Source organism: Cajanus cajan, chromosome 6, assembly GCF_000230855.2.
Source record: "Cajanus cajan strain Asha chromosome 6, NIPB_CcT2T_4, whole genome shotgun sequence".
Lineage (NCBI taxonomy): Eukaryota > Viridiplantae > Streptophyta > Magnoliopsida > Fabales > Fabaceae > Cajanus > Cajanus cajan.
The window spans coordinates 62188905-62260728 of record NC_138522.1 but is presented as its reverse complement, the minus strand read 5'-3'; the positions used below and the strand labels follow the sequence as shown (position 1 = coordinate 62260728).

General features: G+C 31.7%; 7 protein-coding genes across 15 annotated transcripts in view; 5 read left to right on the top strand and 2 right to left on the bottom strand.

Annotated features, from left to right (window-relative positions):
- The window catches only part of LOC109796223 (RNI-like superfamily protein), a 7122-nt gene extending 1542 nt beyond the window's left edge, over window positions 1-5580 (top strand). For 2 of the 3 annotated variants that reach the window (XM_083059274.1, XM_083059273.1), the window contains 10 exons: window positions 613-655; window positions 1880-1942; window positions 2505-2734; window positions 3473-3593; window positions 3668-3771; window positions 4048-4161; window positions 4244-4414; window positions 4495-4638; window positions 4722-4870; window positions 5186-5580. In XM_083059274.1, coding sequence (XP_082915400.1) covers window positions 613-655; window positions 1880-1942; window positions 2505-2734; window positions 3473-3593; window positions 3668-3771; window positions 4048-4161; window positions 4244-4414; window positions 4495-4638; window positions 4722-4870; window positions 5186-5352 — 1306 coding nt within the window. In that variant the 3' untranslated portion in view covers window positions 5353-5580. The remainder of the gene's footprint in view (window positions 1-612; window positions 656-1879; window positions 1943-2504; window positions 2735-3472; window positions 3594-3667; window positions 3772-4047; window positions 4162-4243; window positions 4415-4494; window positions 4639-4721; window positions 4871-5185) is intronic. The other variant, XM_029270990.2, reaches the window with a different exon arrangement.
- Window positions 5581-12646: 7066 nt separating this feature from the next.
- LOC109795694 (CLIP-associated protein) lies at window positions 12647-27189 on the top strand. The gene is made up of 21 exons (XM_020355191.3): window positions 12647-13198; window positions 14553-14708; window positions 14804-14866; window positions 15494-15562; window positions 15730-15895; window positions 16736-16897; window positions 17785-17882; window positions 18195-18269; window positions 18347-18415; window positions 18497-18582; window positions 18712-18829; window positions 20081-20179; window positions 20263-20620; window positions 20748-22555; window positions 23077-23178; window positions 24556-24660; window positions 24835-24909; window positions 24991-25059; window positions 25179-25247; window positions 25867-25968; window positions 26746-27189. Exons 1-21 carry the CDS (start codon window positions 12866-12868, stop codon window positions 26905-26907), a joined length of 4344 nt encoding a protein of 1447 aa, XP_020210780.1. The 5' UTR covers window positions 12647-12865; the 3' UTR covers window positions 26908-27189.
- A 4305-nt stretch (window positions 27190-31494) lies between these two features.
- On the top strand, window positions 31495-33011 carry LOC109797990 (two-component response regulator 24-like). Its single transcript, XM_083076354.1, is given in 4 exon segments — window positions 31495-31516; window positions 32250-32503; window positions 32696-32714; window positions 32717-33011. Coding segments are annotated over 4 exon segments (447 nt in total). The 3' UTR covers window positions 32869-33011.
- Window positions 33012-40557: 7546 nt separating this feature from the next.
- Window positions 40558-51471, bottom strand: LOC145958807 (uncharacterized). Its single transcript, XM_083076353.1, has 4 exons — window positions 51450-51471; window positions 50587-50808; window positions 49063-50124; window positions 40558-40661 (listed from the first exon to the last, which is right to left on the bottom strand). The coding sequence occupies exons 1-4, from the start codon at window positions 51469-51471 to the stop codon at window positions 40558-40560; spliced, it is 1410 nt and encodes a 469-aa protein (XP_082932479.1).
- Window positions 51472-54463: 2992 nt separating this feature from the next.
- LOC109797642 (transcription factor PIF1) lies at window positions 54464-61212 on the top strand. 7 transcript variants are annotated; one of them, XR_003804001.2, is made up of 10 exons: window positions 54464-54742; window positions 54817-55456; window positions 58395-58490; window positions 58586-58651; window positions 58773-58838; window positions 59339-59725; window positions 60139-60215; window positions 60445-60634; window positions 60834-60915; window positions 60999-61212. XR_003804001.2 is itself a non-coding variant. In XM_083059271.1 (8 exons), the coding sequence occupies exons 2-7, from the start codon at window positions 54833-54835 to the stop codon at window positions 60205-60207; spliced, it is 1308 nt and encodes a 435-aa protein (XP_082915397.1). In that variant the 5' UTR covers window positions 54464-54742; window positions 54822-54832; the 3' UTR covers window positions 60208-60215; window positions 60445-61212. The 7 variants fall into 7 exon arrangements, 3 of the variants coding, with proteins under 3 accessions (XP_082915397.1, XP_082915396.1, XP_020213332.1); XR_014427601.1 differs by having other exon boundaries at window positions 60445-60543; window positions 60635-61212; XR_002239715.3 differs by having other exon boundaries at window positions 60834-61212.
- A 2722-nt stretch (window positions 61213-63934) lies between these two features.
- Window positions 63935-66924, top strand: LOC109796379 (uncharacterized). Its single transcript, XM_020356055.3, has 2 exons — window positions 63935-64655; window positions 64811-66924. Exons 1-2 carry the CDS (start codon window positions 64047-64049, stop codon window positions 66596-66598), a joined length of 2397 nt encoding a protein of 798 aa, XP_020211644.1. The 5' UTR covers window positions 63935-64046; the 3' UTR covers window positions 66599-66924.
- A 350-nt stretch (window positions 66925-67274) lies between these two features.
- On the bottom strand, window positions 67275-71295 carry LOC109797451 (26S proteasome regulatory subunit 4 homolog A). The gene is made up of 6 exons (XM_020357494.3): window positions 70768-71295; window positions 69667-69912; window positions 69016-69185; window positions 68610-68826; window positions 68350-68490; window positions 67275-67549 (listed from the first exon to the last, which is right to left on the bottom strand). Exons 1-6 carry the CDS (start codon window positions 71248-71250, stop codon window positions 67466-67468), a joined length of 1341 nt encoding a protein of 446 aa, XP_020213083.1. The 5' UTR covers window positions 71251-71295; the 3' UTR covers window positions 67275-67465.
- Between the last annotated feature and the right edge of the window lie 529 nt (window positions 71296-71824).

Below are 71824 nucleotides of genomic sequence, written 5' to 3'. Positions count from 1 at the left end.
ATAATATAATCCAATTTGACTAGAAACGTAACAATGTAAATGCACATCAAACCAAATGCAAGTCAAGAGGCCAAGCCAGTCACAATGACAAATATTACAATTTACAGAATAAAGGGAGATATCATAGGCCAACTCTCTTAGAACAATAATTGATAGGTGAAGGCTCGTGAATGATTTTAATCCAACACCCACTCACACAACAGATAAATTCAGATTCTGTTTTTAGGGTTTTTTCTAGGATGGCTAGGTAATATGAAGTTCAAATGGTGTTGGTAGACCGGAATTCCCCTTTATATTAGATACCATTGGCTACTGAGTATTTCAAGCTAGAGTAAATTATTTAGTTATCTGAAATTGCACAATCTGGTTCCATTAGGCGCATCATCAAACTTGCTTCCCTCACTCAGGCTGTCTGAGACTCTGAGGTAGTGTGGCTGTTTTCTGCCCTGCCTACATGACCAGATGAACCACTTTTGACAAAGTTTAATCTTGGCTTTTGTCCATAGTAACAATGTATGATGATTATAACCCTGCTTGTAAATATGTTTACATATTTCTACATTTTGTCTTGACCAATTGTTTAATACCTTATTTCACTTTGTCTTGATGCAGTTGTCTGAGGCTGCAAAATGTTCTATGTAATGAAGAAACTAGTGTAAGTTGTGTTTTATAGAATATCATGAACGACTCGATTAATTCCGGAATTCATTTGATTATTATCTTTTCAGAATTATGGTCATTATATTTTCATTTGGTCAAATGCATATGTAGCTTTTACAAGCTTACAACAAGTGTTAACAATTACTAGTGTTTATATATGAATTTAATTTCTATGCACTATCAGTGTAAAAAATTCATTGTCAACTAATCAAAAACCATCATTTGTATTTGTATGATATTTAAGATAATTAGTGTAAAATTAACAAACTTACCATATATGACAGTTTATGATTAGATGACAGTGTAGGTAGGAAAACTCTTTATACTATTAATCATACACTGCTTAGTGTTTACTCTGTATATTATAAGATCATAATTTAATGTAGTTTAATCCTTGAACACTCTTATAATTGACAAATTTTTATTTTAGGTTTTTTTAATAAACTATTAGAGATCTCACATCGATTAAAGGTGAAGCCTTATTAGAGTATATAAGTGAGGAACAATCCTCACTTTACAAGTCAGTTTCGTAAAGTTAAGTTAGACATCAATCTACTTTCTGAAGATGGTATTAGAACCTATCTTAACAATTGTTGTTGGGTTTATCTTGTCACCCGTTATCAGACTATTATCAGACTATCTACAAATGTCCAGTCTTACAAACTTCATACTTGAGATGTCCAGTCCTCAATGTGAAGAGGATGTATTGGAGATCTAACATCAATTAAAAATAATGCTTTATTAGAATATATAAGAGAACAATCTTCATCTTACGAACCGATTTTGTTAAGTTGAGTTAAGCACCAAACCACTTTCCTAAGATAAATCACCCATAAATGTTTACAGCAGGTAGAGGAATGAGTGGTAACAAAATATTAAAGGTGCATGGAGTTATTAATAATACTATAAAAGTGTTTATCTGGGGGATGTTTAATTGAGATAGATGGGAGCCTGAATCAATAGGGAAGAGGCAGAGATTGTAGCAGTCCCAAAGACAGTAAATTATAATAAAGGGGGGGATTTGCATAAATAGCAAGGAGGGAGAGTTGGTGAGGTACTTCAGATTTGGATTGGAAATTACAGTAGTTGGAGAATCCAAATCTCTCAAATACCCAGATGGGATACTTTCTGTGTATCATACAATTTTTTTCTAAATTTCATCTCTTTAGTGGTTGAAAACCATGTAACTCGGTATGTTGTCTTATACTCTGACTTGAAGGTTTTGTTGAGGGAATGCAAGCTGCAGAGTCTGGTACTAAGATGTATCAGATCCAGGGGACAAGTAAGCTTCCTTCCTCCTATAGATCTATATAATCTGTATTAAAGAATTTGTAATTTCGTACTTATCTGTATATAATATATCTTTCCAACTCTTGAATTAATTGTATTTTTCAAGTTTTGGTCATTCTGTGATAGTGCTAAAAAGAGCTAAAACAAGATGTACTTAAAGGCTTGTGTATCATGATACTAGTATCTTGGGCATAAGCATTTTGGGCCATGTGTATATGATTAGTTTACTTGAGTTGCATATATTATATACTGATTAAAGTAAAGGTGAGATACCATGCCGCTTTTATGCATAGTTTCTATTAATGGAGACTAAAAGTAGACAGTCATATATTTAGCTCTTATATATGTTTCTCTTTCTCTCAAGGGGTTTAGGGTTTAGGGGCACCTTTTGAGCAAAGAGGAGAATGTTTAAGTTTCATACTTGATAGCACCTTCCAGATCAGTGTGTTAAAATATATTACTTTGCTAACATGATTGATTATATCAATAGTTTGTCCAATTGTAAAATGCATCTTAATGACCTTGTTGATGGTTTCACATGCACTGTTTCACAGATTGATGGATTATGCAAACTTATTGCTCAACATCGTAGTACCTTAACATCTCTGGAATTTGTTCACTGTACACTCTCCCTAGATTTTATTAATGCAATATTTGGTTCGCTAATCATAGAAAGTGTACAAAAACATGGGATCCAACATTTGTCAATCATCGCCTCAAGTTTTCTGGAACCATGCACAGTTTCTTTACCTAGTGGACTTGTCTCTTTTTTGTCTTTGGGAAGGTACATGAATGTAAATTTACCTTTTTTATTTTTTTTGTTTTATTGTTGGCAACTTTGTTCACACTTTTTAGTTTTATTCATGTTTGACTTGTTCTCTAAATGATCATAAATACTTCAAATACTTATTTTTATTTTAATATAACTAAACAACTGTTGATGCACCTTCTATTTATCAAGGAGTTCTGTGTATAGTTGTTTCTCTATTTTTTTCACTTTGGTTAGCAGTTGGTGGCAGAGAAGGACATCTTATATATAGCTTCCACTTGAGTGTAATTTTACAAGATAATATGTTTATGACATCAATTTGAGAGATGATGAAATTGACTAGCCTCTTGAAAAGCATGCATCTTGTGATAACATTAGATTGAATACTTTAGTCAATCTCCTACTATGTTTTCACATTACGAAGTATTTGTTGGAATATACTTAGTAGAACTAGAATTAATAGCTAGTTTCCAATATCATTGGAATCTTAGTCTTCTAGGAGGTGCAATTCACTCTGTATTTAATTCATTAATATGTATATATAATCCTAAGTATGCTGAGTGCAATTCACTCGAGCAATTTTACAAATCCTTTAAGTTTCTTAATCTCTTCAAGAGTACCATTTTAATCATTTCCAATTGTTTGCTTAATGATTTGTTATGCTATTTGCTGTATTTCACTTGGACATATAACTAGATAATAGCTTTCCGGTCCATTGAGTATTTTCCTTCAATCATGCTAATCTGCTACTAGGTCCTTGTGCTCATTAAAATTATCTGACAACCACCATGGACGGACTTTTGCCAAAGATCTTTTTGTAACTCTTCTCAATGTTTCCTCTGGCATATCTGTCCTTGACCTTTCTGGGAATAAAGTAAGTTTTTCACCTGCATATTCTGTATTTTGTTGTTATTGTAAGCTGACAAAGTTCCATGCACTTGCTTCAAGATAGCAGGATGGCTTTCTGATTTTAACAGGAAATTCTTGAGTGGTTCACATCTGTCTTTTGGAAATGGAAAGTCCTTGAAACTGTTGCGTGTACTCAATCTGAGGTAGCACCATTCTAAATATGGTTGTATTTTTCTGTGTAATTAATGAGAACTCCTTAAAAATCAACTTTTATTGGCTGTGATGAATAATAGAATAAAAATGAGGTGGTTTCTCTATAATTAAATTATATTTTTCATTTGGTACATCTTGCCATCTTGGTGCAGTGTCCCAGTGTGAGCTACTGTAAAACAGTGTTGAAAAGCTTGTTGCATTTATCTTTTCACTGTCGTCAGTGATTGATGAAGAAAAAGATTTTTAATCTGTTTATCATCTTATAGGGAAAACAATTTAGGAAAAGATGACATAGAAAGTCTTAGATATGCTCTTGAACATGCGCCTAACTTGGAGGAGCTGGACATAAGTGACAATTCTATTGAATTTGAAGGAATCAGGTCAATTGTATTTCCATTTCTAGGTATAGTTTGAAGATATGAAATTAGAGTTGTCTCTAATTGTGTATCATGAATCTTACAGGAATTTAATTCCCTATTTTGTTGGAGCATCTGAAATGTCTCCCGGCATAACTTGCTTGAAATTAGAGAATTGTGATCTGTCCTATGTTGGAATGAATCATCTCCTTCATGTCCTTTCTACTTACAAAGGACCATTGAAGTCTCTTTCTATTGCTGACAACTACCTTGGCAGGTTTGTGTATAGCAATAAAATCTCATTTCATCACTGAATTCATTTCTCCATTTGTATTTTGACTGGGTTTTCTTATATAGTCAAGTAGCTAGCGCATTGGGGAAACTTTTGAGCTCCCCAATCGAAGTACTTGACATTTCAGGCATTGGCTTGGGTTCTTGTGGTTTTCAAGAGCTTCAAAATCTAATAAAAGAGGAGCTTAAGCTGGTGAAGATTAATATAAGGTCAAGATTTATACTTAATGTTTTGATGTTGCTTTTAATGTTGCACATACAATCATGTGACATGTTTTCTTTTTTTGGTTCAGCAAAAATCGTGGTGGCATTGAAACTGCCAAATTTTTGTTCAAACTCTTGTCACGGGCTCCACAACTTGTTGATGTGAATGCAGCCAGTAATCTTATGCCAATAGAAGATTCACTGACCATCATCTGCTCTGCATTAAAGTTTGCAAAAGGTATGTTAGTGTCTGTTCTATCGGTGATCTCTTAGCTCTTAGATGGTGGCATGTGGTTGTAACTTTGTGATTATTAACTTTGATTAGTTGTTAAAGCTTTTTTGGTTGCGTGGCCACTGGTAGTATAATATTATAGGCAAAAGAAGCTATTAACTTCAGCTAGAAGATTACTCCTAGTACAACCTAGATTTTTACTGTAATAAAGAGTGCTTTATATATTTGTTTCTTCTATGACAGTGAAAACATTTTAAATCTAGATAACTAAAGTATGCTTTGAAGTCTCAATTTGTTTTCTTCTGATTTAACTATGTTTAGTTATCTTGCCTTTAGGTAATGTTCAATGTATAGACTTGACGGGACATATATGGGACTATAAGCCAGAGGATGTTTCTTCATTCACTGAATTTGTATATAATGGATTACCTATAGTGGTTCTTCCGCCGTCATCAACCTCTGCTGCACCTCAGGACCATGATCCTTAGAATTAGAATTTTGTGATTTTAATTTGTGTTGCAAGGCATATGCAATTAATTAGTTGTTTTTGTTTCTTTCTATATCATTATGTATGTTAGCATAGTTTCATGCATAATGCTTGCAAAAAATTCATTGGCTGTTCCATGCCTCGATGGTTTACTGTACAACAACAAAGCTTTTTTTTCCGGTGTATGTACAACAACAATGTTAGGGAAGGGAAATTTAACTTCTGTGCATATTGATTGGTTTCTCTTTACTGTGTTCGAGCAATCTGATCTTTAACCTTCATTTATGGGGTTGTTTTTCTTCCTAGTCTACCTTGTGTTTTTAATTCTAATGTAGTTTGTAGTTCATTAGATGCTGTGCGACGGGACATGCACGATCTGGTTTATCAACTATTTGTTTTTTAGTTACTTATATACGAACAGTTGTCGGTGGTTTGGACAATCTACTGTTCATTTCTATTTGAATGATTTTGCTCCAAAGCATGTAACTGGTTTCCAATCTCCCGAAGTTGCAATGTATCCCCTTCTGGGCAGCAAATTAGTCTATAAACTGGTTTAGAGAAAGTTGCAATAATGACAGGTCTCAGCCTCGGATCCACTTACCTTGGAATGCAAGTGACAATGTGACATCGCTTTTAATACATGTGTCCGTGCTGCTTTGCTTTTTTGCGCAGATTATTGAATCTTTTTATCCCCAGATACCAACTATTATGCTTGCATCTGTGCGCAACGCATATTTGGAAACAAAAAAAATGGAAAATCTTGTGGAAATTCCGCAGGGGTTTTAACTTGGGATTAATTTGTAATGACTGATCACGCAACAACCATGTAATAATTGAATTGCTGCAAATTGATAGTGACATTTTAGATATTAAGGTAATTTAATTAGCGTCAAACTGAGTTTTTAAAGGACTAATTTCGTGATTAAATTCTTTTAAAAACTGACAGATGTGGCAGGCATCTAGTTTTAGAAGATTAAATTTAGAATTTTTTCAAAGTTTTCGGTACAGTAATTATGTCGGAATCTAGGTTGTTTTTCCCCGGGGGAGAAGGGTGTCTTAAATGTGAGTTTAACTTTAACATTCGTGCGGGTCCACCTCAAAGTTATTGGTTTCATAATAGACCTCACCTCCTTATCCTTCATTGTCGGACCTGCATCATCACAGTACCAGAAGAAAGTAACCATCTGAGTCTTTGTGAAATGAAAGATGAAAAAGACATCCCAACCATGAGGAGGTGGACACTGGACAGTGTTTGGTCATCTTGTTATGGAATCCTTGAAGAACAGTACGAGGAAGCAGGTGCACTATGACAAATTAATTATGTTCTTACACTTGGCCCTCTCACTTCAACATTCTTTTGCTAAACTTAATTAAACTCAGTCAACTATACAAGTATGGGTCATAATGGAAGTAACAATTGTCCCAGTACCTCATCTTTATGTGTCGTCCTTTTCTTTTTTAACGTTTCATCTGTATATTCTATAATTCTCTAGCCACTCAAACCAAGTGAATTACATGAAGGCTGAGTAGGTATAGCACTCAATAAGGTGACTTTTGACCCATGTATTGTCATTCTTACCTTTTTTTTAATATTTTTTTTCCGTAACAATCAAATCTCTCCATTCTAGTCTACTGTCTAATTAACAATATGGCCATATGGAGGGTCATATCTCTCCATTCATTTGATTATTATTTTATAAAGTTCATATTTCATGTATAAAGGTTTTGGACACACCTTACGAACTGTATATAGATTCTTAAATCATAAGGAATTAGTTTCAATATAGTAGACAAATGTGTCTCATTCCAAATTTACGAGATGCTACAGAAGACTATAAACTGATGTCCCTACACCTTAAAATACACAACACTCCCTGGAACTCGCATCAGCCAACCTGTAAAGATGAAAACAACTCTTTTATTTTTTGTTTAATTGAACTCGGACAATGTTTGTATATAAAACCTAACGACTAACGTGATCAAGCAAAAGCGAAAGTCGACAACTCTTTTTCTGAAAAAAGAAATCATATATTCTTTTAATATTTTTTTAATCTTTAACTATGTCCAAAACGGGTTGTTCACAAGGCTTTGTCACGAAGTTATCCCTCCCCCTCCAATGTCGACACTCATCCCTTCTCAAAATCCACTTAACAAACATTATATAATAATGTCATTGAAAGACCCGTGAACAAACATCTTTTTATTATTATTATTTTTTAATCTGGTGGAACTTCATTTCTGTTTTTATGTGGAGTCTTAACCATCATTGCGTTATGAAAATTTGAAGATGATGCAATGAATCATGGGACCATCTCAATGTCTAGTTTACACGCTGCCATTAGACGACAAGAACAAGTGAGACTCTTTTCATATTTGCATGTTTGAATAAATTTCTTAAAATGATCACCTAATAGACACAAATCATACATCATTCATACATTTTTCCCTACATAAAATTTTCATGAATGACGTTATGAACATGTTTCAACTTGTCTTAGAAATACAAGTTGCACCACAATTTAAGAGATGTGAAAGGTAACATCTCCAACAACGTGTGGAAATAGTATCCTTGTTCATTGATGCCTTTATTTCAAGTCACTCTCCAACAAAAGCTTGCTTTCAAGTTTTATCAGAAGATATGTCAAATAATTCATCGACGAGGGAATTCAGTTATTCTAGAGGTGGGTGACTAACGAGCTTTTACTTTTTACTAATACTTTGAGAAATGGACTATAATTGGATTCACTCGTAACAAAATTTATTAAGAGAAAGGGAGTTATGACCCTGCATTGTTGTTATAAAAAATTTCAAATAAAATAAAATCATGTTATCAATTTGTTGTTCATTGAAGTTAAACTAGCTTAACTTGTAATGAGTTCATTAAACACATCATGTTACCACATGTTTATGCGTTTGTAACGTGAAAGTTTTGATTATCTCAGAAGTCAGAGTCATATCCCAAATTAATATTCTTCAAATTGATAAGGGAAATTAATTCAGTGATATCATAATAAATTGTGTTCAGAAACAGTGCTTCTTTTTATTAGGCTTTAGCTTATGTCCAATGTTCCTGAACTAAAACCCAGGGCGATTTGAGTAATGTGATTAGGTGAAGCTCTTTAGTCACATGTTGTTGATAAATTGATGTCAACTATTATCATCACAATTCTTACTCCTCATTAGCTCAATAAATATTTTGGTTTCTGTAATAATTTTATCGTGAAAATAATTTGAAGAGTTTTGTGTCCGTAACACTTTAAGAATTGCTCCTTATTTTGGGTAATACTTACTATTGAAGAGATAAAATAAAATCAAAATAGATATTTTTGACGAGTGGTTGAATCAATCATCAAAAGAAGAATTAGGCAAAAAAAAATTAGGATGCATTCTGAAAAAATAAAACTTCCATCGAAAAGAAGAAAAACTTTCATAAAAATGTGACACTTGAAAAGAAAATGTTATCAAAGAATTTGCGGTGACAGATTTGACTAAAGGTAGAATTGTAAATAAACATATAATGTGGAAATTGTTTTTGTTAAAATGGACATGATTAATTTTATTTGGTGAAATATCATTATTTATTCGAAAAAAGTAGAACATTATAATATGAGCTCGTCTTTTGAAATTTCAAATCGATAAACGGTTGAGTATTGAATAATTTATTAAATCTAATGCATATGAAAAAAACTATAAAATGTGAATGTTTGAATTTCATTAAAAATGTGAAATAAAATTGATGAGAAATATATAAAGTACTCTTCTTCGGGGATATAGATCAATGATGATTAAATATGTCTAAGTAATCAAGATTTAATAGTAGATCAAATATAATAATAATTATTATGTTGGTTAAAAAAATATTAAATAAATATAATATCATAATTTTATAACATTAAAAATTAAAATAAAACATCATTTTAACATTCAATGTATATATTAAATTTTGAACTAAATATAATATAATATTTAAATTTAAATTTTAATAAAATACTATATCTTTCATAAATAACTAGTTTATATTTGGAATAAAAAGTATCAAGTTAATATAATATATTAAATCAACATAAATGATTAAATTATATTTATAAAAAATATTAAAAAATAATTTATTATAATTTATAATTTTTTTATTAAATATGTATTTTATTAAAAATAATTTAAATTAAATTTAAAATAAAAAATAATTTTTAATTTGATTGATTGTTTTAATTAGTTTGTTGCAAACAATTTTATAAGCCAATCGAACCTAATAAAGACTAATTCCTAATTGCACTAGTTAGTTCAGTTTGGTCTAATTTTGATAACCATGTCTCATATTGACGTAGGAATTTTAAATAATAATATTTTACAAAAATGTATCTAATAAGATTATTTCTCTAAAATGACAATTTTGAAAAAGCACATGTATATTTGTGAATGTTATATTAAAATTAAATATAAAGGTCTTTAATTATCTAGATACATGTATAAACATTCTCAAAAAATGTTTGTGACTTACCAAAATTTAAGTTTTTTTTTTCTATAAAAAAATTAAATTAGAATAAGACATTTACTTTTTTATTGTTCCATAATTTGTCTTTTGTATTTCAAAAGTTTCAACACAGCTTAAATTAATGAATTTGCAAATTTGAGTCCACCAATACAAAGAGGACTTGCCATTATTCTTATGTCTTATTAAGGATTTTAATAAGTTATTTTATTATCAAGATCAAACTTTAATTTTAATTAGATATCAATTCTAACAATACTTATTGTTCATAAATTTTATCTTTCTTATATAGGATGAAAAAGTCAATCAAATTTAGCAGGTCAATTTTCCTTACTCGTAAAAAATGACAATTTGGATTGAGATCTCTTAATCTTTCAACTTGGTTAATTTACTTACCTAACTTAAGAAGTTAAAGTCAATTTGAGACAAGTTAACTTGTTAGTTTTTTTCCCCTAACTTATTATTCGTAGTTACTTTACATTTTACTTTTTTTAATTTTTTAAAAATGTTGGATTTAATTGGATGAATAATTTTTAAAATATTTTTTTTTTCCTTCTAGTATTTTTTACTAGTTAACTTACTAATCAATCAATTTATATTCCAGTAATATATCTATCTTAATCCAACAACTCACTCTTAAACAATACAAATTATGCGTTTTCAGTATATTTCTGTCTACATATTAACTTGTCTCATTCCTATGTAAGATTGGTTGTAACTTGTAAGAAGGTTAAATAAATTGACTTACTTTTTTTTTTAATTTATTTTTTACCAAGAACATTCTCTAATCATAAATTATTTTACTTTAAGATATAGCGATCACTAAAATAAATTTTATCACTTTAAAAAAATCTTCTGCATACATGTAGTAAAAATCAAATCCTCAACAAAATATACTCAAAGAATCAATTTTTTTACTAAATGTCCTAAACCTAAACCTCATTGATAATATAAAGCAACATACTTTATTATCCCTATTTCATTTTTTAACTGTTTTTTTTTACTCCTAGTCACGAACTCCACTATGTAATATTTTATACTTTACAACTCTTTTTTCCCATGGGCACACACACATCAATAATGCAGTGTGGTTCTGGTATACCAAAATCTCCAAAATCCATCATGATCATTACAAAAATCATTTAAACTTTATTATTTTTTGGCTTTATAAGTGGTTCCTTTACGGTGCCTTAAGCAAATGACATTTCAAGGCATTAACTCGTTGTATAGTTAAAATAGTAATTGCGAATTCTTTTCCTAAAAAATATTAACTATTAAAATAAAATAAAAACCTAATGGATCACCACCCACATTATTAAATAAAATTAAAAATACAAAAATAAAAAAAATAAACTTAGTTTAATACATGTATCGAAATGATTACACGGTCAAATTGATTTGAATCGTTGTGTTTTTGGTTTTATTTAACTTATAATTGTGGTTTTATTTAAAGGAAAGTTGTGATTAATAAAGGAAAGAGTATAAGAATAATAAATAAAGGTATATAAATAAAGGAAAGTTAGAATTGTTAGATGGTAAATATGTCCAAAAAAAGTAAAAATAAAAATAATAATATTTTTTTAATATTTTTTATTGATTATTAATGAGGTTGAGATACTTTATATTTTTATATTCTATTTAATAAATATATTTAAAAATTATTAATATTTATTAAATTAATTAATATTATATTTGACTCTCAAGCTCTTAAATTTGAGTTTTGAATAATTAATTTTTAATATTTTTTTATTTAAATATTTACTTATAAAATCGTTTAAATATATGTACACCAAATTAAATTATTGTCTTTATATATTATAGATAAATTAGAAACTACTGAAAAAAAAATATTTTGTGTCGCTTAATTTTTTAAAATAAAATTAAATAAAAAGGAGATACGTCATTGAGAGAGGGTGAAGAGTTGTGATGTGAGAGACTACAAAAGTTTTCATTTTCTAATTTTTTTTTTTATTATTAGTGATTAATAGGTAAAATGATCCAAAAAGAAATAGAGATCAAAACAATTATGAAGGAAAATTTCTCTTTATATATAGTATAAATTAATGAGTAGAATAATTTAATAGAAAGTGGTGACAAAATAATTATAAAAGAAAAATTCCCTATCCAAATTAAAAGATCAACTCTTAAAATTAAGCCAAATCAGGATGACCACCTTAATTTGAATTATTTAAGTAAAATTTCGGATTTTAACGTCTATAGTAGACTCTATAATTTGAATTATTTAAGTCAAATTTGTTCTTTTCCTCTTATTAGTCAGAATTTGATTTAAATTTTTATGAAAAAATAATTATAATAAAAGAAATATTTTTTTAATATATTTTGTATACACATTTTTTCTTCTAATTTTACCTTTTTAAAAATTATTTCTCAAGTTACTCACATATCACATCCTTTTTCTTACGGGTAGTAATGTATAGAATGCAGATGCAAAGACAGGAACTGGACTAAAAACAAATAGATGATTGAGAATGTGAACGAATTATTATAAATTATCTTACATATTGTTGTTTGTTGTAGGTCAAAAAGTAGATGAAAATCAAGTGACATATTAACTAAATAAATAACCATATGAACAATTGCAACAGAAAAGAAAAAAAGACTCGACATAGTAAAATATGTTTAAGTTAGGTAATCGAAAAAAGGAAGATAATTTAAAATATGTTTGAATCATATTAATTATTTTAGGGTTAGTCTTTTTTTTTATATTATATTATTATTTTATTTATAAAAAAGGAAATCTGAAAAGAAAAGAAAAGAAAAGAATGGTTAGAAATTCAACCACCCCACCTCCAACCACATAAGCAAGTTTTGATTTCATTTCAACTTTCATCTCTCGTCTTCTTCCCGTCAATCTACCCACACACTCTCTCTCTCTCTCTCTCAATTTGACGGTTCCGCATCCGAGTCTCTATCTTCTCTCGTTTCGAACTCCGACTCACTCACTGACTCACTGACTCACTGACTCAGTGACTCAGTCTCAGATCTGGTTCCGAAGCAGATCGAAATGGAGGAGGCGCTGGAACTGTCGCGCGCGAAGGACACGAAGGAGAGGATGGCCGGCGTGGAGCGCCTCCACCAACTTCTAGAAGCTTCCAGAAAGAGCCTCTCGTCTACGGAGGTGACCTCGCTCGTGGACACGTGTATGGATCTCTTAAAGGACAACAACTTCCGCGTCTCTCAGGGCGCGCTCCAGGCTCTCGCCTCCGCCGCCGTCCTCTCCGGTGACCATTTCAAGCTCCACTTCAACGCCCTCCTCCCCGCCGTCGTCGACCGCCTCGGCGACGCCAAACAGCCCGTCCGCGACGCCGCCAGACGCCTCTTCCTCACTCTCATGGAGGTACTTAATAATAACTCCACTCGTAACGGTAGAAATTAATTAGGATAACAAGTTTGATGTACTCAGTGGAGACTCTGCGAGGACTAAATCGGAATTATCGCAATTTGCGTTTGCATGACCTGTCTTATGGTTCTGGAGAATGTAAATCGGAGTAATATTGCGAGATCTTTAGTGTTAGGATCTCTCGCTGGTGTGATTGAATCATCGTGTGTTTTATTCTAGTAGGTTAGATGAACTGATGAACCTACACTACAGCCTTTTAGATGCATTGCGATGCCTCCAATTCTAACGAATTAATCTTTTACCGTTTAAATTTTTTAATCCCTGTTTGCATACAAGTTAGAAGTGGTTTTCAGAGTTTTTTTTTTTTTTTTTTTTATTACTAAAAATAAGTAGTGTAAAACACTTCTAAGCTTGTATCCAAACATGCTCTTAGACTCTAGAGGAGTGTTTAGAAACACGTGACAGAGGGTCTGCAAGTAGCTTCTGCGGAAGAAGAAGAAGCATGAAAATAAGATTTATAATATCTGATTGTTTTATTTGTAACTCAAACCAGATACTAGTCTGTTGATCGTTAATTGTGACTTTGTAAGTGAATACTTTAGAGGTAGCTGATATATGCACTGTGTGAAGTTGGTGATTATGTAGCCATAGGCTGTTCTAGGTGAATCATCCTTTCTAAATTGGCCGGTGGATGGATGTAGATCTATGAACAAGTTAAGCTGGAAACTGTTTGAGTAGATTTTGTTATGTGATATAGACTGTTTTGGCTTATTGCATGACGTGAATGTTGGCATGAGCTTGAGATTTATCACTAAATAAATAAGTGGAATTTCACATGGCAAATCTTTGAAAGTTGGATTTATATATCTAGATGGCCTTTATATAGCTGATGTGTTTGTTTTACACTTCGATTTTGTATCTTTACACATGCTATGTATGGACTAATGGAAATGGGTGGAACGAAACAACATGATGTTTGGTTCCATTTTTCCTTTTTGGATTGTTTGAGAAGGGAATGGAACATGATGAGATACATTCCATTCCATCCAATACTGCTTTTTTCTTCTTCTCCAATTTGTGGAGTATCGGACAGAAGTAGTTTATTTATTTATTTTTTGTTTCATCATTAAAATATCTAAACAATAGAAAATGCTAAGTGCATTCCATCCAATTCCACTCATCATTATCCAAACATAGTCTAACAGTAAGATTGATAATGTCTCCACATGCATTTTAGTGTTTATGTTATGTCTGTCTAAAAGTGAAGTAAATCTGTGCTGATTGGAATTTTGAAAAAATGATATTTTTTTGAGTACCCAACATTTTAGATTATCACTATCGTTATTTGCAGGTTTCTTCTCCTACAATAATTGTTGAAAGAGCAGGGTCCTTTGCTTGGGCACATAAAAGCTGGAGAGTTAGAGAAGAGTTTACCCGAACTGTCACAGCTGCAATTAACCTATTTTCATCTACTGAGCTTCCACTTCAACGGGCTATCCTTCCCCCTGTATTGAGTTTTACAAATAAGCAGCACATATCATTTGTACATTTAAATACTCTTGGGTTGAGATACTAACTCCTTCCAAAACTTGATCCATTCAGGTTTTGCATTTGCTTAATGATCCAAATCCTGCTGTTAGGGAAGCTGCTATTTTGTGCATTGAGGTAAGTATGCTTTATCTTATAGTCATTATATATTGGCTGAAGTTAGTTACATTATCATGTTAGTTACCAAAAAGGGTTTTATACTTTATACCGTATCAATAACCAATTTTAATTAAATTTCTGAGCAAAAACTAAGGAATTGCTAATATTGTACGTTGCTTTTAGCTTAAAGAATGAGAGAATGCCATAAATATTGAAGAACAAGAAAATGGAAGTGGATCTAATGGAGGAAGTGAATTGATGTTATATTGTAATCACAAAACTGATGTTATAAAAAATACATTATTTTTCAAGGCCTGTGGCTGAGAATTTCAGGGCCCTAAATTTGAGAATTGATGTGATGCTGACCTATTTCTTTGAAAGTTTGAAGTTCTATATTAATGGAAATTTTTTATCTGTGCACATTCATGAATAACTTGATTATGCTGTCTCCGCCTAGCGGGGAAAAGGCTTTGTTGTTGGTATGAATATGAACAGTTTAGTAATTGATATCATGATGCCATAAACAAAGGTTTATTTAATGATGTATTGATTGTGTACAGAATCATACCTGAGGATAGTGATCATGGATTTATGATAAGATGAATGCTATTGTAAGTACATGTCTTTTACATTATCTTTTTACAGGAGATGTATACACAAGCTGGGCCTCAATTTCGTGATGAACTTCACCGCCACAATCTTCCTTCATCTTTGGTAAATATAAAACAAGAACCACTTCCAGATTCATTGTTATTTAACTTAATATATTACAAATGCACACTCTTTTAAGCTCATGAATTCGGACCTTCTCCATTTTAGATTTAATGTTATCTACTGTGAAAGCTTATTATGTCTTGTTCACTGCATCATGATGGTTTCAGGTGAAAGATATTAATGCCAGGCTAGAGGGAATTCAACCAAAAGTTCGCTCTTCAGATGGTATTCCTGGTGGATATATCACTGGAGAAATTAAGCATTTGAGTGTTAATCCCAAGAAAAGTAGTCCAAAGGCTAAAAGTTCCTCAAGGGAGACATCTCTTTTTGGAGGTTTGTATATTTGTAATTCTTCAATCATAAATGTTTCTATTTTAGTTTAATATCGATGCAATGTTGTACTTGGCATTATGGTTTATATCTTATCTGCATAATTTCTTTCTCATATAGCCCTATAATTGTCTATTTCTCTCATAATATCTTTGTAATTCAATTTTTCTAATTTGAGATGAGCTGCATGCATTGTTGTGGCAATACTGGAACATACTTTCAAATGTTTAATTAGTGTGTAGTTATGGACACTATGGAGTATGGACATGTTTATTTTTGACATCAGACTTTTTGGTTTGAGTTTAGATTCATTTAAGCTCCTTTCTTTCTTACCATTACACTAAGATTCATATCACGATTTTAGAATTTTTAGCTTTTGATTATAAGGGATGCTATTTCACTTAGCACTAATTGTGGTGATTTTGTTTTCTGTGACTCAATCTTTTATTCAAACTTGGCGATATTGTAGCTAATATCCTTAGGTAATTCCAGAAGTTAAACCTACGATCTTTGGGATTCTGCCTTTAATTACATGTTTGTACTTGGATCTGACTGCTTTTAGTTGTCATTTGGGGGATATTTTCTTCTGCACTTCATTGATAAAACTTTACATGAGATGCATGTGTAAAATGTGTAAAAATTGAGATGATTTTGATGGTGGAGGCAAAATGGTTGAAGGAACTAGGAAGATAAAATGTTATGACTCAGAGATGAGTGGCATCTCAAAACGTAAAATTGTAATAAAAAAAAATTCTGCATCTCATATTGTTAACATATATTGTATAGTTGGATGGGAATATTAACTATTTAAATATGCATTTTTTTTAATAAAATTATGTGCAGGAGAAGGTGACATCACTGAGAAACCCATAGACCCTGTCAGGGTGTACTCAGATAAGGAGTTAATCAGGGAGTTTGAGAAGATTGCATCTACCCTTGTGCCTGAAAAAGACTGGTCAATTCGAATTGCTGCTATGCAAAGAGTTGAAGGCCTTGTTCTAGGAGGTTGGTGGCTCCAAATTCCTTTTAGAACTGTGTTCAGAAATATACATGCTTGTAGTGCAACCTTAAGGGCTTATTCCTACTTTGAGTCTAAAAGGGAAAAATATTTGCTGTTGTAGAATATCTTTACTTGAAGGGTGACTGTGGTGATCTTTATGAAAATGGTATTGGGTTTTATTTGTTGATATTGATTCAACACTCATGTCATAGTTAACTGAGCTATGACATTAAAAGATTATGGCAATGAAAAGGACAATCAAATGCTGGCAGGACCATTAACTACAGCTGTTGAGGGATACCAGTTATAGAGCTGTAGTTTAGGATGCTAGTTCTGCTAAATTGTGGGCAGGGGTTGACTTAGACATTATTGAACTTTTCAAACTATTGATCAGGGCCAACATTTTTATGGGTATATTATTTATTTGGAGGGTAATTTACTCCAACCTTTCTTCTATTTCTAAACCTTCAGAAGCCCTTCTATTTTATACATTCATAAATATGTTACTGTTAAACACAATCTATTTTTGCATGAAATTGATAACTATATTGTTATTACATATTTTGACACATTTCTATTTCTTAAACTGTTATGCAAACCCTATTCTATTTTATAAATACATTAATACATTATAATAGATAAATACACTATGATCAAATCCCCCTACAATTGTAATAATTTGAAATATTAAATACTCGAATGATAAAATTTGAAGATAGTATTAAAATAGAAAAAGAGAATAAATAATAAAGAAATTATAATTTTAAATATTAAAGATAACAATAATTATTTTTAAAATTTTTGCAAAAATAAAATTAATAACAAAACTTAATCATGTGAATTATTACTGTGGCATGATTGTTAAATATCTTCTGAATACTTTCTCCATCAGGTGCTGTGGATTATCCTTGTTTTCGTGGGCTTCTGAAGCAACTTGTTGGACCTTTAAGCACACAATTGTCAGATCGTAGATCTACCATCGTGAAGCAGGTATTTTTATTGTTCTATATTCTTTTATCAATTTGTAAAACAACATATTGTATTGTGTCAAGGTGAAAGTTATAATTTCCTGTTCCTTTTTCACTGTTTTGGAACACAGGATATTATTGGTGAATCTTCTCACTTGAGGCAATCCTCCTTTGTGTATCTTAAAATGAAACATTCATTAATTTTGATTAATTCCTTCCGTTAGTATGTTGTTGGTTTTGTCTCATTATAATTATAATTACATTCAAGGACCTGGTCCATGGGTTAGGGTTCTTATACCCAACTGTTTTTGGTTTGCTGTTTCCTTTCTTCTAGGCTTGCCATCTATTGTGCTTTTTGTCAAAGGAACTCTTGGGTGATTTCGAAGCATGTGCTGAAATGCTTATACCAGTAAGTTCACCTAACTATCTTGGATTTATCACAATTTTGATGCTTATGAAATTATTAATTCTTGATCTGATAATCAGGTCCTTTTCAAGCTGGTTGTGATTACTGTGCTTGTAATTGCAGAGTCTGCAGATAACTGCATAAAAACGGTAATGCAATATGTTCATTTGATTATATGCGTGTTCTTACTTTGCTATGTGTTATTTTCATCTCTGTTTTGTACTTTGCAGATGCTGCGCAACTGCAAAGTTGCTCGTGTGCTTCCCCGTATAGCTGATTGTGCAAAAAATGATCGCAATGCAGTACTTCGTGCAAGGTATATATTATCAACTATTGAAAAGACACATGTGAGAGTTTGGGTTTTTGATTAATATCATTTGACATTTGTACTACAGGTGTTGTGAATGTGCTGGTTTTTGATTAATACCATTTGACATTTGTTTAGGTGTTGTGAATATGCTCTTTTGGTCCTAGAACATTGGCCTGATGCACCAGAAATACATCGATCAGCTGATTTATATGAAGATCTGATAAAATGCTGTGTTTCAGATGCAATGAGTGAGGTAGCTTTATAGTTTTAGGTTATTTGACATTTGGTAAATATATATTGTGCATCAATTTTGTGAACTTTGGCTACCTTTTCCATCCGGTTTATCTTCTTCCTGAGCTAGCAAGGGTGTGTTGAAGTTGTGGGAGGTGAAAGTGATTCTGTTGTTTGCTTATATTTTAACAAAATTTCAGTTCTCATAAAATGTATAATATGATTAATCAGTATTGATAATGAAATTGTAAAAAATAAAAATTGAGAAACTTTATTAATTATTGGTTAGCTTTATGTCTCAATGTGTGTGGTAAGGAATTATTAGAGTGTGTTTGAAAAAGTTGTGAAAGTTAGATTATTTCAATAATCGATTAAAATTAAAATGAATTTTGTTTAGATAAATTAACTGATAAGTGATTTTAAGATGTTTAACTTCGTTTTGATACAACAAAAAAAATTAGTTTTTATGTAGTAAATCAACTTAAAAGGGAAAAAGAACCATCGAGAAATAATCATAGGTTTAAAATTTTCAGTTTCATAAAAATTGTTCCTTTTTTTTTTTTTTTTAAAAGCTATTTACAAATTTAAGTTGTTGTCCCAAACATCCAACTTATTTTACAAACAGCTTTTTTCTCTAAAAAAAACAGCTGAAATTGGGGATTATAATCTATCCCAGACATGCTCAAGGTTCTGAAACTTTGCACAATAGAATATATGCTGAATGATGATTCTATTGTGGGGTTAGCTAAAGAAAAAGGGTCCTGTCCATGGTTTTCTATCAATGTGGGAGTGTGTGTGTACATTTGCATCTTGCCAAAAATAAAATCAATTTTCATTTTCCAATATGATCTTGGGAAGAAAATAAGTATCCAAGAGGCAGTTGTGTAGTGAAAAACTCACTACTCTCCTGCCATTGTATCCCTTCAGGAACCAGAATCAGTGACTTAAATAATTTTTTTTGCATACATCTATTGTTTTTGTCAATTGAGATCCACTCTTTTAATTTGTTTTATTCTTCTAAAGGAAGGGGTTCCAAAATGACCTGATCATTTTATTATTCTGTTTCATCATTATATAAGAATGTTTGGTTAGATATTTTGAAAAATTGTCTTGCAGTTGAGTTACTCTATAAACTATGATCATTTACTTTCTTTTTCTAGCAAACCTTTTTATTTATCAAATTTCATTTAGGATTGAAACTTGTTAGCATATTCATTGTTTTTTCAAAGTTTATGCAAGTGAAAATGATCACTGTATGTATGAAAATTGATAGGTACGGTCTACTGCACGGATGTGCTACAGAATGTTTGCAAAAACTTGGCCAGAGCGGTCTCGTCGTCTATTATCATCCTTTGACCCTGCTATTCAACGGGTATTCACTTATGATTTTTTGAATGTTATTCTTCCTTTATTTTTGTTGCTCAAATCATCTTTAAAAGTGAATGTAAATCGCAGTTAATAAATGAAGAGGATGGAGGAATACATCGGCGACATGCTTCACCTTCCATTCGAGATAGAGGTGCACTGGCTTCATTACCCAGTCAAGCCTCTGCTCCCTCTAATCTACCTGGTTATGGAACTTCTGCTATTGTCGCAATGGATAGAAGTTCAAGTATATCATCAGGGACATCTATCTCCTCTGGCATACTTCTTTCACAAGCTAAGTCACTTGGTAAGGGTACAGAACGTAGTTTGGAAAGCATGTTACATGCAAGCAAACAGAAAGTTACTGCTATAGAAAGCATGCTTAGAGGCCTGAATTTGTCTGATAAGCACAATTCATCTTCTCTCCGGTCATCAAGTTTGGATCTAGGTACCAGATAAGTTTTCCTGTCAAATATTTTCATTTTTACCTCAATTTTCAGGAGTTGATGGTGTTAGTTTTTTATTTTTAAAACTATTTGAGCGGCTAAATTTTTCTCTTATTGCCCCTAGTGCAGGAGTTGACCCTCCATCATCTCGTGATCCACCTTTCCCTGCTGCTGTCCCTGCATCTAATCATATGACAAGCTCTTTTACAACAGAATCTATTGCTTCTAGCGTCAATAAAGGTAATAACCGAAACGGTGGTCTAGGTTTGTCTGACATAATCACTCAGATTCAAGCTTCAAAAGATTCTGCCAAGTTATCTTATCACAGCAATGTTGGTATTGAGCCTTTATCATCATTATCATCATATTCAAGTAAAAGGGCCTCTGAACGATTACAAGAAAGAAGTTCTGTCGATGATAACAGTGATATTAGGGAGGCTAGGCGATTTATGAACATCAACACTGATAAGCAGTATTTTGACGCCCATTATAGAGATGGAAACTTTAGGGAATCACATAATAGTTCTGTGCCTAATTTCCAGAGACCACTATTGAGAAAGAATGTGGCTGGACGGATGTCTGCTGGCAGGAGGAGGAGTTTTGATGATAATCAGCTATCTCTCGGAGAGATGTCAAATTATGCAGATGGACCAGCATCTCTTCATGAAGCTTTGAGTGAAGGACTTAGTTCAGGTTCTGACTGGTCTGCTAGGGTTGCTGCCTTTAATTATCTTCATTCTCTGTTGCAGCAGGGTCCAAAGGGAACTCTAGAAGTTGTCCAGAATTTTGAGAAGGTAATGAAGTTGTTTTTCCAGCACTTGGATGATCCCCATCATAAAGTTGCACAGGCGGCTCTTTCAACACTTGCAGATATTGTTCCAGCATGTCGAAAGCCTTTTGAGGGTTACATGGAAAGAATATTACCCCATGTGTTTTCTCGGTTAATTGACCCTAAAGAACTTGTCAGGCAGCCATGTTCTACAACTTTGGAAGTTGTTAGCAAAACTTACAGTATAGATTCTCTCTTACCTGCATTATTACGCTCACTAGATGAACAAAGGTCTCCAAAGGCTAAATTGGCTGTAATTGAATTTGCAATCAATTCCTTTAACAAACATGCTATGAATCCAGAAGGTGCTGCTAATATTGGCATCCTAAAATTATGGCTTGCTAAGTTAACCCCTTTGGTTCATGACAAAAATACAAAGCTTAAAGAAGCAGCTATTACATGCATTATATCGGTGTACTCTCACTTTGATTCAACAGCAGTTCTTAATTTCATTTTAAGTTTGTCAGTTGAAGAACAAAATTCTTTGAGACGAGCATTGAAACAATACACCCCTCGCATTGAAGTAGACCTAATAAACTATCTGCAGAACAAGAAAGAGAGACAACGTTCTAATAAGTCTTCCTACGACCCATCTGATGTTGTGGGAACATCCTCGGAAGATGGATATATTGGTTACTCTAGGAAGGCAAATTACCTGGGAAGATATTCTGCTGGTTCCCTTGATGGTGATGGTGGAAGGAAATGGAGTTCGCAAGATTCAACACTGATAAAAGCCAGTCTTGGTCAAGCAGCTTCTGGTGAAACTCGGGAACATATGTTTCATAATATTGAGACCGATCCAAATAGTGGTAGTCTTGGTTTGAAAAATAAAGATCTTGCTTATGCAGGCAATCCAATGGGTCAAAACTTTGTCTCTCAAACTAGCCAACATGGACATGTGGACACTAGCATGAACTTAGAGGGTCTTTCAACTCCTCGTCTAGATGTAAACGGTTTGACGTCCGTAGAGCATTTAAATGTTGCTGAAGGCTATGTAAATGAAAAAGAACATCCTTCTGATTTGGAACTTAATCATCACTCAACTGAGGATGTAAAGATTAACTCCATGGCAGACACAGGACCCAGCATTCCTCAAGTTCTTCATATGGTGAGTTATGCAACTAGTATAGGTTAAGTTGGTTTTGTAATTTTTGTATTTGAAAAAATTATCTATTAGAAAGAGAAATAGAGAGGACAAAATAGGAGGGTGATAAATCATTCTCTAAGAACTAAATTGCAGCTGAAAATAATAAAAATAGGAGTGAGAAAATATCAGTTAAGTTCCTTTGCAAAACAGATACAGAAACCTGTCGTGGCAAAAACAAACGTGGCCAAGAATCAAAAGAAAATAGGTGCACTTTTTCATACATTTTTATAACCTCACCCCTTCCCAAAACATTGAAGAGTTGTAAGAAAGTTGTCTAAGGTGGCAGGGCAAACCCAAAACTCTAAAATCAATGAAGAGACTGTTGCAGAACTCCTTAGGCATATCACAATGTGACAACAAGTTGCTGCTAGAGACATATTTATGTTTCCCTTGTGCTTCTAGCTGATCATTGTTTAGGTTTATTTTAATAAAAATATATCTTTGGTATATATCACATCATTCCTGAAAATGTTGTTTTGTAGATATGCTGTGGGGGTGATGGAAGTCCTATTTCAAGTAAACGCATTGCACTTCAGCAATTAGTTCAAGCTTCTCTAACAAATAATCATTCTGTTTGGACCACGGTATGCTTGATTTGATTTTGAGTAACTCTTCAGATCCCAAGTTGTATGGTTGTCAGTGATACTTATTATTATTATTATTATTATGATTCAGGAACTGATAGAAAGTAAGAAAAACATGAGAAACTGAGATAAAATGTTGAAAGAAAATACTAGGTGAATCTGAATGAGTTGTCTTAACCCTAATGTGATACAATTACATCTACATATAGATTTTTACAGACTAACAGGTGCTGAACTAACCACTAGGTCAGTATAGTATTGCCAGGGTGGCAATCTGCTGCTAATTAGTTACTGTTACAGCTGTTGATAACAAGCAAAGCGCTTAAGCTTACAGGAACCATGGCAGAATATTTTCTACTTTAATATTTATTAAATTAAACACAGGGCTGTTTCTTAAAAGAAAAAACTTTTTCAAATAGAATATCCTTTTAAGCTTAAACAAATTGGATTATAATCTATTTAATAATGAAAAAAATGGTTCATCAAATTTAATAGTGATACAAATGTGTTCCATTTTATAGTTAATATTAATTTGAAGTGGTGTTTTTTATCTTCCTAATCTAAGATATTGTTTTCTAAGTTCCCTCTAAAAAACCCCTTGTTAATTTTTATTAGATCTTCCAAATCCAAGTTGGGTTTGTGCAACAGATTGTTTTTTATTAATATTTTTTTTAGCTGTGACCATATTGGTGATTCTAAACTCTGCATCTATATAGCTGATTCTGTTCCATTTAAATCTGTCCATTACACTGTCTCCACCCACTGTTTCACATTTATTTCTCTACAGCACAATAGATTAGGGCATCAACTGTCTTGTTTGATGTACTGAATCAGTGTAATAGTCCTGTTTCTTATAAAAATGACTTGGCTTTCTGTGTTTCATGCTGTATGGGAAAATCTCATCTCCTGTAAATATCTCTGATACCATGTAGAAGTCTAAGTGGGAGAGAATCTAATGATGATACTGAAAATTCTATTAGAATTGAAATTCTTATCTAATTAGAAACAGAAAACCCTATATATGTGTGTATTGGGGGGGGGGGGACAGAGTTAGTTAGAAGCCTAACTAACATAACAGATCACTGACTGACATGCCAATTCAGCATGACAGAGACTGACAAGCTATTACAATTTATACTCTAACATAACCGACTTTATGTGGTGAAAAAGATTTTTGTTTGATCATGTTGGGTAGTCTTCATAGTTTTTAATGTGCAATCAATTGTTTATTTGATAAATATAAATGGTTTGTGGAGTAATTATAATTTCTCCAATTTTGTTTAACAACAATGAATTATACTTGTTTGTTTAAACTATTAAAAAATGTGAATAATTATTGTAAAGAAGTGATTTTTTAGTTTCATGATGTGCTTGCAGTACTTCAATCAGATTTTGACAGTTGTGCTCGAGGTGCTGGATGATTCAGATTCCTCAGTCAAAGAGCTTGCTCTTTCATTGATAGTTGAAATGCTTAAAAACCAGGTTCCTACTCCTTTTGTCCCATTTTATTTTTGGGGATTATGGTCTTGATCACGTCATTGCTTGCAATTATACATATTTCTCCTTTTGTATGCATAAGGCATTACTGGGACTTAAATTTATATTATAAATATTTTTCTGATTTTAAAATTCAACTTCTACTTTTATTTTTTACAGAAGGGTGCCATGGAGAATTCTGTTGAGATTGTAATTGAGAAGCTGCTTCACGTAACAAAAGATATCATTCCTAAGGTAAAAGTTGTCCTATTCTACTTTGTTTTTTCTACATTTGCTTTCTTTTCCTAGTCTCAGCTTCTTCCATCCCGTATTTAGGTCTCAAATGAAGCAGAGCACTGCTTGACCATTGTTTTATCTCAGTATGATCCATTCAGATGTTTAAGTGTAAGTATTTCTTGATTTTGTCTTCTTAGTGGTCCCTTTACTCCCTGAAAAATGTTTTAGAAAAGGAATTGGGTTTTACTTTTTTGATAAGCTAATGCTCAGAATTTAAACTGTTTCAGGTCATTGTCCCTCTGCTGGTTACTGAGGATGAGAAATCACTCGTCATTTGCATAAATTGCTTAACAAAGGTAACTTTTTCTGAATAACTTTTTATTCTACTTTGGAAAGTGCTCAATGAATCAATGATATTTCAGGATGGGAAAGTTTTTTTGTGCCCATAACATGCTTCTGATATTTTTGTGCACTTCGGTGTCTGGTTAAGGAAACAAAACTAGATATTTACTGAAAAAGAAAGTATTTATTACATTAAAAATAAAAATACCAAAATCATTTAAGCAGTTTTTTTGTTAAGTAATTAAAAGAATTTAATAGGGGGTATTTAACCCAACTAGTGTTTTTAGGGCACTCAATAATGAGACCCCATGGGAGTATCCGGCATCTCTTGGTTACTTCAGCCAAAATGCAATTTCTGTTGTCCACTGGCTACTGTAGCGAGTGTAAAATACAAATTGTATTAGTATCACTAGCACTGTTGCACATGGGGAACAAGTCTTTTCTTTTTCTTATGAATGTCCTTATGTTTTCGATTGGATCATAGCCCATGATTTTTAGAATTCACTTTATCCTGTGTCTATACCATTGCTTCATAGGAAATGATCCATTTTTATGCATAAACTAAACATGCTTTTAAACATTTTTCTTGTTTAACAACGTCAATTATAAACATCATTCTATTCCTTTGTTCAGCTTGTGGGCCAACTTTCTCAGGAGGAACTGATGGCTCAGTTACCCTCGTTTTTGCCTGCCCTTTTTGAAGCTTTTGGTAACCAGAGTGCAGATGTTCGTAAGGTACTTCTTGAGGTCTTTTATCTGTAGTAATATATGGTCCATCTCTCCATACATCTTATGAAATTTCAGATGGTAGAAAAACAACTTGTCAGTTAAAAAACACTGTATAGTGGCATATTTAGATATGACAAATCTATCTGACAACCAGAGATTAGGTGCTTGAGAGCTTTTGTTTACCTTCTTAAACTAGTTATCTGTTCCAACATTAATAAAGTATTCTGGAAAAAAGACAAAGGTGTCCCTGATTGAAACTTCAAGGGCTTATTGAGCTGAACTTGCTATGAAACATTATAAACAAATTGTTCTTACTTTATTCCCTGTGTAATTTGACATACCAAATGTATGAATAGAATGTAATGATCATTTCTTCATAATGGGGGTGATTATTTCATTCCCTCATTAAAGTATTGATCATTCCCTCTTTGTATTTCAGCATTGATGGTTTGTTACAACATCTGAGCCACCTAAACTTGCATTACACCTTTCTTTACTGTGGGCAAATCTGATTAGTAGACTGCTCTCTTAATTCTTTATAAGGTTTAAATATTGAAATATCTAGGCGATTAACTAATAATATAAACACTATAAAAGGATGACAAGTTTGACTGACTTGGAGGATCATAAATGTGACTGATTCTATCTATAAATATTCTGTTTGAATGAGAGGATTTGGGTATTAATTATCACAAATAGTTATATTTTTGTCTGTACTTTGTTTCCTTTATATATTATTCTGTTTCATTATTCTCATTTTATGTAAATGGCGGATGGTTACAGACCGTTGTTTTCTGTCTGGTGGATATTTATATCATGCTTGGGAAAGCATTCTTGCCATATTTGCAAGGGCTTAATAGCACACAGTTGAAGTTGGTCACCATTTATGCAAATCGAATCTCACAAGCCAGGACAGGCAAAGCAATTGATGCCGCTCATGATTAGCAGGTTCTTTGGTGAAAAAAAATTATGGCTTTTGGGTGTTGTGTATTCATTGTTGTGTATTTTGTATATCTGCGTGCATGAATTTATATGTGGGTTCCATTGTCTTTCCTTCTCCTTTATTCTCTTTCAATATATAGTTTTTTTGGTCTTCCCTTTTTCCCTGCCAATGTTGGAATTTGGAGTGTTGGTGGTGAAATACGGTCAAATTGTAATCTACATTGAGTATACATTATTGATTGTAGTGAATGATTTTCAAGAAAGTCTCATTGATTTAGTTCTTGATATCATGGATTTAGGTTAATTTTTATAAAGCTTATTTTCAAGCTGCACTTATTCCTACAATACACGTGAACGGGCAAAACACGTTTGCATGGGCGTACAGGAAACATAAACCAAGTCTTTGAACCGGAAAAAGATTAAGAACTTGAGAGTACGATAGGTTTTTTTAAATTGAGAGGAGCTTTGCTCTGATGGACTTCTCTTTGTCCTTTTACAACGGTGTTACATGAAGTCATATAAATGATTTCACTACTGCTCTTAGCACGTTTCTTCATGCTAGAGATTTTGAAGTTGAAGTATGAATAATAGGTTTGCTTTATAATGTGTGGAAACTTATTATTTGTGTAGGGTCTCTTTAAATAAATTTTCCCAGAATCACTTGTAAGAGACTAATACAGGAAGGAAAAAAAAAAAAAAAATCTTCATCCGTTAAAATTACATTATTCATAAGCTACTTTATAGAAAATCTCTCCGATTAGTTTTGCAAAGTCTTATTTTTAACATGCTCTTGGTGCAAATTTAAAAACATATAAATCATGTATTTATAAATTATAGGAAAAACAATTATCAATTTTTAAATTATTAAGTTATAGAAGTATTGTTATTATGTTGAGTTTTAATTTAGGAAGATGCTAATTTTATAAAACTAATTTAACCTAAAAGTGATTTTTAATTAAAATGATTTATCTGTAAAAGAAAACTAAAAAAAAATTATTGTGAAATAAAATGATATATGTTTAGTAATTTAATCGTTAACTTTGAAGTGAAACCTGATGTGAAATGTTAATCTTACATAACTTTGAAGTAGTCGACTAAGTTCTTTGGGTGAGATTAATTTTTTTACACAGCCGATGAATATTTTATATTTTGACTGATTAATTTTTCGCGAAGCTAATAAATATTTTATATTAATAATAATATAGCGAGCCTTTTGCATAGATTGAATTGAGTACTTGGATGAATCAAGCAGTGTTCCTTACAAGGGTAAAGGTATAACTTAAGTGAAGTTTGGTTTGAGAATCTACTGATAATGTGTGTGGCTAAGAAGCCCTTGAATGCCATGGTTGGTTGGGACCAAAATATTTGAGATTGTTAAAAGTGGAAATAGGGTTCAAAATCGGAGAAACACAATGAGCAATGTAGCCCGTTTCTGGGTGTTTTCTTAGTTTTAAAATTTTTAAAAAATAAAACTAATTTTCAGTTTTAAAAAAATTAGTGTCAATCTTATAATTTATTTTACAAAGCTAATGACACCAGAACTTATTTTAGAAGTCATAAGTTTTTAAGTTTATATCAAGCAAAAATTTCATAAGAAATAATAATAAAAAATAAAAGTACTTTTAAAAAAATAATAAAAATTATAATATTCACATTCATTCACAGAATAACAATAATAATAAAACTGATAAAGATCAATAAATTTGTACTAATATGTGCTTTTTAATTAATTAATTAATTAATAATGACTTTTTAGTGATTAACTAGTACTTTAATTAATGTGTAAAAAAAAGAATTTTAATATATGCATTTCACAGCTTAAATGTTTATTATATACAAATAAAATTTATAATAAATTACATTCACAAGTAAATATTATATTTAAATATATATAGAGAAAGAGAAAAAAAAAATTACCTACTTTAAAAGTATACTAAGAATAAGTCTTGATTAAGACTTACTCTTCTTAATAATTCATATTATACGCCGAAATTTAACTATCAAACTATTATATTTAAATTTTTAATTGTATATAATATAAGCTAAATTGGTTTTGTAATTGTATTAAGAGAAATAAGATGAGGAAAAATAGGAGAGTGATAAATCATTCTCTATGAACTAAATTGCAGCAGAAAATAATAGAAATAGAAGTGAGAAAATATCAGTTAAGTTCATTAACAAAACACATACAGAGAAACCAATCAAAGCATTGGCGGAAACACACAATGCCAAGGAAAAAAAAACCGGTACGAGTACTTTTCCATACATTTTTTGTAACCTAACCCTTCCCTAAACATTGATGAAGAGTCGTGAGAAATTTGTCTAAAGTGGCAGGGCAAACCTAAAACTCCAAAACCAATGAAGAGATTGTTGCAAAAGTCCCTGGTCATATCACAATTAATGTAAAGACATGTTGCTGCCAGAGACACATTTATATGGCCCTTTAACCCTATACTTTTCCATACCTGTATTCTTTTGATTCGTGGGTTGATGTACCGCGTAAAATCGGTTGTCATATAACCGATATTAAAAGTGTACCTTTTTAAAATTGGCTCTTTTAAGATCGGTTCATAATCGATTTTAAAAGTCTAAAATAATCGATTTTAAAAGCTTTTTTTCTATGTGTTGCTAACCCTCCGAGGCTCTCATGCTTTATTCATGCATATTATATGACGAATTGGAATATATATAAAGAGGAGGCTTTGGCCTTTAAGTCTTTCCTTAATAAAATACTTGAAAATTAGTTTGCCTTTTAGCTCGATTCTGAAAACTCAATTTAATAAAAAAAGGTTAGAATGTATACTATTTTATTCGTGCCTTATGTGTTTTTTTCAGCATTTTATTCTTCATTGTAGGATTATAATATTTAACAGATTGATTTTTTCTTTTAACTAATTTTTTAAATATAGAAGGAAAAAAAAAGATCAGAATGAGTTTGTTTCATTCAATTCGTGCTTTTGTGCGTACCGTGTTGCTATATCTTTCTTATATAAGATTAGCGAAATTCAAAAGGTTAATTTTGATTTTAAGTTTTTTTTCTCTTTCTTTTTATAAAAATATAAATTTAAAAGGTCACAATTTAATTTCAGAGATGTTTCACTATAAGGAAAATAACTTATACTTATGGGTAACAAACATAATGAATTTGGATAAAACTAAAAATTACCACCTATAAATATAAATATAAATATTTAGTGTAGGTACCTCTAGTTGTTTGTTATAAGTAAAATCTAAAAATTTATTGTTATACAATTCACATAATAGACAGATAGGTTTTCTGTGGATCAATGTAGAATATATATTTACTTAAAAAAATTACTTAAATATTTTTATAATTTTTGTTTGTTGCAACCCTTATATTAGTGAATTCCATCTTTTTTCTCTCATTTTGTGAAAATAAATATAATCATTACAAATATAAAAATTGAGATTCTACTTTTTAATTTTTGGATTTATTCACAATATTTAGTATTGTGGGTTTAGATAAAAAAAATGTATATATTAACTGATGCATGCATTCATTTGTGAAATTAATTAGCAAATTTTACCAATAACGTTACCTAAATAATAAGACTTTATCGAATAGGTATTTTCTATCATAAACTATGTTAATCGGGTAAAATGAAAGTTTAGAAATACAAAAATTAAAAATTATTCAAATATGCAATAAGCTATGATGTTAATAACAATATTATTTTTAATCTTATTCAAATTGTAAGATTTTAATGATTAGTCTAGCTTAAACTCTTGTACGTGTGCAATGAAAATTTCTTTTAATCAATAATGGTTCAAAAAAAAAAATCCTTTTGAATTTTGAATTTTTTTTTATAAATAAAAAATATCTTTTCAAGTTTTTCCTTTTTCCATGAAGATAAAAATATAAAATTCTTTTTTTTTTTCAATATTCAGTTTGAAATTCTCTTTTCTTTAAAATAAAAATTAAAAAAAATCATGCCTTTAAAAAATAAAACAAAATAAAAACCAAAAAAATATTTCATTTTTAAAGGAATAAAATAAAATATATACAATGTTATATAATTTTACACAATTAAATGTATAGTCTTTAATTAAATGTTAGTATTTTTCTACATATAGTAGTCTTTAATTAAATGTTAGTATTTTCTGCATATAGTTGACTTTCGAATTTGTCTCTAATTCATTTTTTTTAAGTTTTTCAATAATTTTATTTAAAATAAATTAATATTAATACTGGCTTCATAAAATTATTTTTGCACTGTCCTTGTCATGACCCCGATTGCAACAAACATGTATAATTAAATTAATTAACGAACTCATCATCAATATATATTTCTAAAAAAAACTGTTCGTATATATATTGATTAAGTGATATACATAATGTTGGACTCATCCTTAACTAGTTTGTGGGAGGTATAACATTTCAGGTGTAAAAATAACATAACATAGGGGGAAAAACAGAATATGGAAACAACTAATTTTGAAGAGATATATACTACAAAGAGAAGATGAAATAAGAATCTAATTCTATGTAAAACTAGGACAAACTAGGTAGCTAGTAGCAAATAGCAAGTAGCATTGTGTGATTCTAATAGCAGTTGTAGACACCACGTAATGTGTTATTCTCGTCCTTTTGGTAAATAAAGTTGTGTTGTCATGTGTGCATGTGTTTATTCTCTTCCTTGCATTGTAAGGTATATATACATAAATACAGTACTATGTTGCAACAAGAATGAAGTCATAAATTATAAGTTTGGCATGCTTGCTCGTTTTCCATGCCAAAGATAACGAAAGGGCCACAAAAATATACTTCAAAATATGATTGTCTCCTTGTCTAGTACAAAATAGAAAAAAGCTGCCCTACGAATTTATTCAAGATAGGAATCATCCCCATTTTTGGAAAAAATATCGCTCTCCCTCAGATTTTTAAGATTTTGAACAAAATTCATACACTCTTCTACAAATTCAATGTTGATGCTGACGCGCATCTAATTTAGTACTTACATCATTCTTTTTCATTTACTTTCAATCTTGTATCATAGCCTACTCAATTATCCACATGAGAAGGATATATACGTGTTTTTTTATTTTTTATATTTATTTATCTCTCTATGTGTATATATATATATATCACACCCCAAATAGCTAGCCATACATCATCCATTTTCATTCTTCCCATCTTACCAATAATAGTGACTTTAGTCTCAGAATTTGGAGAAAGAGTTCTCACATTCAGGTTAGTGCTATGGCTACATTATCCTGAAATCTAGATAAATATTTAGCAGTGTATATATTTATATCTATATAACATATCCTTGTCAAAACAAACTCATTGTGTTTCTTTTCTTTTTTTTTTTTTCTTCGAGAAGTGGTGAGAAGACGTAAAAAAAATAAGTTAGACAAAAACCAAATGGCAACTCCAAACTTGGTCACCCAATTAACTGCACTTATCGTGGATGACAATAAACTCAACCTAAAGATTCATCAAAAGATATTGGAGAGTGTTGGAGTGAAAAATCAAGGAGTGAAAAATGGCCGAGAAGCAGTGGACATTCATCACCAAGGACAAAGATTTGACCTCATTCTCATGGACTTGGATATGCCTATCATGAATGGCATTGAGGTGATCTTAATTAATTAATTACATTACATCCAAGTTTACCATTAATTATTTGTGACCAAAGTTTAATCAGATCACATTTTTCTAAACTTGGTTTACTATATATTGTTTTGTGAGGAAGAAATGATGAAAGAGTGATTTTTTTTTATAAAAAAAAATGCTTGTATTAATTTCTTGTTCTTATTTTTATTATAGGCAACAAAGAAGCTTCGGTCAATGGTATTGATAGCATGATTGTTGGTGTATCATCACACTGTACAGAAGCAGAAATACGAAAATTTATGGAAGCGGGGCTGAATGATTACCATGAGAAACCCCTGAACGTTGCTAAGCTTAGTTCAATTCTTGATAAGATCAACCTCAAATAATTTTACTAGTTATTAGTAAGATCTAAGCATGTGTGGGGAAAATAATAAATAAATTACCTCCACAAGTTACCTGTTCTTAGTTTCCAAATTTCATGTTTGTTTGTAATTTTATTTTCAGTAATTTTGTAGTTCTTCTTTTACTATATTAGTTCAATTCTGTAGTCTGTACATTGATCGTGACTATCAATGTTACACAAAATAAGAAAAGATCTGGATAGTTACACAAAATAGGGAAAAGACTTTATAAATATATAACTCATAGTTACACAAAATATGGAAAAGAGACTGAAAAAAAAAATTATATAGTCACACAAAATATGGAAAAGAGACTCTAAAAAACATAACTGATATATAGTCACACAAAATAAGGAAAAGACTTAAGAAATAACTCTTGTTCAATTCATCAATGAATCAAATAAATTATTTGATGGTACATGATTCTTAACTATTCTTTTTATCACATGTTATATAACTAAGTATTATTAATTTTTTTTATATAAATTAAAAAACTTGAAAACATGTTATATAGAGATTATTTGAAATTATGGATACTTTTTAAACTACCTAATAAATTTTCTATAGTTAGAAGTAGATTATAGGTGTCCTTAGTTGGGGAAAAAAAATCATAGGGCACCAAGTTAATATCGGGTATTGTTTTGCTATGCACTCTCATTTTTATTTTATTTTATTTATTGCTGCATGCATGAAGTACTTTTTGGCTTTGGGTCAAGTTATTTGCTACGTGAAGCTTGTTATAAAAGATGCGTGTTACTTGTCACACACTTGCACCAAGCTTACCTAATGTTCAATTTGATCGATGATGAACATGTCAAATGTTTCAAGACGTTATAATCATAGAGAACTAGAAATAATAATATATAAGTAGTTGAGATAAAAGCTTTTATCAATAGAACACGGTGGATAGATAAATAAAAAAGAATTAATTTTTTTTCTTGAAAATATAAAAAAATTTCTTTATTTCTTGTAAAAAGAAATATCAATTTTAAATATTTAAAAATTATAAATTTGTGATTTTTTTTCCTTTGATGAAGGAGTGAAAAATTAAAATAATAATTTTATAGAAATTAAAAAATTCTGTATTTTTACAAAAATATAAATTAGTTTATGAACATAGCTTAAAAAGAGAAAGAAAAGATCATGGATATGAACACAGAAGAATGTCTTTTTTTAAAAAGTGTATTATAATTATTTAAAAGTGTTTATTTTAATTTTACATTCAAACTCAATTATAGTATTATTCTTTTATTGGAATAGTATTATTTTATTTAAATATATAGTTTATAATGCTGCTTTTTAATTATCTTCAACTATTCAACATATTTACTATTTCTCTCTCTTATATTTATTTTTGCCTTGAAGATTGACCATTCACCATACTCCACCCAAAAAAAATGCCCTTTAAGTTTTAGTAAGCGTTTTAGCTAGTTGTTTTTACGTTTCTCTTCTATTTAAAAATGGGAAAAAGATCAAACACATTTTTTAAAATGTTCTTAAAAAATTAAGTATTTTGGTTTTTATATATAAAAAAGAATGTGGTTATTAAAATTAAACCAAATGAATAATTGTGTGTTTGGTTCTACAATGCAATGAAAGAATAATTGTTTTTCTATTTTCACGATGAAGGCACCAATGCACCACGTACTATTTATTGTTTCAAGATTTTCACGTTGAAAAATTGATTTCAGTGATGCTACCACCAAATCCAACATAGACTAAGTTTTTAGAAGAAAAAAAAAGTCATTTTTCACATTTGTCACATATTGACCGCTTTGAGTCTAGTCTTCACGATTTTGATTTTAGACATCACCTAAAAGACCTCTCTTCTAATAGAGATAAATGTGTGTATATAAACTCATGTTCATCCTTTTGCTTGAATGATGTTAGACTTTACTTGCATCCTAACATCTTCTCTCTACCCCTTTATCTATCTCTTCTTATTCTCTCTTTGGTCATTTTCTTTTAGCTAAAAAGAAATAAAATTTGCTATAAATTTTTTTTTTAATTCTTATTCTAAAATTTAACTTTAAAATTAATAATAATAATAATAATAATAATAATAATAAAAGTTAAGGCTATATATGATCGATCACAAAAAATGAGCCTTGAATTGGTCTAGGGCATATAAAAGATATATTTTTTTATATAAGAATGTGGAGTACAAAGCAAAACTTTAACTAAGATACGTATAAATTTGTACTTCAAAATACTGTAGAATCATCAAAAGCAAAACAACTGGCAACCAATTTGGAAAAAGAGAGTTGCTACTTTACTAATTTTTTTCCTACAGAAATGCTAATCCTTCGAATACATATTCCGAATGATCCTCCGATTATTAAAAAGTTTTTTCCTTTTAATTAAAATTTATATTTTATAATTAAAAATTTATAAACACCAATCACAAATAATTCAGAAGAGTTTTCGGTTAAAACTTTGGAGGATAATGTATCATTGTTCTTTTCTTTTTTTTTTTTTTTTTTTTTTTTTTTTTTAAGGATTTTGGTATATCATATTTTGTTATATATTTTTTCCTTCACTAAATTTAGATTTTTTTAAAGATCTAAAATACTTTACTAAATTTAAAAGTAACTATTTTCATTCTTTAATTTAGAAATAGGATTTAAATCATTATTTTTGGAGTCAATAATTAAACGAGTTTATCTTAATTCAAGTTCTAAGTATACAATTTTAAAAGATTATCACAGTCTATTAAAAAACAAATAGAGTTTGAACACACACTACACAAAAATTGGCAGAAAATGACCCTAATTAAATATGTGAACGACCATAGAAAATCAACCTTCTAATCTAAAAATATAATATCATTATGCAGCAGAAGTCAAGGGAACCAAAATAACCATATGCGAAAGCATATTTGTAGAGCTCATAATTATCTCTTTACCTCGCATAAAACGTTGAAGATAGTAAACACTATTCTTTATATAACAACATCCAGAGTCCAGACCCAAGCATAGACTATTCCAAATATTATACGCCAACTAGCAAATGCAGGAAAATTTTCTACATGCATGCATGCAGATAAAATAAACATTGCAGGGTAAAGCATCTTCCTCTCTCTTACATGAATTCTGTATACTCATAATTCCATCCAGCCAGATTGTCAAGGAAATGCGCTATGTACTAATTAACATTGGAGGGGCATAAGACTTTCAAAGATGCTTTAAAATTATCGAATTTGATGCCTCTATGTACTAATTAACATGTGCTTCAACAGTTCCTTTGCGAGAATTTTTATAGAAAAGCATATCCTAATTGAAGGAATATACTCTTAAGTTGTCGATAAGGAATAATTATTATGTGATCCATAATATATATATATATGGTTCATAATTATTCTTTATACAACATGTAATTGAGTGTTATTTCTTTTTTTTTGTAAATTAATTTTTTTTAATATATGTTATATAAAAATTAGTTAAAATTATATATATATATATATATATATAGGAGGGACCCTTTTACTCTAGGAGTAAGTCTATCTAGACTCACTCCGTTCAATAACTCATGTTCTACATCAAATTCTAACGATCAAACCGTTTAATTTAAAGTTCTTAATGCATAAATTAAATCTGTAAATTTTTAAAAAATTTAAAAATTATTTAATACTTCGTTTCATTAATTCGAATTAATGTATAAAACGATTTTATAATTATCCGTCAATTTATAAAATGAAGTAATTATTACTAGTAAAAACAAGTCATAACGTGAAGGGTAATCGAGTTTAACATACTTACCAAATACCAATTGAGTTCTGTTTTGTCCTTCCAGCTGACCAAATTTCTCTCCACTTTAATGACCATATCCACCCAAGATACCAATTCTGAAACCTTATTCTTGTCCTCCGAAATTATGAACAGCCTAGGAAAGGAATCTTTCATTGGGGGGGCTTTTGAACCAGATATATCGTCCCAAAAGAGAGGATATTGTTGCCACGTCTTTTCTTGTTTAAGGCTACTACAAAACTAATCATTTTCTAGTTTTGTTTTCCTATTTATGCAAATATATCTTTCCTCAAAGTAAACAAGTTTTCCTTCTTGAATTTTCAACAGGTTCTCCATACTTGACTTTTAGACCCTCTATCTACACTTATTCTTTTCTTAATACAATAGTCTCAATACCCGTTAATTAGCTAAAGGCCAAGTTAAATCATTCAAGATTTTTGACCTGCTAGACCCCATTGGCCCTTTGATTCTCCTGACCAAGGAATTTCCCTTTTGATCTTCAGATTCTTCACCTCCTCCAGAAGAAAAATCCATTGGTCATGAATGTGAGTTTCATGAGAACCATGTCTTTTTATTTAAAGAATTAAATATTATAAATAGTTGGGATGCCATTAAGGACAACGCTAATTTTAAGAATTACTGTATACCCTTGTTATGGAGTCCAGTGTCCAGGACAATGCTAGTTATGGAGTCCAGGAATTGGGCCAAATTCTTCTTCGTTTGTATTTTCTATATGCATTGTAATTTTTTTTTATATTTAGAGGGAAGATTATATAGGGGAGACAATTTACAACAAAAATAATATGATATTTCATTCATATATTGTAAGGGTTGGATACTCTTTGTACCTTTTATTTTCTCTTTCAATAATATTCTTCTTTGCTAATAATAATATATATATATATATATAATAAAAAAAACTATATACCCTTGTAGTTTGTTAACTTCTGCCTCAAGGTTCCATGGATTAATGGCTATGATCCTATGAAGTGTGTGACCCCAACACGAAAACTAGACATGATCATTAGAATATAATTAATATTTAAAAAGTAAGATATTGAGATATAACACATATACACGGGCGCATATATATATATATATATATATATATATATATATATATATATATATATATATATATATATATATATATAATAAAAGCTTTATAAATTTTATATAATAATAATTTTTAGAAGATAAATCATATTTCTTAAAAATGTTTTAAATTTTTTTTAAGGTATATGATGAGTGTCATACTTATAACATATCAAACACATCTATAATATTTTTGTAAATATGTTGGTGGTTCATATATATTAGTGCCTATAAAGAGTCCAAAACTAAAGCATTTGAAAGGGACGCTGCCTATTTTGTAGGTTTGGAAAGATGGAGCTGATTTTAATTAAGAAATTATCGTCCATACTAATGTTCAATTACTTTGCTTTTGCGAAAGTTTATTTTTAGTTCAGCATTGATTGAAAGCACCTCAAAATCGCCTTTGTTATCCAGTGAATGTCCCACAAAATACATTATCTTAACATGACAAAATCAATTAATTAATGGCATTTTTTTCTTCTTTTAATTTATTAACATACGTATATAAACTAATTCAAAAGTGCACATATATAATATGATAAAATTATTTTTTATAATGATCACATTTTAAAAGATCTATAAATATATGTGTGATTATTTTGCTAAAAATTATAGTCAATAAAAAGAATTATCACATTGAAAAAAACGTTTTGATTCAACTGTCAGCTATAGTTATCTAGATTATACATGTTGATGACCTGGCTTTCTGAGAAATACAGGGACTGAATATTTTAATGCCTTTCAATCACAACAACATTAATAATGGCAGCCCAAAAGAGGAACTCTCCTTGAAGTATAGCCTTAGACAAGGAAATCTTCTTTCCTCTTTCCGGTTGCAACAGAAGGTCTAAGTGAAATTAATTATGATATAAAAAATAAAAATAAACTCTTACAAAGGATATAAGATTGTATTAAAAAAATCTCTTTAAAAAAAAGATTGTATTAAAATTTGAAGATTACTAACAACAAAATCGAGAAAGAAAATTAATAAACAAGATGTAAGATTCATCCAATTTTATATTTTCAAAATTTTCAATGAATTAAAGAGAGGATGTCAGAAAATACGTTACTATTTTTTTTATTTTTTTTTTATGTTCTCATTGGTGCCGGTGTGAATACATACAACAACAATGAAATGAGTTTGTCTCATGATTAAACATAAGCTTCTACAAAAGTAATTTGTTTGGTATAAATTCAAACTCATAAGAGGTGATAGAAAAGGCTAACATCTTGAATTGCAAAATAACTCGAGTATCTTGGCGTTCCAATGAGGGGAGGGAGCAATCCTAGAAAAGTATTTAAGCACTTGGAAACCTTTGCTAGATAAGATGAAGAATAAAATAATTTCTTATAACAACAAGCACATGTCTTCTAGTCTTTTAGAGGTTGTGTCACTATCCTTAACTTTTCTCTCTCTTGTCTCCTAATGTACTTTTTGTCTCCCTACAAAGCTCCAAAGCTAGTAATTCATTATTTCTCAAAGATTCAAAGACAATTCTTGTGGGAAAGGGTGAAGGAGAGGGGAAAATGGCTTGGGTAAATCTTATTTGAAATACGAAATGTTTCTGCACCAAGTTTTTATGCATGGAAACTTACTTGGAGAGACATGAATTACTGATGGAGAAGAAAGTAAAGATAACAATAACAATAATACAGTAAGGTACTTTCTTTGTGTATTCATAACCATACTATAAGAAAAATTGTATTTTGTATAACTTTTCATACAGATAAAGGAAGATTTAAAGAGGTATAAAATAAAATAATTGATGCAATAAATAGAGAGTAATGATTAATTCATCATGTTGCACCACTTTTTAATTAAAGTAGGATATATTCGCTTCTTCTTTTCTTAAGGAGCACGTTATTAAAGTTAAAACCTCTCACTATTTATAATTTGGTGACATCATAGATGAGGTTATAAAACAAATGTGGTTTATACAATTTTTTTTATTATTCATTGTGAAAGTTGTTTTCACTCGTTAAAAACAACAATTCTTATATAATAACACATATTTTATAATAGCATAATATCTATTATTAAAAATTACTTTTATTTATATTATAATAACATATAATATATTATTTAAAAATTTAAATATAAATTATAATAATATATAATATATGTTATTGAATATTCAAAATTAACATTAAAATTATGTATAATTATATATTAAATAAATTTATATATATATATATATATATATATATATATATATATATATATAATAATATTTTATTATTAGTTGGTCAGGACGGATTTAGAGGAGCATACCCCTTTAGAAATTAATATTTTCTTAGTAAAATTATAATATATTTAATATAAAAAATTTTAAAAATATACTCACTTGAAACAATTGAGTAAAATTCATTTGACAAATAATGAAAATGTTATGATGGTGTAATATGTAACAACTCGCCTGGTCAATACACACAGCACAGCACACCAAAACACTACACAGAAACGAACAAGTATATACATATAGGGTCTAGAATATATATATATATATATATATATATATATATATATATATATATATATATATACAAGGTCCAAATCCGTCTAGAATCAAAGTGTACAAAAATTTCATCCAACAAGTGCTAACTAAGTAGCTAAATACATCAAAATAATAAACTCCATCTGCCAGTTGTAGACCCTCCTCAGCAAACACCAACCTAACCCTGCCCTACTCTCATACATAATATGATCATCGCAGTCCAAACCACATGAAAACAACAAAGGGTAAGCTAGTGAAAAGAATCAACATACCTATGTGAAATATGAATGATAAACAAATACAGCCATCAATACATCAGCCAGTTTAACAACATCAGCTTAAAATATCTCAACATTCAGCAATAATAGCACCGACATAACGGCTATAACAGCACCACAATAGTGGCTAATAACAGCACCGACAACAATATCATCAAATACAGCTTAAATCATCATACAACACAGCTCAGCTTAAACACCTAAACACAGCTTATAACACGGCTTAAACATCCTTATTCAACAATAACATCTAACAGCACAACATATTTGGCAATTTTAGCTCAGTTCAGCACATATCAACATTTGTCAGAAAATTTCAGCATATAAATCATCATCTAATCCACGCCCGGCGCACTCATGGTCGTGCCCAGCATGGCACAATCAGAGAGCACCAGGGATCATCGCGCCCGGCGCAATTCCTATTGCGCTCGGCGTGATAGGAGGCAGAGACCTCACAAGGTCTCATAAGCCCGGCGTGCAAACCTGCGCTCGGCGCAAGATAAGCAGAGACCTTCCCAGGATCTCACGCCCGGCGCAATATAAATTGCGCCCAGCGCCACCTCTGGCAGAGACTCCTACGCCCGGCGAGACAAAGCCACGCCCGGCGCCACATCAGAACCACAAAGCACAAGTCACCTACTGATATCGCGCCTAGCGCCCTCTCAGTCTCTCACCATGCTCGGCGTGGGCCATCCAGAGGCTCACATTCTCAAGCTCGCCCGACGCATTCACCATTGCGGCCGACGCATTCACCATTGATCAAACATCAAAAATTCAAGGAGTTCCTAAAACTCGTTTTCAGCCAAAACGCAGCAACAACTAACTTCTCTTACCTCGGTAGAAGATTCCGAGCTTCGGGAAAAAGAGAACGAAGAAGAAAGAGCTTGATCGGAGGAGAAGAACAAGCTTGGACAACAAAGGAGGAGAAAAGAGCTCCGAACACTCAGCTAGCAAAATCCGAACTTACTCCACACCACCACCTTGAGACAACAAAAATAAGAACAATGAGACCCAAGGCACCAGAGTGAGCAAGGAGAAGTGAGTGAGGAAGAGAAAAGAGAGGGAGGGTTCACGGCTCTCACATAATAAATTTTTATTACTAATATATTATATTATTTAAAATTAAATATTTAAATAATTATAAAAGGTAGAAAAAGAATTTTTTTAACTCCTCCTTATTTTACCTTTGAATTCATCATTATTGATAATGATAATGGTGATAACATTAATAACAATAATAATAATAGTAATGATCGTGACATCGATTACTATTATTATTAATATTGTTATAATTATTATTGTCACTATTATCCTTGTTGAAGAGACAATAAAATAATGAAATTTGAAAAAAGAATATAATTACAATTTATGCAATATGTTTTCATTTTGTTGAAGATTATTAAAAAATGTCTTTTTTTATTTTCTATTTTGGCCTTTAGTTTAGAAATGTTTCCATATAAAGCATTTTCTAAATCATAAACAAGAATATTTTTACCATAAATTTTCATTTTCACTGAAAATAAAAAAGGACATATCAAACAACCCCTAAGGGCATCTCCAATGGAAACAACTCATTTGAGTTGCTTCATGCATTGAAAAATGAAAAAAGTGGTCCCCAGTGTGCCATGTTAGCATTAAGCAACTCAAACACAAATTTACTCCAATGGTAAGAAATTTTAAGAAATTCAACTTTTAGAGTTTTTTTCTAATCATTTATGAACCAAATTTAAATTTTTATTAAAAAAGATAATTGCACTATAATAGAAAATAAATTACGAGAAAAAAAATACAATAAGTAGATATTAAAGATAAAATAAAGCAATAGTAAATACATAAACATTATACAAAATTAATTTTCATCATTATTATTTTCGAAACGTTTCTAAATATGTTCAATAAGATCTGCTTGAAATTTGGTAAGGAACGGTTGCTTGAGGAAGTAACTCTCTCTCTTCTTCAAGCAACTCATGTTGCCACGTCAAAGTCCTCCAATGGTAAGAAATCGGGGCTTGAATTGCTTCATGGGACAAGCAACTCCCATTGGAGTTGCTTTAATCTTCTTTAATTTATATCAAATGCTTGCATATGTTAATTAGTTTTATTAAACACCTTTGGATTTTATATTTCTCAAGCTTTAAATGCAAAATAATCCATATATGACTTAAGTTTCATTTGTCATTAATGCAATTAATTATAATATGAAAGAGAAGAAAATCAAAGTTGGACTAAAGAATCTAAATATAATGAGATACACAATATAAAATGCAAAGAAGATCAACACAAATGGATAAACCCGTTAATAAAAGCAAGAATGTAAGAGTAAAACTCATTAAAACCAGGGCGCAGATTTGGTATACTATAATTTTGGCATTGACTGTTAACTAACTGCTAAGTGTTTATTTTAGTCTGTGTTGCTTCATCTGCTCACCATGAACTGAATATAATAGACGACATTGAGTCACATTCACCAAAATTGCTTTTCACCTAACAACTGCTAAATCACATAATCTTTCCATCTTGGTAAACAAAATTGAATATAAATGTTATTTTTAAAAGAAAATGGAATGAACATGTGCCTTAATTTGTTTTCTTCTTGCATTATTGCATGTATGGTATACAGATAGACGTACTTGATTAGATGGCTGGGAAAAAGTAAAATTTAGGCTTAGTTGTTATTTGTACTAATGGAAAGGTAAAAAATTGAAAGGAATGACGAGTTGACGACCCTCTACCATTCCCCTTCCAAAAAAAAAAAAAAAAAAAAGATAATAATTTGAAATGTTTTGTCTACCTATCTTGCTCAAAATAGGAAAGAGATGCTCCAGGAGTTTAATAAAGACGGGAATCAAACCATTTTAGGAAAATATTACAGCATGCGTACGTACTATAGAGATTATGAGGTTTTGAACAAAATCCTATAAAGTTACTTTTCCAAATCACAAATGTTGATGCTTATACGCAACACATTTTTATTTCTAGCTCTTCTTTATGCTTTAATATTCAGCAGCTCATAGATCTATGGCTTTTCGAACCACTTGGAAGGAATAGATATATATAGCTCAACTTGCTTGTTACTTTTCCATCTCTCACTCCTAGTTGCTTTTGGATAGAGTTATCAATTCAGGTTAGTATAAAACACACGAGTTGTTATAGAGTGGTGTATGTACTAGAGATTTGGATCCTATCCATATTTTACTGAATGACTAGTCAATTTTTTTTAATACAAATGCTTAATTTACTATCACCGTTAAATTTAACATTTTTAAGTAATATTTGCATTCTTACATCATTAAAATGTTATTTTGAATTAACTTAATAGATTATTGTAATATTTTTTTTTAAAAAAATATTATTATAAATAAAGTAACATTTTTTATTTCAATATTATCTTAATTATTTTTCAAAATTAAGTTTCACATCAAATAACATAATGACATATGAAGAATATACTTCTCCAATTTCTATTGTTTCCTAAAATTAAAGTTACACATCGAATAAAAAAGAATTACATATAAAGAATATACTAATTCAAACTCTAATTTTAAGATATATTCTCTTGTAAAAAAAAAATATGATATCTTCAATCTTAAAGAACTTGTAGATAACAATTACAAAATATAAGTGGTGGTACAATATATATTAATACTAATTATCATTTTATGAAGTTTATTAAAGTTTAACAATATTATTAAAATGTTGTAAAATACCACTTTGATAAAAATTTTAAAAATGTTGCATTAATATGTAAAAATATTGTTAAAAGTCTTAAGTAACATAAACTTTATTTTACATTGATAAAATATCATAAAAGTATATTAACAATATTTACTCGTAATTTAGCAACATTTTTCTAATGTTGTTAAAAACACATTTTGTTAATTACTATATTTAACATCTTTAGTAACATTTGTCTACTCCCATTTATTAAAATATTACACTATTGATTAAGTTAATAGGTTATTGCAAAAAAAAATTTAGAAAATATTATAAATAGAGTAACATTTTCTATCTCAATATTATTTGTATAATTGTCTTTCAAAATTGTCTCACATCGAGTAAAATATTGATATATAAAATGTATATTTTTCTTATTTTTAATTATTTTCCAAAATTAAAATCTTACATCAAGTAAAAAATGACACATAAAAACTTAAGTGAAATTTATGATAAATGAAATTTGATATATAATCTAGATTTTATGATGACAAACTTAAAAGACTTGTATACAAAAGTCATAAAGTATAAGTAGTGATACAATCTAATTATCATTTTATAAAATTTACATAAATTTACCAACATTAATAAAATATTATAAAATATCACTTTAATAACATTTTTAAAAATATTGTTATTAATATGCAAAAATGTTGTTAAAAGTTTTTAACAACATAAGTTTTATCTTACATTTAATAAAATGTCACAAAAGTATATTAACAATATTTTATCATAATTTAACAGCATTTTTTTAATATTACTAAAAATACATTTTATTATAATTTAATAATTGCATATATTTTTTTTGTGCTACAGAGGAAAAAGATAGGTGGAGAACAATTAAAATTCATGGAACCTCATCAATTAACAGCACTTATTGTTGGGGAAGACGTGGTGATCAAATGATTAATCGAAATATGCTAAACAATGTTGGAGTGGAAAATGGAAAAGTTTATGTTTGTATTAGACAGATTCTCCCTGCCATCGATTTTATGGTGGATCAACAATAATCTCCCTCTCTGATTGAAACACTTAAACAAATCTTTGTAACACCAATCGCATTGCACATATATGACTATCGGTTCGATGATCAATGTGTATGTTCTCACCCATTGTCTAATTCCAGTTTTTTTTTTCTTTTTCTTTTCATTATTCTATTGCATTCATTATTTGTTAGTTAGAGTTACCATAGAAAGTCATCCATTTGAGACTTGAGACACTTCAATTCTTTTAACTAATTTTCACCACAACACCCTTCACAAATGTAAATATATTATACTTTTTTATTATAAAAAAGCATTTGAAAAAGGATTGTATATTTATTGGAAATAATATGAGAAAAAGTATAATTTACTTATGAGTATTCTTTAACGGTATTAAGATAAATGAATAAATTATATTTTAAAATAAGAAGAAATAATAGTAGAATATCTACATGAATGAGAGAAAAGCATTGTAATGCTCACATATTTCTAGAGGAAAAAAAAAGTGTAATTAATTAATCAAAAAATATATTTTAATGATCAAGGTTAAATAAATTATATTTTTACATAAAAAGTGAGAGTTATATATAATTTACCTCTCTCGAAAGAAAGGATTTTAATTTATAGTAAACTTAATATGTCACTTTCATAATTATGAATGAAAACATATGAATAGAAAAAAAAAATCCAAATAAATTCTTAAAACAATTAAACTCTATAAGATAGAAATATAATAAGGCCCGATTCGAAGAGTGAACCTTCCGGACTTGGCCCAAAAACAATGACAAAAAATAATATACTAATCATGACGATTCATCTTCTTATGTTAAGTTTTAAAATATTCATGATTAATTTAATAATTTTTATATTTATATGCATGTTTCACGGTATAATATATGTAAATATATATTTATTTGATATATAATTATATAATTTTAATATTAATTTTAAATAAGATTTAATAAGATATTTTGTTTGTTGATATATATATTTTAACAATATATATATCAACATATATTATATTTATTATATAAATGAAAATAATTTTTAATGATATATATTGTATTATTATAGTATATACGATAACTTTTTTTAGAGGTTTAATAGAATTCAAAAACCATCTTACCATAATTTACCATAGAAAATCTAGTTAAACCTGATTGACTCCAAAATAAATCGAAACCTTCTTCTATTAGAGTTCCTAAATTAAAATTGTACTTCATCATGTGATTGTTTGTTTCTAATAGAATTGAGATTATATATATATTTATTGAAAGTTGTGGATTATTGAAAGTTGTGGATTGAGTGATTGTTGTGGGTGTGACTGGAAGTTGAAAGGATGGAATTAAAGGAGGGCATGTGAAGAGGAATAAAGTAGAGGCATGAGATGGGGTGCACAAAGAACCTGCGCATCTGCTTTGTGAATTGTGATGGGGTAGTTTTCTTTGTTTCTATGTGGGGGTTATTTTTGGTTTCTTTACTACATATTCACCAAAAATTACATTTTTTATTTTTACTTTTTTTTTTTACTAATTTCTCCTTGTTATTATCTTTTATTATTATTTTACAAATTTTTTATAGGAAATATTAAAACAATAATTATCTTAGTGGTTTCCTATAAACTTTAATTTCTAAAGCAGAAAATGAAATGAAAACAAAGAGACATTTTTATAATTAGAAATGAAAATAAAAGATACTTTTACAATTTTTTTTATAATCAACTTATCAAGTGAGAACTTTTGCTGTCATAAAAAAATGAATATATTTAATTACAATTATTATTTAAAAACCGACTGTTCAATTGCGCATTTATTATAAATCTCATGTTATTTTTCTCTATATAATTAAAAATCACATTAAAATTTTAAATTATTATATTATCTTTGAACTTAATTATAAGTAAAATTAATTAATTTATGTGCTAATAAAAATGTTAACATCATTTAATTTTGTCAATCGTAATTACTCAATTGAATAACGAGTTGTATTTTAAAAATAATTAATATCTTTAAATAAGGTAAAATTTGTTAAAATTTATTTATATTTAAGTCTATCATTTCTACTTTTTTTTGTTTATATTTAAATTCAGAGGGAGTACACGAACATAAATAAAACAGGACACAATAAGTTTTTATTTTATTTTTTAGAAATATATAATATATCAAAATAATATAAATATTGACATAAAAAAACATTACTCAATTATCCGTTTAGAATAAAGATATTTACCACTGTTTCATAATCTATTACTAACTGAAAAGCCTAATTAAATATTAATAATTATATTAATTTTTTAAGTTAGTTTTTATTATATTGACACCACATTTTTCACAGTTGTTTTTAGAAAATTGGGTATCATCCATGCATAAAATAGGAGAATTAAATACGTATACTTTTAAAATAATACCAGTATATAAGAAATACAATAGAAAATGTATATGTAATATTTTTAAAACTAAGATGTAAGTATAATTAAGGTTAATCTCATGAAAGGCCCGTCTTATTTATCCACAAAGTTTTTTTATTTTTACTAGATCACATGCATTAGATAGACAATTATGTTCAAATATTTAAAAAGTCACCACTTTTAATTTTATTGGTCCATGTATTGTTTCTCTTGTTATGAATGAAATGAATTAAGTTTATTTTTTTAAAAAAAAATTGAAACAAGTGTATGCTAGAGCCTAAGAGCTAGCATTCAATAATAAATACAACCAGATCCGATATATGGTGATTTTATTTAAGGAGTTAATCATTTGTATATTGTGAGTGTAAAATTTTTTTACACTGACAATTAATTATTTCTTTTAATTGTGTCATGTCACTGTTAAATATGTTTACAATAACATGACACAATTAAAAGATATAATTGGTTATCAGTATAAAAATATTTCACTAACAATATATAATATTAACTCTTATTTAAGTATGTATATATATTAGTGATTTAGAATCGAGATAATATATACATGTAGTAATTGTAATTTTTATAAATAAAAAGTTATTATATAGAAAAATAGAAATTGGTGAGGCATTTATTTTTTGTTCATCCCTGCTAGAATCTTCAGTTATGCAGTGCACTCTGCATTGATGACGACAACTGAGGGTGTTGTGGTATAAGTAGAAGTTTCAAAGGACAGAATAAAAGGAAAGACTAGAATGGATGAATTGGATTAATAAAACTCTTCACAAGCATGTTGGTATTTTGATTTTGACTAGACAGGGTTAGTTAGAATTTTACAGCTACGCCACGTAGAAAGGTAGTATTGTTTTAACATTATATATACAACCTCAATTAAAACATGTTGGCAGATGATTGGCCATAATTTTGTACCCACCACAACCTTAATTTATTCATCTGCTCCTTCTGTCGGCTACCCCATCCTCTCTTGCCCACCCCCATTCTGTAGAAAAACTAAGAGAGACGAGTAACACTAAAATTGTGGGTGATCGTAGCAACTCACTGTGATTTTTATTGAATAAGAGATGGCCTTTAAATAGCCATTGTACAACGTACTGAATTAACAAGAAGATAATAAAATATCTTATCAAATCAAAACTTACCAAAAAACTATCTTATCTAATCTGAAACCAAATAACTCAAAATCAAATAATTCCAGATAACTAAATCGGATATCCCGGATATCTTGGATATCTCGAATATCTCGGATATCTCGGATATCTCTAGAAATTTAAGATTATCCAACAAAACTCCCCCATAATCTTAAATTTCTCCTTCTTCTTTCATTTCGATGCTTCTTCCACCAGAGCGCGATACTCCTCTGTGTACCATGGCCCCGCGAGCCATGCAACGTCCAGCACCCCCTGCGTCGAGGTGGCCGATGCCTCTTTTGGGACACAAAAATACCCGTTGCTCTTTGGTCCACCTTTAAACCCAGAAAGTACTTCATGATGTCCAAATCGGTCATCACAAACTCCCTCTTCACTTCTTTAAACTCCTCAACTAGCTCAGCTTTACTTCCCATCTCACTCTTCTCAATTGATCCGATCTCTTCATCCGTTGCTTTCTTCCATCTTTCATCAAGTACCACCTCTTTAGATTTTATGTCTTCTGTTCTTGTCAATAGACATACTACATGTAACTCGTCAGTGGAGTTGTAGATGTCTTGCTCCTTTGCTTTGTGCTCGGACGAGCTCGGAAAACTTGTCCTTGTATGCTTTCCAAGTACACACGCTTCACAAAACTTCTTGTCAAACTCAACACCACGTAGTCCGAGTACCAACTCCTTCCTTGATAGCTCGGCCAAGCCTCCAAAGTTTAAATGCCCAAAACGAAAATGCCACATCATGGCTTCATCCTTCACGTCCAGCTTCAAGCACTTATTTTGAAGGATGTTCAGCTCCAGTTTATACATCCTATTCTTTTTCATCTCCACTCGGGCTATTAAACGATCATGCTTGTCCTTCAAATAAAGCACTCGATCCTTCATCAGAACCGAGTTTCCTTTCTCCATCATCTGCCCCATGCTTAAGATGTTATTCTTAAGCTCGGGAACGTAGTAGACATTCCTTATTTCTCCAACTCGTCCATCCTTCTGCATAAACTTGATGGTTCCACGCCCTTTTACCGCCACCTTGGAATCATCCCCAAATGACACGAATCCAGCCTTTACCTTGATGAGTTCGTTGAAGAAACTTTCTTCTCCACACATATGATTGCTCGCTCCAGTGTCCAAATACCAGACCGAGTTGTTTAGGCAACTTGAATCAAGCTCGGCTTCTGACTTCTCATATGAGCTTGGAGGCTCAATTGTTGATCTCTCGACGCAACTCAAGTTTAGCTGGACCTCGGAGGCACAACTCGGACGTAGCTTGGTCTCCGAGCTCTGCGTCATCATCTCGTCCTCTTCTTCTGTGAGAAGATTCTTCCCTTTTTCTTCACTTCGGCTTTTAGCTCGGCAATACTTTGCTATGTGACCGTATTTGCCACAGTTGTAGCAATTTGCCGATCTGCATTCCTTTGCGTAGTGGCCGAGTTTGCCACACTTATAACATTCCACCTCGGACCTCGGCTGACTTCCTTGGCTACGATCACCTCGTCCTTGTCCACCTCCATGGTCACCTCGTCCTCGACCTCGTCCTTGATCACCTCCATGATCACCTCGTCCTTTGCCTCGTCCTCCATGATCACCTCGTCCTTGTCCTCCTGATCTTCGGCCCTGAGTGTTCCGAGTTTCATTCAAATCAAGTTGCGCCTGTAATGCTTGATCAAGAGTATTCTTCATCTTCCTCCTCCTTTGTTCGTGGGCTTCGAGTGACCCAGCGAGCTCTTCCACTGAGAGAACTGACAAGTCCTTTGACTCCTCAATTACGCATGCAATACTCTCGAAATCATCTGTTAATGATCTCAAGATTTTCTCCACAATTCTACTTGCTGGCATTGGCTCCCCATTCCTTCCTAGTTGGTTAGCCACCTTCTCCACCCGAGTTATGTACTCGGATACTTGTTCCTTATCCTCCATCTTCAAACTCTCAAACTCTCCTCGGAGAGTTTGAAGTCGGATCTGTCTGACACGGTGGTTACCTCTGTGCGCAACCTCTAAGATCTTCCATGCTTCCTTTGAAGATGCAGCGTTTGCAATCTTCTCGAAACCTGACTCATCCACGGCATTGTACAAAAAATACAAAGCCGATTTGTCCTTCACTCGTGTCTTTTCCAATGTGGCAATCTGAGCCACAGATTGGTCTTCGTCCTCCTCGGGTTTTTGGAACCCCTTCTCCACTATGTCCCATAGACTTTGGGAACCCAACAGGGTCTTCATTTGTAAACACCAATTATCATAATTGGTTTTCTTTGACAGTTGTGGTACGGTCATTCCATTCACAACCTTTGCCATTACTCTCTCTTTCTTCTTTCTTCCCCCTTCACAGGCGCACACTGTTTTCCTCTCACACTCGGCACTCAGAGCATATAGCTCTGATACCAATTTGTAGAAAAAACTAAGAGAGACGAGTAACACTAAAATTGTGGGTGATCGTAGCAACTCACTGTGATTTTTATTGAATAAGAGATGGCCTTTAAATAGCCATTGTACAACGTACTGAATTAACAAGAAGATAATAAAATATCTTATCAAATCAAAACTTACCAAAAAACTATCTTATCTAATCTGAAACCAAATAACTCAAAATCAAATAATTCCAGATAACTAAATCGGATATCCCGGATATCTTGGATATCTCGAATATCTCGGATATCTCGGATATCTCTAGAAATTTAAGATTATCCAACACATTCAGCATCCACCTCTACCATCGCCTCATTTCAAAGCTATCTATTTTATTCACTCTAAATTTAGTTCATTCTTATAGTGAAAAACAAATTAGTATATTATCATGTTTTTATTCTAAAACTCAAATTGAGGAGTATCGCTGCTGATGAACTGAGCTACGTCTTTTGAAAGTGAATATAATTGTAATGACATAAAAAATTGAATGTTCCCACTTATAAGTGGGAGTAGCTTGGAGAGGGAGCATCGATTCGAAAAGGAAACAAAGTGGGATGATGAATGGAATAGAACAAGTAGAAGTGGGTGTCGAGGTTGCAGGGAACCCCAAAATGTTGCTTAATTGCCCAACATGCCATGCTTACTCCCTTCTAACAACTAGTATCGTGCAAAAAATTCAAATTAATTCGAACCAATCCATAATAGATCCAATCCATTTTGAAAAATCTGATCCATTTTGAAAAAAAAATCCAAACCGAACCACTTTATAAAACTGGTTCAGTTATCCGATCCATTTTTATAAAGTGGATCGGTTTGGTTCGGTTTAATTTTTTAAAAAAATTGATCCATATGTGAGTAAAAAGTAGATAACCGCACCGTATCGAACTGATCTATTTTCAAAAAAACTAATCCATATTTAAAAAAAATCAAACCGATCTACTTTATAAAAAATAGATCAGTTAACCGATCCACTTTTATAAAACGATTCGGTTTAATTTGCTTCAAATTTTTCAAAAAACCGATCCATGAAACACCCCTACTAACACCCCACTTCTTACTTCTTACAACAACATTTTAATTAATCACACTTATTATCAACTGTAAATTTCAAATTAAAATAATATTAAACATACATATGATTAAGCTTTATTCTTTACCGCTGTAAAAAAAAATATTCTTTACATCCTATATTTCTTTGTAGCTCCACGTGAAAGTGATGCAACTGTTAATTTTTTTTTCTCACTTATAAGTTAGGACCTGAAACTAAATTTATTTTTCTTTGTAATTTATATTATTCCATGATACTGGAATAAACAATCTGTAATTCCGTTGTAAATTTATAAAATGATTAACTCTAATTTTATTTTAATCTAAAACTTCTAATTAAAAAAATATTTTACTGTATATGTATGCTAAAAAAAATCAGGGATTGTTGTTGAAAAGAATTTTATTAATTTCCTCGGGAATATTGGTTCCCATGTGATCTTTTTTTTTTTTTTATGCAAAAGAAATTATGTGCTCCCTTATTTATGTTTATGTTAATTTGGATGCAGTGAGAAAATGAAAGGAAAAAATATTAAAATCATTTTTTTTATTTAAATGAAATAAAACATGGAAGGGATAAATATTTTTATTTAACTGTAAAGACCGGTAAAAAATTATTATTTTAAATAAATTTATATCTTTTAGTAATTAATATATATATATATATATATATATATATATATATATATACCGGATAATTCTCCATATTACTCGTACATATTATGAGAAATTGGAAAAAGAAAATAAATAAATAAATATTTTTTGATTATTTCATATAATTTGTTCTCATTTTTCTCGTAATATATAAATAAGAAAATATTATAAATTTTTCTTTACTTTCTTCTTTTCAATAGCGGCGGATTTTAGAGGAGTTGAATCCTTTACAATCATGGAGATCGGAGAATTATAATGTTATATACTTATTGAGGAATTATGACTCAAAAGGATTGTGAGACCAAACTTGAAAAACTGTGAAAAACAAGAGAAAACCTGTTAGTCACCATTAGAGCTCTTTTAAAATGGATTTCAATTATGTGAGTTTTCCCTCTGTAGGTGACAATCTGACCTGTTAACATATAGTGTTAATTTAGTAGTATTAAGAAGATACTTTTTCCTTAGTTTAGCACAAAAAATCACAAAGAAGTGTCTTCCGATTCTATTAAGTACTATTATAGTATGATATTTTGTTCAAAAGTAATGGCTGAGTTGGCTTGGCATATTCTTCATTCAATGGTTGAAGTAAAAAGTATACGTAATCAATTATTAATCATCAAACTTTTACACTGTACTATGATAGTAGTATCATTGAACTGAGAAGAAAAAGAGAGAAAATCATTAGACAAAAGACACCACTAATAGAAATAAATTAAATTATTTTGTAAACACGAAAGTTTATAATAAAAAATATATGTTTTGTTAAAATAGTATATCTATATATAAATAAGGTTAAAACGATATTAATATAATTTTTATTAGTTATTATATTATTTCATAATTTTTAATTAAATATATATTTCTTAAAATTTATTTTTAGATTGAAATTCTTTTATCTATAAATCATATATATATATATATATATTATCAATTTTTCTATAAAAATAATTTAATATAATTTGATATCTTATTTTTATAGAAAAATTGATATAATATATATATATATTTATTTATTTATTTTAAAAGAGACTAATTTTTAATTATTAAATACTTGATTAAGAAATAATCTTAATGTACATTGAAATAATAAGTGATATTGTAAAAATAAATTTTATGTTTATTAGTTTTAAATATAAGTTAATTTTAATTAAATTTATCTTATTTAATATTACCATTTCTAAAATATTATTTTATTAATAATTAATTTTGTTCTTAAATTTCAAGAAATGATAATTTAAGAAATTAGATTAACTTTTGAATGAAATTTGTATAGTAAAATGATATTAACCTCTTTTTTTTTTAATTCGCGTGAATTTTATTTTATTTTATTAGTAAAATAAGTGTGAAATATAATTAAAAATAATAATAATAATAGGATGAAAATTTGAGTGTTCAATTAATTTAAGATGTACTTGCTAGAAAATGTACCCATATAAAGATTTAGAAAGTCTTCCATGTTTTTTAATTATTTATAGATTGATGATTGTAAATGTAAAAGGGATTGATGATACGTTAATATTTATAAGAAAATAAAAAGTATTTTATGTAAAAAGGAGGAGAAAAAGAAAAGAAAAGAAAAGAAGGAGAAGTGAATGTGAATGTGAAAAAGGTTAGTGGCATTATTGGAAGGGAGAGAGAGAGAGAGAGGTTATCTGTGGTATTTGTGAATTGTGGCTGCTCTGTCTTTGTTCCAAGTTCCAACAGAAACACCTGCTAGTGCTAGTGCTACCATCCCCAACCGACTTTCCCTTCCTTCTTCTTCTTCATATATCTATAAATATTATCATCTCATCTTTTCCGCTCTTTCCATCTCCCAATGGAAGACGATCCAACTCTCAAGCCTTCAGGCCTACCTCGCCAAAACAAACCCTCCATCTCCATGTAACTTCACTCTTCATCCATTTCTTTTTTCTCTTTCTCTCATTTAATTATTTTAATCATCAAAATTCAAACAGTGCAGATGACCAAATCATGGAGCTCCTATGGCAAAACGGCCAGGTCGTCATGCACAGCCAGAACCACCGTTCTCTCCGGAAACCACCGCTCCAAAACTACAATCCACACCTCTTCATGCAAGAAGGCCAAATGCCGTCCTGGCTTCACTATCCAATCGACGACGTTCATCCTCCCTTCGAGTTCGACCAAACCTTCTGCGCCGATTTCCTCCACTCGCCGCCCACCGTTAACAACAACACCGCCATGCAAACCCTAGGCCCTTCGTCTCACCTCACCGACCTCCGCCCCCCGCCGTCTCCTCGGCCTCCGATTCCGCCGCCGAGGAGGCCGGACCCGGAGACGCAGAACTTCGCGTACTTCTCCAGGCACAGTGCGAGAGCCGAGCCCAGCGTGAAGACCGCCGCGAGGGAATCCACGGTCGTGGATTCGTGCGACACGGCGGCCGCGGCTTCGAGAGTTTCCAGCGCGGCGGAAGGAGCCGGCGGCGTCGCGGCGCCTTCGACGATGATGTGCGACGTGACGATGACGACGTCGGGCGGTTCGAGTAGCAGCGGCGAACCGGTTCAGGTGGCGGCGGCGGAGGAGCGGAAGCGGAAGGGCCGGGAGGCGGCGGCGGAGGAATGGGAGTGTCAGAGCGAGGTAAGTGGATTGATTTTGAATCACCGTCGTTTCGTTGTCTCTCACATCACATCACATCACGGTTGCACATTGGCTATGCGTTGGTCTTTGCTATCGTGCGCGGGTGAGTGACGTGGGTTTACGTGATCACCCCCGCGCTGCTCGCTTCTGCATTGAACATTAACTTTTGGATTTCTGTGCTGTGGCCGTGTGCGCTTTTGGTATCGTCACTTTCACCGCCGCGTCTGCGCACTCCGCGACACGTGTATTGTGTTCGTCCAACATGTTGGAGGATATTTTAAAATACAATTTAATTTAAATAGGTTTATAATGTATTGTTTTTATATTGACATCTGATCATAAATTATTATTATATTTAATAATAATATATTATGAGTAATCTCATAGTAATGAAAAGAATTTATATTAATAAAGCGTAAAAAATAAATTCCTTAAACTAATTATGACAAAATTATATGATTTTTAATCATTACTGTAATTAATAGTGTACACATTTTTAATAATTTTTCATAAGAGAAAATAGGTTATACACAATAATTTTTTAAATTTAATTACACTTTGATTAACTGATATGATATTCAAGAGTGATACGTAAAGATAAAATTTAAAAATAACATATAAAAAGATCTTTATTTTTATATATTCTAATAAGTGATTAATATTTATTTTTTTTTAATTTTTTAATTTTTAATAATCAAATTTCATTTTACTAAATATCATATTACTTAAATATGAATAAATGTTAAATTTTAACAATAAATAAATGTCAATTTGTCACCAAAATTTTGTATTTTAAAAATTGGAGGAACTAAATATTTCTATTTCAAAGTTGTGGGTTTGATGTGATGGACTAGTTTAGGTTCCTAGTTTTGGAATAATATTTTTAGTGGTGCATAGTACACATATCACATGTGGTATTTTTGTAATGGGTTAGAGTACTCCTTGTACTTCCTTTTATTTTCAATTGTTTGGATTATCAAAAAAAATAAATTTCTATTTCAAAGTTGTGGGTTGGATGTGATGGACTAACTTAGGTCCCTCGTTTTGGAATAATATTTTTAGTGGTGCATAGTACACATATCACATGTGGTATTTTTATAATGAGTTGGAGTACCTCTTGTACTTCTTTTTATTTTCAATTATTTGGTTTATCAAAAAAAATATATTTCTATTTTAAAGTATTGAGATCGAAATTACATATTAATCAAAATAGAGGGACAAAAATGCAATTTAACCATGTTTTTCTATATAGAAGTTATATGAATGCTATTTCTAACAAAAATCATGTTCATATTAAAATTGGGGTTTGATGTGTGTGGTAAACCATTATCCAGATATGTTATGCTACTAACTTGGTAAGGAGACGTACTGCTTGTCTTGCAATTGACAAATGTTTATGGCACCAATTGCCTGTCTCACAGCAGTTGAAGTTTCAAATTTAAAAATAATACAAAAATAAGCATTTACTTTTAACTTTATGTTAGCTCACTTTGTGACTTTACCACTCGGGTATATGACTAGGGTGAAACTTGAGTAGATGTAAGGTATTTTTGATGCAAGTAGAATCGGTAGATGTCAAAGGTTTAATTTATAGTAAAAAAGAAGTGTCTGGTAGGCTTGAACCAGATTAGAATTGGTTTTGGCATAGACCTATGCTGAATTGTGAATTTGTAGTTTGGAGAAGGGTTTTGACCATAGGAATTGACTTTGACGAGGTTTGCTTGTCTGTTTGATGGCAACTTGGCAAGGCCATTATGATACCTGCATAAGCTTGGTTCTCAAAATACGCAAAGAAAATAAGCTGCCATGATGCTGAATGTGAGCCATTTATATGCTGATCTAAAGTTCTCTCATCTCTGTATGCCTAATATGTTACACGGAAAAGATATGCAAAATAAAATCAGATATTTAGAAATGATATTGATATACATGGTTTGTGCTGGCGAGACATTTTCACACTCTTTCTCTCATTTGATTTCATAGAAGTTACAGCTCAACTAGGCAGAACGACCACACCTACGTATGGATGATTTTGTGATCGGAAAATATAAGTTTGATTAGAGTAATCCAAATATAACAGATGCAGCTATTACTATTAGCTAAGCTGATATACATATCAGGTTATCAACTTGAAATGATATTGATATACATGGTTTGTCCTGATGGTGTGAGATGGTTACTCATTTATTACCCATGAATGTCTAAAACAAGAATCGTGTTCTGATTTCTTTCATGTGGAATAATGAGGCTAATGTTTACTATTTTTTCCAACATGATATCCCGGGTCAAAAGATTGGGCCAAAAGGTTGGCTAGTTGTACTTCGTTGAAGAGTATAAGCAGGAAGAGATTTAGGTAGTGGTGATGCTTCTCACTGTATCAGAAAAAGAGTAGGTTTAAAGGTTATAATTGCTGAATATTGTGTATAATGCAGGTAAGTTCTTGATAATTGCTAGATTCCGAACTGAAAACTGAAATCAATTTGGACATTGTAGTCTTGGCCAAACATGGGAACCACAAAGTGGGTAAATAATGTTAATAACTAGATGCCTGTGTACAACTATACATACATAGATTAATAGAAAATAAGTGTTTTACTTTTTATTTTATTTTACTATTTGAGGAGAAGACACGAGAATGTTGTGATATGTTGATTTACAACTTAATTTCTTTATTAGCTTTGGACCTCATCTGGGCAGCACATACTTGTAATATAACTAATGGTTAATTTGTGTGGTTGGGTGAGAAAAAAAAAATAGTGGTAACTTTTATATTGGCAAATTTCCCTTGTTTCTGATAAAAGTTGGCATATCATGCACGAGACAGGTCAATAGTTCAATAGCAATTTTGTTCTCTCATTGATATTCTGCATTTTATTTGAATTTTCACTATTTTTCTTCTTGTATATTCTTATTTCATTTTGTCTTGCTGGAAATAAAGGATGTTGATTTTGAATCGGAAGCAAAGAAACAAGCTCGTGGATCAACGTCTACAAAGAGATCACGTGCCGCAGAGGTCCATAATCTCTCTGAGAGGGTCTGTACTTTCATCTACTTTTTGAGTTCACATCTTTTATATCCTTTTTTTTTCTTAGAAGAACAAATAAGTTTTCATTTGGCATTTGCATACAGAGGCGTCGCGATCGGATTAATGAAAAGATGAAAGCTCTGCAAGAACTTATACCTCGTTGTAATAAGGTAAACTGACTTTTTGAATTTCTAACTTCTTTACTTCTTAAGAATGTAAAGGGCGGGATCTTAGATTTTATTTCCTTCATAATGTTTGTTTCTAATCTTGGTTCCTATTCTGAATTCGTAGTCAGATAAAGCTTCAATGCTGGATGAAGCAATTTCATACTTGAAGTCATTGCAGTTACAAGTGCAGGTAGATTCTTCGTTTTTCTTTAATTTTTTGAACAGATTCTTCACTTTTTGTACACGTAGTTTGTTATATAAATTCATTTCCACGTATGCTGTATTCTGTGTTAATAAATTTCTTCGGCTAAACTGCCTTTAATAAATATTTTGCTAAGCATGCACCATCTTCCAGTGCTAGAACATTACAGAAGAAATCTACATACGGATAGTTTATCTGCATCCAACATTTCCAAACTTTTAAGCTTTAACAAGATTTTAGGAGGAATGTTAAGAGGGACTAGGGAAATCTAAGGATGGAAAAATAATAATAACTTTTCAATTGAGAGGAGGAGGTCGACAGGGCTACAGATGCTGTATTGTACCTTGTGTTATTTAGATGAAGGATTTTAATATTATTTATTGTGTAGACATGTATTAGAATGGCCATATACTATCGAGTGTGTCGAGTTATTTACATTCTGTGGTCGAATACTTTCATTTCTTACTAAAACAGTGCTACTTATGCAGATGATGTCCATGGGATGTGGCATGGTACCTATGATGTTTCCTGGAATCCAGCAGTACATGCCAGCAATTGGAATGGGGGTTGGAATGGGTATGGGTATGGAAATGGGAATGAACAGACCAGTTATACCGTTTCCTAATATGTTACCTGGTTCGGCTATGCCAGCAGCAACTGCTGCTACTCATTTGGGACCTAGGTTTGCCATGCCTCCTTTCCACATGCCGCATGTTCCTGCACCTGATTCGTCTAGAATGCAAGCAGCAAAGACAGATAATAATATGGTCACCTCAGCTGGTCCACCTGATCCAAATCAGTCACGTATCCCAAACATCACTGATCCTTATCAACAATATCTTGGTCCCCACCAGATGCAGTTTCAATTAAATCAGGTACGTTGTCCTCTAATTTTATTTCTGATTTGGATTTTTTTAAGCAATGCATGAAGTAACTTGTTGCACGTGACATCTACTAGATTTCCTGCATCGACCACATAAATTATTTTACTTCGTTGCATCTTGTAATACCCTTTTGGCGATCACTGGGAATAATGTTCTGGTACACATGACACATAAAAAATAGACCAAAAGTTTCCCTTTATATTGTGTTAAACTTTACGTTGTGTTCGTGATTCCTCAGATTTTAATTCTGTTTTACTTTTAACGCACTCTTAATTGGGAGGAAAAAATCTCTCAAACAACGGTAAAGAAAACTCAAGTTTTGCGAAGTTGCTTATCTTTTTTATTATTTAATTGAGCAAAAAGATATGAACGTTTATGAGGTCCATTTCTGTGTGTTGAATCAGGCAATGAATCAACCAAATGTTAGCAAGCCAAGTACCAGTAAGGGCCTTGAGAATCCAGAAAGCCATTAATTAGTCAGGTGAATTACTTTATCTTAGTATTCTACAAGACTGTTACTTTTGGTGGAAATAATAGTTTATCATGCATTCTGGGTCTTAATGATTTTAAGTTGTGCTTACTGTGTTCTTGTGTCATAAGCTTCTAGAGCATGCTAATTTCCAGATGCTTCTGCGCATAAAAATTCTACTGATTCTTTCTGAATATAAAAAGCAAATATGGCTACATCTAAGTTTCAATTTTTTTTACAGTCAGGAGAAAAATGATTCTTTGATAGTTACAATGAAGGACTGACTATTCAAATGATGCGGCATATAATTGTATAGCTTTTACCTCTAGCACTCACAATGGTAGTGTGCATTGCAAGTCCTGAATACATTATATTGAACAAAACAAGGATAATCGTCATTAACAATGGACCGTGTCACGTGTGCACTGCAGGTTAGATTTTCCGGCACCTATACTACAGCTGCAAAATTTTGTAGTGTTTAAGAGAACGAACTTTTTAGCTGTTCTCAGTAACAAGCTAATCTATACACAGCTAACATGTAAATTATTGCAACCAAGTTTTCTCTCTATTTTATCATCCTTTTTTTTTCCATCTTATAAATTCACTTTCGAGACTCTTTGATATGAGAAGAACCGAAGAGGAACTCGATAGATGGCACAAAATAGAAGAACGTCCTTTCTACACCAAGTGGAGGCCCCCATCTGACAGCTTCGTACGTCTAGTCCTATTCCTGCTTCAGATTCTTGTTCTGTTCTTCATTTACTATCAATTTTCTCCTATTATGTGATATAGCAGCCTTTGAACTTGATCGCTATTGTTTATGGAGTGAGAAGCAGTTCTTGATCCACATGAAGCAGTCTATTGTTACAATGTACGGTGTTTAGTCAATTACAGTAGGGAAATTTAAATAAAAATGAAAAATTATAGTTCCACTACTCATAACAAAATGTGTACACCAGATTGTGGGGTTCTTACCATTTGATTAAAATTTATGGCTATTAACGTGTAACTTGTATTTTTTATTTTATAGTAGTGCATGGTTTCATGTTTATGATGTGTGGCGGGTGCCGGGTATTCTAAAGTGGAAGTTGCAAGGACATTTTGCAATGGACTAAGGGTGTGTTTGAATACTCATCTACATACATTTTCATGCACTCAAATAAAAAAATATGAGTGTGGATGGATTGAGTTGAAAGTGCGTTTAGCTTTTCTAAATGATAAAACAAACATGCACTAAAAAGAACAGTCAGTAGTGAATGCTAAAGTGGAAGTTGTGACAAATTATAGAACATCTGTTTCACTGCCACTAGAATAAAAAGGTCGATGCTAACACCGAAACCACCATAACTTGTCACACCTAAACCACGTCCAAACAACACTAAATCATTCACGACTGCAAACCCAAATTGTCGCACTTGCAACACCCCAACACAAACCACTGCCACAAACCCTACATCCATCGCTACTTCCCACCACTAAAATAACACAAACGTGTCTTTTCCAACTCAATCAACCCCATGCCCAAACCTGAGATTAAAGAACAAATACAAGAGATAGAATACTCAAAAGTCAATGCGACAAAAAGGGCTATTGGAATTGGGTCTGCGATGGGGCTCTCACAATGAATGAAAAGGACAGTGATGAAAACAAATTAAGGCCAGGGATGAGCTAAGAAATAGGGTCCTTTTATTGGGCTAGGAGGATCTAGTTAGAGGAAGAGTTGAAAGGGACAATAAATAACTAGTTTATTGAATTTTCAATGTAGATAAAGATGAGTAAGGAATAAAAGATATTCTACTTCTGCTGGTGTTAGCATCTTTGGTGCACTCAGTCCATGATTTTGAAGCTAGGGCTCAACCTACGTGTCATTAAAAAATGTGTTTCAATAAATTTCTTTGTTAGTATAAAAATAAAAAGAAAAAGAAAATAATTTTTTTATCATTTAAAATTAGGGATTTTAATTAAAAATTAATTTTAAAAAACTAATATAAAAAATTTTACATACATAAATTAAATTTAATATACAGATAAATTTATTTTATTTTGTTATAAATATTTATAGATAAATTTATTCAAATATATTTTGAGCCTTCGGCTAGAGCCCTAGACCTAGAGGCAATCTTTAATGTGCCTAACCCACAATTTTGGAGGCCGAACGCATTTCAGATCAAGTTCTCGGCTAGTCCATCTTGAAATGCTGGAATATCTGGTAGTGAAAAAATACTTTATTTTTAAAAAATATATATACTATTATTGTTGAATTTGAAAAGAGAAAAATATTTGAGGGATATTTATAATACACTCTTTTAATATGCTTTTTATTATTTGGTTTACTTCATATCTGTCTCACTAAATTATTTGGACTTGTATTCTAATTCCTTTTTCTGAAAAATAGTATGTTAGCAATAATATTTTTAACATTCTTTAAAGTATTTACATGAGAAATATTCTTCTTTATTGAATCTGTATTGAGATTATGTGAAAATGTGAAATGCAAATTACTTTTTGTAGACGATTGTCAATGAATTAAAGTCTAAGCATATTAGAAGTGAGGGTTAATTAGCTCAACTGATAAAACAGAGTATTATAAAAAGTTTTATGTTACTGTCATAGAAAATACAGTTCTTTTTGGATAAATTTTTCCATCATTATTTAGAGAAGAAGAAAATAAAAAAGAAAATTAAATAAACTTGTAAAAAGATAAAATTAGTTTATGGATAAGTTAATTTATAAAAAAAAATTATATTAACTTTTTCAAATTATATTTTTAATTTATTTATAAACTAATTTTAATTTATAAAAGAAATTGTTTTATTTTTCTTTTTATTTTTGTTCTCTTACAAGTGTTTATGAAAAGTTTATTAGAACGAACCTGTATAATTATTTAAGTTTTGCAACTTGTTATTCTTTTAGTCGGGCATCTTTTAGCGTATGCTTGAATTTATTTCGAAAAGTTTTTTGTTTTTAAAGCTTCTTAATAAAGTCATATTTTGAGCAAACATCTATTACCAAACATAGTGATTTAAGAAAGGGAGAAAAAGTTTATGATAGTGACCAATATCATATCCAAATATTGAGCTGAATTTTCAAGCAACAGAATAATAATTTAGTGAAAGACATTCTAGAAAAATCGATATGAAAATTGGATAAAAGGAGTGTGAATAAAAGACCTTCTATGCAAAGCATGATTCCGGAACTCTAATAAATAAATAAATAAGGAGCCACGTGGCCCAATCCAGCGCAGCAATTGAATTATGTCTCAACCACTCTATAACACAATGTTCAAACGGCCCGTGAGCAAGTCAAATATAAGAATGAAATTACCAGTCTCTCATTTCCTGTTACTTTTGTCCTCCCTTAGATTAAAAAAATGTTACTCAAAAATGGTAACGCTCTTTCTCTCTTGTTTATTGGTTTCAATTTTGTTCATATATCATTTTTCCATTTGAGAAAAAAGAACACAGTAGAGACAACAGGTAATTAGGATCCACTAAATATATATTGCTGGATTATAATTTGTAGATCAATTAAAGGCCAAAAGTAACCACATCATGCAACCATGTTGTGTTCAAGCATGTAGCACGATAAAATAAAATAATCAGCTGGCAAGTTCGGTGTTTACAAACAAATACTCCAATTATACACATCATTAACAATGTTTTTTCTTTTTTTGCTTAATTATTTAATCATTCAAAGCATTGTATATGCCATCATACAATGCTCGAGGAAGCTCGGTTCTCTTCTTGTTGTCTTTTTCTTCCATTATCTCATTCATTACATATATATTATTAACCTGAGAGACCAAGAACATCAACATACTGGTTGACTAACAACATTCCTTCAATGGAGATTTTGGGAGATGAAAAACCACACGAAGATGCAATGAGAGAACTCTACGAAGCATCATCAAATGGATGTGTGAGTAGCTTAAACACACTGATAAAAAAATACCCTCTTATTCTAAAGAGAGTTTCACTCTGTCGCTTCACTGAAACCCCACTACACATAGCTTCTTTACTTGGACATTTGGAGTTGTGTGAGATTCTTCTTCAGAATAGTCCCGATTTAGCAAGTGACATGGACTCAGAAGGACGTTGCCCTCTTCATCTGGCTTCAGCTGTAGGGCACACTGAGGTTGTGAAAACGTTGTTGAGGACAAACCCTGACACGTGTTTGGCTCGTGACAAAGATGACATGCTTCCTCTCCACTTTGCTGCCATGAGAGGGCACGTGGGAGCCATCAAAGAGTTGGTCAACGCCAAGCCTGACTCCATTCGTGAGATGACCGAGACTGATGATGGTTCTGTTTTGCATTTGTGCGTTCGCTATAACCATTTGGAGGCCTTGAAGTTGCTTCTGGAATCACTGAGAGGTGACCATCAATTCCTATCACTCAATGACAGAGAGGGTAACTCTCTTTTGCATTTAGCAGTCAAACATGGGAAAACCAAGGTACTGTTTATTCGAGCCTCACTCAGGAAATTCTTATATAGTCTGAATCGTATTTCCTTAATCCACCGTTAATCATATTTACATATTATTCACCAATTTTATAAAAGAATGCAATAAGATAATTTGATATTTTTATTATATCTGTAACTTTGCAGATCATCAAATACTTGCTTTCACTATCAGAAATTAGTACAGAAATAAATACTTCGAATATGGAGGGTTTGACAGCCATCGACGTGTTTGAGTGCTATCAAAGAGGTTTTACGAGTCAACACATTTTAGCTAAAGGAAATGGAAATCCTGCAAATGGAATTATAGCAAAAGAACCAGTTTCCTCATCAACCTTGGTTAGTAGGCAGAAAACGACTTTATCAACATATAGACAAGTACAACAACCAAGTTCCTCACAAAGCATAACTGTTATAATTGAACAACCAGATCCTTCACAAATATTAGCACCCTCGCTAACTAACAGTGAAGCTCCACAGACATTAGCACCCTCACTAACCAACAATGATCCTACACGAACATCAACACTCTCCCTAACCATGAACAATGATCCTCCACAAACATCCGAATTCCCCCTAACCAACAATGATCCTCTACAAATATCAGCACCCTCCCTAAGTAACATTGATCCTCCACAGACATCAGAATCCTCCCTACCCAACAATGATCCTCCAGGAACATCAAATTCTCCACAAGCATTAGCACCCTTACTAACCAACAATGATTCTCCACAAGCATCAGCACCTTCAGTAATTAACAATGATTCTGCACAAACATCAACACCCTCCGTAACCAACAATGATCTTTCACAAACATTATCACGCTCACTAACCAACAGCCACCCTCTACAAACATCAGATTCCCCACAAGATTCAATACCTTCACTAACCAATTGTGATCCAGCACAAGAATCAACACCCTCCTTAACCAACAATGATCCTCCACAAGCATCAGGACTCTCCCTAACCGACAATGATCCTCCTCAAACATCAGATTCTCCACAAGAATCAACACCTTCAGTAACCAACAATGATCAGGCACAAACATCAACACCCTCCCTGACCAACAATGATCATCCACAAACATCAGATTCTCCACAAGAATCAACACCCTTTGTAACAAACATTGATCCAACACAAACACCAACACCCTCCCAGTCCAACAATTATCCTCTACAAACATCAAACTCTCCACAAGCATCAGCACCCTTGCAAACCAACAATAATCCTCCACAAACATTAGATTCTTCACAAGAACCAGATCCTTTAGTAACCCACAATGATCCTACACAAACATCAACACCCTCCCGGACCAACAATGATCCTCCACGGGCACCAGCAACATTAGTAACCCATAATGATCCTCCACGAGTATCAGCACCCTCACTAACCCACATCGATCGTTCACAATTGATGGTGGCAGCTACTGTGATTGCAACCATGACTTTTCAGTCAGTGATAAGTCCACCAGGTGGTGTATGGCAAGGCGATACAATACAAGATGGCCATACTTGCCCTAACTTCGGTTTCTGTGAAGCAGGCACAGCGGTTGTGGGTTATGCTTGGTCACCAGATTTTCTAAAATTTGTTTTCTTAAACTCTTCTTCTTTCTTTGCGTCTCTTTGTGTGATGCTGCTTATCATGAGCGGGTTTCAGCTAGAGAACAAGGTGGTAATGTGGACCTTGGCATTTTTGATGATCGTTGCAGCTTCGTGCATGTTGCTAACGTACATGTGGGCATTGGGCTTGATAAGTCCAAATCATATTTATTATAGGATTCGTAAACTGGGCTATCTTTTGGTTGGTACTTGGGCTTTTTTGCTTCTGCTTGTTGGTGTGATTCAAATACGCCGAATAGTGATTTGGGCAAGGTCACGAGCACGACGCAATTCCTCAACAAATGCTCCACCGACTCAAAATTCTCCAACCCAGTGAAAATTACCATGTGCCTCCCTTGATGCTTACAACAGGAATTTTTTTGGTATCTTCTTATTATTGCTCTAAAGAAATAAGGTGAAACTGAAACAACTAATATTGTAATTTAGGAATGATTTTTATGCCGAAAATAATGATTTAGTTATGCATGTTCTTTTAATGTTTGCGAGCCTACCAATGTCAATTGCCTTTTGAGTTCGTGATTGTTACTTTGATGTCATCCTAAGTTGTTGAATGCGATGCACCTACTTGTTCTGGGGCATTTTCCCCTTGTTAAAGGGTCTTGATACAAGTTTATGCTTTGCTTGTACTTGGTTTACTTTTGATTCCGCACGTCAACAAAATATAACGACTTGTGTGGAGCAATCACTTTAGGCAGCATATAAATTGTTTTGCAATTCCATCGACATTATCATATTCTCGAGACACGATGGACATAGGGGCTATAACCACCGTGATTAGTAGTTTAAATTGCGGAACTATATTTTACAATCTGCTATAATCTCAAAGTCAATTGGTCAGTATTATGTTTGGATTTGTCAATCAAAGGAAATGAACACGCTCTCATCAGGAGTTCGATCCTGTTAAAATAACTCGATTGGATTGAGCCATTTCTACGTAATCTTGCATCATCATCAATAATAGGCTGAAAAAGCATGCATAGTATCGAAAATAATTAAGAAATGGCAGGAAATTTTTCCCAATTTTTTTTAAATCGAAGAAAACTATGCGTAACTATAGTTGAGATTAAATCCCGTGATAATTTAAACCCACAACCGACCATAATCCAAAATACAAACATCCGTTCACAGGGCAACAAAAAGACCATGATAAAGAAAGAAGGCCGGGGTAAATGATGAAGATGCTTCACATATACAGTCCTTCTGGCACCCCTTCTTTCTTCTTAAACATAACTTTATCCTTCGCCTTCTTAAAGTCCGCATGCGTCACCTAAAGAGCAAGATATAAAAACATTTGATAAGGAGGATAAAGGAAAAAGACACTCCTCCACAAAAAGATACAAAACAAAACAAAATACGTAAAAAAATTGAGTATAAACAAGCAGAAGACCTCAACCCGTAAAATAGGAATCACTTCAAAATACAGCACAATTGGGTCTAAACAAATGCTCAAGTTACCAATGAAACACAAAGATTGTGCATATAGTAGGCTCGGAGCCTCCAAAACACAAGGGAATCATTCACCACATGATTCTAAATTTTAAAAAAATGCTGACTTGGCCTCTTATTATGTTGCATTTTGCATTTATTGGCACATCTATTGTGCTCCAGTATTAAAAGCAAATTGACGGATTCAATTCTGTGAAACCCTGTTCTTGCAAGGAAAACAGTAGAAAATCTTAATATCTAGTCTACGTTCAGGGGAAGGAAATTACAGAAAGTCTCCCTCCAACATTCTGTTTAACACAGGCATTCTCTATAAATTTGAAGAGAATATGTTTATGAAGTGATTGTTTTCCAGTTCCATTTCCTCAAATATTTGCAACATCTCAACTCCATTTTTTCCTGCCACTTTCTTCATTGATATAGGCAGAGAAAGTTTGGTATGTCTAAACTTATAATACCCAACCAGCCTATGCTATATTATGTTATCTCAATATATGAATTTTGGTCTTAAAATGAGCTTGTCTAAACATATTTTGTATTTCCTAACAGCAACAGAGTGCCATTCTATATTTCCTACGGATCACAATGTTTAAACTGTACAAATATATAGAAGATACTTCTAACCTTCATTCGGCGTTCTCGTAAAGCAAGTAAGCCAGCTTCAGTACATATTGCCTTTATATCAGCTCCAGAGAACTCATCCTTAGTCATAACAAATTCTTCTAAGTTGACATCGTCAGCCAATGTCATCCTTGATGTGTGTATCTAAATTTCAGAAGTACAAGACCTTTTAGTCATATAACTAAGTAGAATATGCATATTAAGACATAACAGTGAAACAGTTAAAACTGAAAACATGTTTTCACAAAACTAGTCCTGCCTACCTGGAAAATGCGTCTTCTTGTTTTGATATCAGGGAGAGGAAATTCAATCTTCCTGTCTATTCGACCAGGTCGCAGCAGAGCTGGATCAAGGCTTTCAATTCTGTTGGTTGCAAGAATCACTTTTACATCTCCTCTTGAATCAAAACCATCTAACTGGTTCAGCAACTCCAACATAGTCCTCTGTATTTCACGTTCTCCACCTGAGTGGGCATCATACCTGCAAGGCATAAAAAAAGACATATACTAAGAATTGATTGATGATATCTTAACACACAATGATCACTGATAAAAAAATAATAATAATAAAACAATAAAACAATAAAAAAATTAAAAAACTAGATCTAAAACAGAGGACAGAAAATTCTTTACACACAATGACTCCTAAAACTGATGTTCAATAACTTACCTCTTTGTACCAACAGCATCAATTTCATCAATGAAGACAATGGATGGGGAAAGATCATCAGCAACTCGGAATAGTTCCCTAACAAGTTTTGGACCATCACCCAAGTATTTTTGTATTAATTCACTACCAACAACACGTAAAAAGGTTGCTGATGTTGAGTTTGCCACAGCCTGAAAGTAAACATGGCTCTGGATTAGACCAAACTGATTGTGTGGTGTGTAGTACACCACTCACAATAATAAAAACAAAGTTGACACGGTGAGATATGGGACTAGGAATGTGTATCATAACTGCATACTGATCAAAATGCATTTCTAGTAAAGATCATGGACAACATCAAATCTGATTATTCAACAGATAAAAATTACCCCAGGTTTTGTTAGTTGTTTCCAAAAGCAAACAGCAAACTAATAAAAGATAGCAGAATTTCCAAATAGTAGCATGATAGATCAATGTTCCAGATAGTCATTAAAAAAATACTTTGCAATCCACAAACCAAGTAAACCAGATAATTATTCAAATCCCTTCTTGCGCAAGTAGACATGAAAAATAATTCCAAACTTCGTGTTATTGAACAGAGAAAATGAGAAATAGAACGGATGTTGAGATTATATTCCAACACCATTTAAGAAACCCAAAAAAACTGCACACCTTTGCAAGCAACGTCTTCCCAGTTCCAGGTTCTCCATATAAAATGACTCCCTTAGGAGGCTTGATACCAATGTCTTCATACAGTTCAGGATGTGTCAGAGGAAGCTCAACTGCTTCTTTAATTTCCTGTATTTGGGCATCTAAGCCACCAATGTCAGCATATGATTCCAAAGGAGCCTTCTCAACCTTCATGACAGAGACCATTGGGTCGACTTCATCTTGAAGAAGCCCAACAACAGAGAGAACCTGAAAAGTACCATACATGATGACAAGCATTACATTTCCTGCATCTAATCATATCAAATCTACAAGAGATGACGGATTCATATTATGTCAACCCCCACATCCATTTGTTTCCAAAAATCATATGGTTTGACAAAAATATTTTATTCACAATTTTTTCTCAAGGTCTCAACCACTTTCCAGGTTGTGTTGTTCAACAAATCAGTTATGAGGTTTATCACTTCTTCGATGAGATATGAATACACCAAACAAGCAATCCCAGAGTACACCAAACAACAGCAACACATAATATATATCTTCCAACAGGTTGTCAACAACAACATAAAAAACACGACCAATCTTATGCACACAAAAACCTTGAACTAGTGTATACCTTGACTTTATATATTTCCAAAACAGCTTATAAATTATAATCAAAAGCTGATCGAGAAAGATTTCAAGGGAAAAATAAACAACTTCTGCGTAAAAGTTGATAAAATTCAAACATGCACCTAAACAAGTCCTATTTTCACTATTCATCAGTGCAACATAAAAGTTTTCTCCCAATTAAGGATGCAATTATACGAGGCTCAGAAATGCAGTTGAAAGATCTTTACCTAAATTTCTCTTCACCAGACTACAACACACACCAAAACATCATTCCAAAATCCCCACCTACTCAATGATCAAACCAACTTTAATCCTCTATCACAAAAGCTAAACCCACACAAAAAATTGTACTAACTCTCGCCAACCAGAACCACACAATCTAATCTCTAAAGCCTAAACCCTAGATCCTAGAGCAAAAATCCATCACAAACATATAGCACTCGATCAAAAAAAAATTTAACCAATGGCCACGAAAGAATAAAGGGCTACCTTGTTGTGCATCAAAATAGCGCATCCAGGTTCTAGCTGATCCTTATCAACGAAAGATAAGATACCAACGTAGTACTCAGGCCCCACCGAAGACGAAACAATAGCGTGATTCTCGTCGATGAGTTCTTCGAGGTTACCAACGCTCATGGGAGAACCCCTAAGGTCATCCACCTTGGATCTGTCTTCCTCAGCCTTCTCCTCCTGCGGCTTCAGCCGCTCCTGGTTCGCCACGAACTCCTCCTCCATCAACAGGTAGTCCTTTATTCGCTCCAGCTTCAAGAGCCGCAGCTTGCACTTCGACAGCGGCGTCACCGTCGGCAGCCGCGCCGCCGCCTCCGGACCCTTCTGTTTCCGCTGCTTCCGCCCCACGCGAGCCGGCGGCGCAGCCGGCTCAAACTTCTTCTCCTTCTTGTCGCCGCCGTCCGGCTTCCGGTCCCCCGGAAGACCCTGCCGGTTCAGACCGCCCGGTGTTCCCTGCCCCATTTTTTATTTCCGAATTCGCGAATGTGAGAGGAAATATTAGAATAATTAAAAATTATATGCACTCGCTACTTGCCTTTGTGCACAAGTTAAAGCCATCCATTGGGCCTTATGGCCCATGAGTTCAAAATGAAACTACTTTAATTTGTCCGGCCCAACAAGTCAAGGAAAAGTGTGTCTGTCGCAAACAACTCTCCATTTATATTTTATACATATATGTGTAATTTTTACATCTCATCTCATACACTTCTTTTTATTTTATTTTATTTTTCTCTTTCTTCGTTATAAACTGTTTTGTACAAATAGTATTTATCTATTTCTTATATATGTAATTGATTTCCTTTTCGATCATTGTTTTTCTAATTAATGGTTATGAATGTATTTTATTATCTAGAGAACACTCTCTCATTCTAGAGGAGTGAATATCAATTGCATATTCTTTGTTCCTAAATTTATTTATCTATGTGATTTGATTAAGTTTACGAAATTTGCATCGGCATATTTTTTTTCTTCGAGGATAAATGGATTAAAAAAAATAACTGTGGTGATATCATATTTTAAAAATTAAAAACTATTT

What these genes read in the sequence shown, in the direction of transcription:
- LOC109797451 (XM_020357494.3), bottom strand. Translation starts at nt 71,250, where the DNA reads ATGGGGCAGGGAACACCGGGCGGTCTGAACCGGCAGGGTCTTCCGGGG. An exon ending in GGAAGACGTTGCTTGCAAAG is followed by an intron (nt 69,186 to 69,666) that starts GTGTGCAGTTTT and finishes GTTTACTTTCAG; the next exon opens with GCTGTGGCAAACTCAACATC. An exon ending in GATGCTGTTGGTACAAAGAG is followed by an intron (nt 68,827 to 69,015) that starts GTAAGTTATTGA and finishes TATGCCTTGCAG; the next exon opens with GTATGATGCCCACTCAGGTG.
- LOC145958807 (XM_083076353.1), bottom strand. Translation starts at nt 51,471, where the DNA reads ATGGTAGAGGTGGATGCTGAAT. An exon ending in TGGGGAGCCAATGCCAGCAA is followed by an intron (nt 50,125 to 50,586) that starts GTAGAATTGTGG and finishes ACGGTCACATAG; the next exon opens with CAAAGTATTGCCGAGCTAAA. An exon ending in GGTGGACCAAAGAGCAACGG is followed by an intron (nt 40,662 to 49,062) that starts GTATTTTTGTGT and finishes TGATGATTTAAG; the next exon opens with CTGTATTTGATGATATTGTT.
- LOC109797642 (XM_083059270.1), top strand. Translation starts at nt 54,678, where the DNA reads ATGGAAGACGATCCAACTCTCAAGCCTTCAGGCCTACCTCGCCAAAAC. An exon ending in TCCATAATCTCTCTGAGAGG is followed by an intron (nt 58,491 to 58,585) that starts GTCTGTACTTTC and finishes ATTTGCATACAG; the next exon opens with AGGCGTCGCGATCGGATTAA. An exon ending in TTATACCTCGTTGTAATAAG is followed by an intron (nt 58,652 to 58,772) that starts GTAAACTGACTT and finishes CTGAATTCGTAG; the next exon opens with TCAGATAAAGCTTCAATGCT.
- LOC109796379 (XM_020356055.3), top strand. Translation starts at nt 64,047, where the DNA reads ATGGAGATTTTGGGAGATGAAAAACCACACGAAGATGCAATGAGAGAA. An exon ending in TCAAACATGGGAAAACCAAG is followed by an intron (nt 64,656 to 64,810) that starts GTACTGTTTATT and finishes GTAACTTTGCAG; the next exon opens with ATCATCAAATACTTGCTTTC.
- LOC109795694 (XM_020355191.3), top strand. Translation starts at nt 12,866, where the DNA reads ATGGAGGAGGCGCTGGAACTGTCGCGCGCGAAGGACACGAAGGAGAGG. An exon ending in CAGATAACTGCATAAAAACG is followed by an intron (nt 18,416 to 18,496) that starts GTAATGCAATAT and finishes TGTACTTTGCAG; the next exon opens with ATGCTGCGCAACTGCAAAGT. An exon ending in TTGAAATGCTTAAAAACCAG is followed by an intron (nt 24,661 to 24,834) that starts GTTCCTACTCCT and finishes TATTTTTTACAG; the next exon opens with AAGGGTGCCATGGAGAATTC.